General features: G+C 39.8%; 1 long non-coding RNA gene and 2 other non-coding genes across 3 annotated transcripts; 1 reads left to right on the top strand and 2 right to left on the bottom strand.

Moving 5' to 3' along the window:
* Nucleotides 1-10,030: 10,030 nt before the first annotated feature.
* On the bottom strand, nucleotides 10,031-10,137 carry LOC141616279 (small nucleolar RNA R71). The gene has a single exon (XR_012530634.1). It is a non-coding gene; the product is annotated as a small nucleolar RNA R71 (small nucleolar RNA).
* Nucleotides 10,138-39,263: 29,126 nt separating this feature from the next.
* Nucleotides 39,264-39,370, top strand: LOC141615635 (small nucleolar RNA R71). Its single transcript, XR_012530045.1, has one exon. It is a non-coding gene; the product is annotated as a small nucleolar RNA R71 (small nucleolar RNA).
* A 21,170-nt stretch (nucleotides 39,371-60,540) lies between these two features.
* LOC141614979 (uncharacterized) lies at nucleotides 60,541-63,807 on the bottom strand. The gene is made up of 3 exons (XR_012529519.1): nucleotides 63,629-63,807; nucleotides 63,462-63,529; nucleotides 60,541-60,794 (listed from the first exon to the last, which is right to left on the bottom strand). It is a non-coding gene; the product is annotated as an uncharacterized LOC141614979 (long non-coding RNA).
* Nucleotides 63,808-72,089: the final 8,282 nt, after the last annotated feature.

Raw genomic sequence — 72,089 nt, 5'->3', positions numbered from 1 at the left:
AAAAGGGTCAAGGTGGCGGAAACACCAAGCCCAAATCCGGTTCGCTACTAACTTCAAAACAAACTAATACATTATTCGAAAGGTTCTTAAAACATAAAGTAAAGTCCTAATTTATTATTAAGCTCGCTTCGCACATTCCCCAAGCAAGCATCAACCAAACTGCATCACACTGAACAACCTGAAAAGGGGGTCGACAATCAGTCGGGAGTAACTAGATGCTCTCCCAGTCATGTTTACAACAATTGAATATAACCAACAATCATTAACAAATGAAATGTAAAACCAGTAAACATGCGAGATCATCTACACTCATGAAAGACCCAACAAAGCTTATCATGACTTAATCAATCTTAAACGAATGCATTCATGCAAACCTAGACCATACGCAACCACTAGACCATGAACACTTACAAGACTAGTAGTGACAAACGACCCACAACAACCTAAGGCACAAAGCTAGCATTGAAGCATAGCAAACATGGTGACACACAATTCACAGCAACAGAAGGCACAAAGCTAGCAACAAAGCATAGCGAATAGAACGAACGCCCGTTAGAGCGTATAACCACTGCCTCTAACCGATGGAGCGTATAACCACTGCCTCCACCGGTACTATGTATAGCGTATAACCACTGCCTATAAGTCTAAGACCTGGCGAGACTCTCGGTGCAATAACGTACACCGAACGACACTCGGGAACCGAGCGTATAACCACGCCTCTCGGCTAGTTCCGAACATAGACCCAATAAATCCCGCATCGACGGGTGACGTTAGTTCGTTCCGATAGTATATAAATCGATACTACCGCCATCTATTCAAACTAGCAAATCACAAATGCACAAAGATAACCGATCGTACTAACATGCGTGAACAACATCACGACTCAACTCGTAGAATAGTATAACCGACCATCCTACTCATCATATGAACAAGAGGGACCCAAGATATATAGGCAAACACAAGGACATAACATGTTGAACACAATACAACATATGAAACAAGTATAAGCAACCAATGTTATAGTAACTTCAACTACAACATAAACTCGGATGCGAGGTTATAGTAACCTCTACTATAACTTCAAAAATATAACTCGGAAGTTATACTACCTCAACCATAACCTTGACACGAAATACAAAGTTATACTAGCATTAACCATAACCTTGAGCCATAATCCCAAAGTTACATTAGTTACAGCTATAACCTTGACTCGCACTTCAATGTTATAGTAGGTCCAAATATAACTAGAGTAGCTACCCAAAGTTGTATTAACTTAAGCTATAACACTTGAATCATCATCAATGTTATACTAGCTTTAGCTATAACTTTGGAAAGAACCCTTGGCCGCCTATCATGCCGCCACTAGGGTTTATTCGTAAACCCTACTTACGCTCATGACACCCATAATAAACACATAAACAACATACGATATATAATTAATGCGTCAAAACATATACCAACATGCGAAAACACAATTAACATGATAATAAACAATTTAACACGTACCAATCATACAAGACAATCATTAAATCATATTAATTACATCAATTCGCATAAACGCAATTAAAAGAAAACACCTAGTTACCTTATTAAGCAATTAAACCCTAGAGATCGTCTTCAACGATATAAACGTCTTCTCCAGGAGCAACTTCCACGCCTTTATGAATCATCACGTGCCAAAGATAACGAATCTAATAAATATACTAACTATATATATAAAAACTATAAAAACTGTAAAACTATGCGAAAACATAAAACTTACGAAGAAGATAGATAAATCCAAGAAGTAGGATCGATCTAAGCACGAAAGAACGATGAAGAACGAAGGAGGAAGAAAGATGGCACGAAACCCTAGGCGAGGGGTGGCGCGCGGCACGAGGAGGAAGAGAGGAGGAGAGAATTAGGTTTAGGGTTTTGTGAGATTATGAGAAAAGAAGAGCAAGGGTTTGGTTTCCCTTCATATTTATAGAGAAGCTCATGGGTTTATTCTAGGTTTAGGCCCAAAACTCACCCATCAACACTAAGATCCACGTGAGACCCAAAGGAGGAACGGGTCTTCATCGTTTTTCGAGCCCAACGAGCCCAAAAGACGACAAACGGATATTTTCCCGAAAAATAAAATATAAAATATGGGAAAATAAAATTATAGAATTATATTACGGAAATTAGGGGTGTTACAATCCAACCCCCTAAAAAGAAGTTTCGTCCTCGAAACTTGATAAGAGAACTACCTCACTCGAAAAGATGTGGATGCTTTTCTCGCATAGACGCTTCGGTTTCCCAAGTCTCTTGCTCAAACTTCTGACTTCTCCACAGAACCCGAACCAAAGGTACAACCTTATTCCTTAACCTCTTCTCCTGACGTTCCAAAATGCGAACAGGACGTTCCTCATAAGTCAGGTTAGGTTCAACCTCGATCACATCAGCCTGTAGAACATGAGAAGGATCACTGCGATAACGACGCAACTGCGACACATGAAACACATCGTGAACCTTCGACAGATTCGGAGGTAAAGCCAACCTATAGGCTACCTCGCCAACTCTCTCGAGCACCTCATACGGTCCAATGTACTTAGGACTAAGCTTTCCCTTAAGCCCAAACCTCTTAACACCTTTCATCGGCGAAACCTTAAGAAAAACCTTATCGCCAACCTCAAACTCAATCGGCCTACGCCGCAAGTCTGCATACGTCTTCTGTCGATCCTGGGCTGCCTTAAGCTTCTCGCGGATCAACCTCACTTGCTCAATCGACTCTTGAACCAATTCTGGACCAAGAATGACAGCCTCACTAGAATCGTCTCAACACAAAGGACTACGACACTTTCTTCCATAAAGTGCCTCAAACGGAGCCATCTGAATACTAGCTTGATAACTGTTGTTGTAGGAGAACTCCACGAGCGGTAAACTCCTCTCCCAACTAACTCCATCAGTTGCGGCATGAAAAGCCGTACTCAACTTAAGCTCACTACCCAAAGCTAACTGAAGCTTCTTCCAAAACTGAGAACAAAACCTCGGATCACGGTCAGAGATGATATCCTTAGGAACTCCATGAAGACGAACGATCTCACGCTGATAAGCATTCGCTAGTTCCTCGAGACTCCAAGTCTCCTTCATCGGAATGAAATGCGCGACCTTAGTCAAACGATCAACCACGACCCAAATCGCATTCATTCCTCTCGGCGACCTCGGCAAACCCATAACGAAGTCCATCGAAATCGAATCCCATTTCCACGTGGGAATCTCCAAAGGTTGCGAGAGACCACCGGGTCTCGATGTTCGAACTTGACCTTCTGACAAACCAAGCAACGACTCACAAACTCGGCGATCTCTTTCTTCATACCCGGCCACCAAAACTTTAGCTTCAGGTCCTTATACATCTTATCACCACCAGGATGAACCGAATAGGGAGTACTATGAGCCTCTTTGAGAATCTTACATTTTAAGACCTCACAGCTAGGCACACACCAACGACCATGGAATCGTAGACCATCATCAGGTCCAACGTCGAAGTCTTTGGCACGTCCTTCGCTTATAGCGACTCGAACTCCTTCTAGGTATTCATCCTCTCTTTGCTTAACTCGGATCTCATGAAGGATCTCGGGTTCAGCAACCATCGCACTCAGATCTAAAGTACCAGGAAGAACTACCTCAAGGCTCATCTTCTGGAACTCTCGACTCAAGTCATCAGGTAACACCAACACAGATCTCATACCATGGCACACCTTTCGACTCAAAGCATCGGCAACCACGTTTGCCTTACCCTCATGATACAGCAGCTCAATCTTGTAGTCGTTAAGCAGCTCCAACCAACGTCTCTGCCTCATGTTAAGATCTTTCTGAGTGAAGATATACTTCAAGCTCTTGTGATCCGTATAAAAGTTGCAAGAGACTCCATACAAGTAGTGTCGCCACAGCTTAAGTGCAAACACCACTGCTGCTAACTCAAGATCGTGAGTCGGATAGTTCGTCTCGTGAACTTTCAACTGACGGGAAGCATAAGCCACGACTTTACCCTTCTGCATCAAGACACAACCTAACCCAAACTTAGACGCATCGCAGAAGACATCGAACTAAACACCCTCTTCTGGTAGAGTCAACACAGGAGCGGTAGTCAACCTTTTCTTCAACTCCTGAAAAGCAGCTTCACAAGCCTCAGTCCAAATGAACTTGGATTCCTTCTTCATTAACTGAGTCATCGGTCTTGCGATCTTAGAGAAATCATGAACAAACCGCCGATAATATCCAGCTAGACCAAGGAAACTCCGAACTTCGTTCACATTCTTTGGACTCTCCCAATCGACCACGGCTCGAATCTTCGACGGATCAACCATAACTCCATCGCCAGATATCACATGACCCAAGAAGGTAACTTCCTTTAACCAAAATTCACACTTCGAGAACTTGGCATACCACTTCTGCTTACGCAGAATTTCCAAGATGACACGAAGGTGATTCTCGTGTTCAGCCTCATCTCTCGAGTAAATCAGTATGTCGTCTATGAACACCACAACACACTTATCTAAATACTCGCTGAAAGTGCGGTTCATCTGATCCATAAAAACGGCAGGTGCATTTGTCAACCCAAACGGCATCACCACGAACTCATAATGGCCATACCTTGAACGAAAAGCAGTCTTAGGAATATCCTCATTCCTAACCGGAATCTGATGGTAACCTGACCTCAGATCGATCTTCGAGAACACACTAGCACCACGGAGCTGATCAAACAAATCCTCGATCCTCGGCAAAGGATACTTATTCTTGATAGTAACCTTGTTCAGCTCACGATAGTCGATGCACAACCGCATACTACCATCTTTCTTCTTGACGAACAAAACAGGAGCACCCCACGGCGAGGCACTCGGTCGGATAAAACCCTTATCGATCATCTCCTCAAGTTGCTTCTTGAGTTCTTGTAACTCAGCTGGTGCCATACGATAAGGAGCTTTCGAAATGGGACCAGTTCCAGGTAGCAACTCAATCGAGAACTCTACATCTCGCTCAGGAGGAATACCAGGTAGATCCTCAGGAAAGACATCGGGAAACTCCCTAACCACAGGGATATCCTCTAGCTTAGGCTCAGCTGAAACACCATGGACACTGCACAGGTAGATCTGATGACCCTTTCTACCCATGTTAACCATCTTCAAAGCAGAAACCCACTTGACTGTAGGTGTGACCCTAACACCCTGATAAGAAACTCTCGAACCTGTGGGACTCTTAAGCACGATCTTCTGATCACGACACAGGAACCTAGCGTCATAGCGAGATAACCAATCCATACCCAAAATCACATCAAACTCTCCGAGTTTGAATTGGACGAGATTGGCAGGAAGGATCGCCCCTGCGATACTGACAGGTACGTCCTTGAAGAGAACGGAGCAAGAAACAATCTCACCCGTAGGAAGGGATATAGAGGTATGAACGGATGAAGAAGAAGAGAGTCCAGCACGGACGGAAAATGATTCGGATACGAAAGACATCGATGCACCCGTATCAAAAAGAACAAAAGCAGATAAAGAATGAACGAGAAAGGTACCCGTAACCACATCCGGATTAGCATCTCGCCAAAGACGACTCATAACGAACACGCGTCCAGCCTTTGGAGCTTCAACCTTCGGCGTTTCCACCTTCGGTTTCTGGGGACAATCAACAGCCTTGTGTCCCGGAGCTTTACACGTGTAACATGTGATCGGAGTATCAGGAGCGCAACTCTTTCCCGGATGGTAAGGCTTCCGGCATCTGAAACAGGTCATACCCTCCCTAGCTTGACTCTGATCACGCGGTGTATACGGACGAGCCTCATACTTCTGTTTCTTCTGGAACGAACTGGGAGAAACATAGGGCCTCTTCATGAACTTATTCTTCGCACTCTCCTCAGCCTCGGTAGCAAGGACAGAATCGTAGATGCTAAGAGCACGATCATAAGCCTGCTGGAAAGAAGTTGAAGGAATGCCAGACATAGCAGTCCGGACTTTAGGAGCTAGATTCTTCTCATAGCGACGAGTCCTCGAAACCTCATCCATAGCTACAGAAGTAACGAAACGTGACAGCTTCACGAACTTGTTGGTGTACTCCTCAACGGTCATGGGACCTTGCTGTAGACGAAGGAACTCCTGTTCCTTCTGCCAACGCATCTCCTCGGGATAGAACCTTTTCTTCAGCGCTTCAGAGAAAACATCCCAACCATATCCTGGTTGAACTTCCAGACCAGCTCTAGCAAGAGCCCACCAGTTGTCGGCCTCGTCCTTCAGATAATAGGTGACGATATCCACCTTCTGATCTTCAGGACATCCAGTAGCGAGGAACAACTTCTCGATCTCTCGAATCCAAGCCTCCAAAGCAGTAGGATCATTCGCACCATCATACGTCGGAGGACGGTGGCGAGCAAAGCGATCAAACACAGTCGGCTGCGGATGGTTGTTGTTGTTGTTGTTGTTGTTGTTGAGGTGGTTGGTGAAACCTTCGGCCATAGATGCCAAAGCGGCCTCAAGTCTCCTGATGCGATCTGCATCAGACTCACCATTTCCGTTGCGTACCATCTGCAAGAACGAAATCTCGTTATAAGTGGTAGAACCTAAGTACCACTCCAAACAACTACTCATACACTTTACAAACATAAGAAAACCAACAAATCCTATTGGTTTCTACCCCATTTACTCTCACTCATTAACTAGGTCATTTATTTTAGTCATCAGCTAAGCGAGAGTTGGGAGCGTGTTCGCTCTGATACCAACTGTAACAACCCGGATTATAAAACAAAGGAAAAACTTATATAAAGAGAATATCAGAGTACGATACTGATAAAAAGGGTCAAGGTGGCGGAAACACCAAGCCCAAATCCGGTTCGCTACTAACTCCAAAACAAACTAATACATTATTCGAAAGGTTCTTAAAACATAAAGTAAAGTCCTAATTTATTATTAAGCTCGCTTCGCACATTCCCCAAGCAAGCATCAACCAAACAAAGATCATCACCGAACAACCTGAAAAGGGGGTCGACAATCAGTCGGGAGTAACTAGATGCTCTCCCAGTCATGTTTACAACAATTGAATATAACCAACAATCATTAACAAATGAAATGTAAAACCAGTAAACATGCGAGATCATCTACACTCATGAAAGACCCAACAAAGCTTATCATGACTTAATCAATCTTAAACGAATGCATTCATGCAAACCTAGACCATACGCAACCACTAGACCATGAACACTTACAAGACTAGTAGTGACAAACGACCCACAACAACCTAAGGCACAAAGCTAGCATTGAAGCATAGCAAACATGGTGACACACAATTCACAGCAACAGAAGGCACAAAGCTAGCAACAAAGCATAGCGAATAGAGCGAACGCCTGTTAGAGCGTATAACCATCGCTCTAATCGATGGAGCGTATAACCACCGCCTCCACGGTACTATGTATAGCGTATAACCACCGCCTATATGTCTAAGACCTGGCGAGACTCTCGGTGCAATAACTGTACACCGAACGACACTCGGGAACCAGAGCGTATAACCACTGCCTCTGGCTAGTTCCGAACATAGACCCAATAAATCCCGCATCGACGGGTGACGTTAGTTCGTTCCGATAGTATATAACTGATACTACCGCCATCTATTCAAACTAGCAAATCACAAATGCACAGTATAACTGACTGTACTAATATGCGTGAACAACATCACGACTCAACTCGTAGAATAGTATAACCGACCATCCTACTCATCATATGAACAAGAGGGACCCAAGATATATAGGCAAACACAAGAACATAACATGTTGAACACAATACAACATATGAAACAAGTATAAGCAACCAATGTTATAGTAACTTCAACTACAACATAAACTCTGGATGCGAGGTTATAGTAACCTCTACTATAACTTCAGTAAATATAACTCGGAAGTTATACTACCTCAACCATAACCTTGACACGAAATACAAAGTTATACTAGCATTAACCATAACCTTGAGCCATAATCCCAAAGTTACATTAGTTACAGCTATAACCTTGACTCGCACTTCAATGTTATAGTAGGTCCAGCCATAACTAGAGTAGCTACCCAAAGTTGTATTAACTTAAGCTATAACACTTGAATCATCATCAATGTTATACTAGCTTTAGCTATAACTTTGGAAAGAACCCTTGGCCGCCTATCATGCCGCCACTAGGGTTTATTCGTAAACCCTACTTACGCTCATGACACCCATAATAAACACATAAACAACATACGATATATAATTAATGCGTCAAAACATATACCAACATGCGAAAACACAATTAACATGATAATAAACAATCTAACACGTACCAATCATACAAGACAATCATTAAATCATATTAATTACATCAATTGGCATAAACGCAATTAAAAGAAAACACCTAGTTACCTTATTAAGCAATTAAACCCTAGAGATCGTCTTCAACGATATAAACGTCTTCTCCAGGAGCAACTTCCACGCCTTTATGAATCATCACGTGCCAAAGATAACGAATCTAATAAATATACTAACTATATATATAAAAACTATAAAAACTGTAAAACTATGCGAAAACATAAAACTTACGAAGAAGATAGATAAATCCAAGAAGTAGGATCGATCTAAGCACGAAAGAACGATGAAGAACGAAGGAGGAAGAAAGACGGCACGAAACCCTAGGCGAGGGGTGGCGCGCGGCACGAGGAGGAAGAGAGGAGGAGAGAATTAGGTTTAGGGTTTTGTGAGATTATGAGAAAAGAAGAGCAAGGGTTTGGTTTCCCTTCATATTTATAGAGAAGCTCATGGGTTTATTCTAGGTTTAGGCCCAAAACTCACCCATCAACACTAAGATCCACGTGAGACCCAAAGGAGGAACGGGTCTTCATCGTTTTTCGAGCCCAACGAGCCCAAAAGACGACAAACGGATATTTTCCCGAAAAATAAAATATAAAATATGGGAAAATAAAATTATAGAGTTATATTACGGAAATTAGGGGTGTTACATGTTCAATTCCCATGAATCCCCTATGACACCATGACACCCTAGTGCCTTTTATCAATTGTTTACACCCCTTTTTAATCATCTTGCTTGTTTACTTTTATTGCTATTTAGTTTAGTGATCTTCTACTTCAAACCCCAAATTGTGACACCCCTAGACACCACTAGTTGCAATTGAAAATCTCATCTCAATTCCCGTCCCTTGGGATCCAACCTTTACTTGCCTCTTTACTAATTGTAGAGTTGTTTGTGGAGTTATAAATTATGTTTTGGTCTAGGTGCTCCTAACGACAAGTACCGAAAACTAAACCTCCAAGTGAGTCCGACCAAAAATGGCGCCGTTGCCGGGGACGGTGTCAACTTGATTTAGATTTTCTTAGATTGTTATTAGTTGTGTCTTTCTTTGCCTTGGGGAAGTAAAACTCCTCAAGGTTTGTTCTCATTATTTTCGAGTTGTTTGATATTTTGCATGTCTAGAAGATCACAAGGTAACTTGTTACCCTTTGATCACGAAATTGAAAGGACTTTGACAAACAATAGAAGACTTGCTAGGAGAACTTTGAGAGGTATTGGTGAGGTTGTAGATATTCAACCAAACACTATTGAGTTCATCAACCCTTTTGCAAGAGAAGGTGAGGAGAACCCAACACAAAATCCAACACAAAATCAACCCACAATGCCTAAATTTTCATCACATTCCATACCAACCGAGGAGAACCTACCCAATGGTACTCCCAAACCACAACACTTAACCGGAAACTTTATTGCCAAATCCGCATTTATCCAATTAGTCGAAAGAAGCCAATTTGGGGGGATGCGTAGTGAAGACTCTCATTCTCACATGGAGACTTTTTGTGACTATTATGATGCGATTTCTCAAACTGGTGTAACTCAAGACCAAATTCGATGGGTCTTATTTCCTTTTTCTCTAATTGGCACCGCAAAACAATGGTTAAAAGGCCTTGATAAAGCTACTCTCGGAATTGACTCTTGGAAGAAGTTGGCTCTAGCTTTCTACAAAAAGTTCTATCCACCGGAAAAGACCAACATGCTAAGAGCTCAAATTACGGGATTTAAGCAAAGAGATGAAGAATCTTTGTATGAAGCTTGGGAGCGATTCAAGGGAATTTGCCGCTCATGTCCTCATCATGGACTTAGAGAGTGGTTCTTGGTACAACAATTATAGAATGGTCTTTATGAAGACTCAAGAAACATTATCAACATGGGATCAAATGGTATGTTCACCGAAGTTGACGATAATCAAACTTGGAACAAAATTGAGGAAATAGCGGTCCATAATTCACAATATAGTAGACCTCGCAAGGCTACTAGAGGAGGAAAGCATGAAGTGAACTCTATTACTCAATTGGGTGCTAAACTTAGTGCTCACATTGATACCATCAATTTGAAGTTCGAAAAAGCTATGGCTAGACTTGAAGAAGCCTCAAAATCACCAAAGCAACATGTCAATGCCATGACGGCATCTTCATCAATCCCAAGTGGGATATTTAAGAATTGTGGAACTTTGGGACATGACCAAAGTGAATGTAGGGTAACAAATGAACAAGTGAATGCTTTTCAAGCATACAAGAGTGGTACCCCTTATTCAAATTATTACAATGAAAACACCAAATTCCACCCAAATCTCTCATACAAAAGCCAAAATGTTCAAAACCCTCAACCAACATACACCCCACCTCCCATGAGAAACCAAAATCAAAGACCCTTTTTCAACCAAAAGCAAGGTTACCAAAATCAAACTCCATACAATCAACAAAATGACCAAGGTTTTGATGTTAAAAAAGCGGTCCTCCAAATGCAAAAGAATCAACAAGAGTTTTTTCACTCAAATGCAAAAGGATAGTCAAGCAAAGGAAATCACCATCAACAACATCCTAGCCCACACCAAAATGTTGGAAATCCAATTGATTCAACTAGCATCTTCAAGCTCACAAAGACAAAAGAGGCAATTACCACCTCAAAGTAATCCCCCGAGACATGAAACGGTTAGTGCCATTCACTTGAGGAGTGGTACGAGATATGAAGCACCAAAGAAGCAAGTTGAGGATGAAGTTGTGGAAGCTAGTGACAAAGAAGAAGTTGTGCAAAACTCCAAGGATGGAGAACCATCAAAAGAAGAAGTTTCAAGGAAAAATGAAGACAAGGGCAAGGAGAAGGAACCCATTGTGATTAGACTTCATTTCCAAGTCGTCAAACCAAGCCCAAATTTGATGACCAACTTGGAAAGTTTATGGAGATTGTGAAGAATTTGGAAGTCTCGATTCCTTTCACGGAATTAATCAATCACGTGCTGGCCTATGCAAAATACATGAAGGACATCCTTACGAAGAAGAAGTCGATCTGGAAGCTTGAGACTATCGCCTTCACTAAGGTGAGTAGTGCAATACTTCAAGGGAGTTCACCTCCAAAACATAAAGATCCGGGAAGCTTCTCAATACCGTGTACCATTGGCGACACCACGATCAACAAAGCCCTATGTGATCTAGGGGCTAGTGTGAGTGTTATGGCGTATTCGGTAAGTAAAAGGTTAGGGATGGGAGAGCTTAAATGTACCAATATCACACTTCAAATGGCCGATAGATTGACGAAGAGACCATTAGGGATATGGGAAGATGTTCCCGTAAGAGTTGGGAAATTTTTCATCCCGGTGGACTTTGTCATTGTTGACATGGAAGAAGACTCCAATATTCCAATCATTCTAGGTAGACCTTTCTTAAACACCGCGGGTGCGGTGATAGATGTGAAGCATGGAGAGCTCACTCTAGAAGTGGGAGATGAAAGCATAACTTTCAATCTTGACAAGACCATGAGAGCTCCCCGTTTGCATGAACCATGTTTTATGGTTGATCATTATAGCCGGAAGGATGATAGGAAGAAGTCGGAATTCCAAGGGAAGAAGAAAGTTGATGATGCTCCATCAAAAGAGAAAGGAAATTGTAACAAAGAGAGCTTGAAAAGCTCACCAAAGTCAAGCAATGAAGAAGAGGGCCTCATTGGCCAAAACAAGAAAGTGGGAGAGTTGTCTCTATCAACTCAAGAGATTTTTAGTGATCAAGTAGACGAAGTTTGTGGTCTATGGGACGATGAGTTTGAAGGGATTTTCAATCCCTATATTGGTAATGCTATCGATCAAGACCAACATGAAAGACAACAAGTGAAAAGATCTATTGAGGATCTTATCATGACAATGAACAACCTTTTGACTACTTCTTCAAGGTGTTGAGTAACATCAACAACACCTTGGACATGCCCCCATGACATCTCTCTAAGAATGAGAGTTTGGTGGAGTCCTCTCCAAACCACCATTTGTAAATATTTCTAACTCCCTAACTTGCATTTTAATTCTTACATTGCATTTTTGTCATTTTTGGATTTTTATGCCTTGATCAAGATATTTATCATTTTTGAGAAAAGTGAGGGAGAGACTAATGATTTTATTGATGTGTAGTGCTTTAACTTAGTGTGGGATAGCAATTGCCTAGGCTATTCATGCCTTCGTAGTGCCCCTACAATGAAGAACACGGGATTTGAAGAATGAAAATGACACGGGATATGCAAGTGCACGGATGGAACTGAATCCGGGTAGACTAGGAGGAATCCGAGCGTCCTTAACGGTAATCCGCTCGTCTTATAGGAATCCGAGCGTCTGTAGAAGAATCCGTCCGTCCAAATGAGCTGCAAAATTGAAAATTTTGGTCTGTTAGAGAATCCGAGCGTCCCAGCTGAGAAGACGCTCGTCTGAAAGAATCCGATCGTCTTTGCAAGAAGACGCTCTTCTTTTTGCCACTGCAGATTAAGAAAATTCGCTGTAACAGAATCCGAGCGTCTTTAAGGGAATCCGATCGTCCTGAATTGCAGAATCCGCTCGTCTTCACTGAAAGACACTCGTCTTTAGGCGAGATTTCCTGAAGCCAAATTGAGCAGAATCCGAGCATCCCGACGGGAATCCGCTCGTCTTCCCCCTGCAGTTTTGAAAATTTCGGGTGTTTTAAATACCCCTTCCCACATTCATTTCATTCATTCATTCATTCAAACACTATCCAAAACCCCAAAAACCCCAAAATCCTCATCCTCTCCATCACCAAAAACAAGATTTCCTCAACCAAATTCAACAAAATCAAATTCAAACTTCCTTACAACAACAATTATTCACTCCTTTTACAATAATAATCAATCCAAGCACCAAAATCTTCAACCTTTGAGTCGATTTTTGAAATACAAAGGCAAATCCTTTCATCTTAAAATCGATTTAGGTATAATTGGAAATTGAAGATTTTCAACCTTTTCTTGGTATAATCATCAATGGCAAGAACAAAAGGAGCAACAAAGGCACTCAAGGCAAAGGCACTCTAAAAAAGGCAACAATGCCTTCAAGCAAAGAAAGCTTCAATGGCTATGGTGGTTGCTAGTGCAAACTTGGAAGTTCAACAACAACAAAATCCTCTCTTGGAAGCAACAACATCAACAACTCCGGAAATCGCTCAATTATCAAACTATCCGGTGGTAATTTTCATTTCTAACTCCCATAGGGATACATTTGCCAAGTATGCTAAGAAAGCCATTTTGCCCACCAAATTCATATGTGAAGATGCCTTGAACAAATTGGGTGTCCTTGAACAAACAAAAGCCTTCTTCGAAGCCATGGGGTTGGGAAAATTGTTTACTACAAGAGAATTGACATACCCCTCCCTTACCTTGGAATTCTTAAGTTCATTGAAAGTGATTAAGGTAGAGACTAGAACATACATCGAGTTTCGCCATGCCAATGTGAATAGGCGCATCACCTTTGATGTTTTGAGTAAAGCATTAGGCCTTAGTGATACACCTTATTATCATAAGATGCCCGAAAAATATGACCCCGCTCCTCTTTGGGAGGCAATTTCCGGGAAGAAATTTGTGAGCTTTCATGCTTGTCGTGCTCTATTAGTCCACCATCCAGGCATTAGAGTGTGGCACAAGGTCATCGGGAATATTATAATTGCAAGAAAAGACACTAATCACTTTACCAAACTCGATTGTGTTCTACTTGAGTCGGCCTTAAATGTCGGAAGGGAATTCACAAAGCCTTACAATGCTCTAAGGCTTTTGGTGGAAAGATGGCTCAATGTTGATTGTGGTAAGGAAGGCACCACTTTTATCGTAAATGGAGGTCTAGTTACTCTCTTGGCCAAGCACTTTGACGCAAATTTCAACAAGAATAACACCTATGTGGTGATCAAAGGGGGTCATCTCATTGACATGGATGCCATGATTAACAAGTATAAGTGGGTCAAGCATAATTCTCTTGACACCAACTATGGGTGGCTAACCAATGATGCTAGATCTTTCACTTTGCCTTCCAAGATTTGCCGCTTGAGTGTCCATCGAACAAACTACCTTCTTCTACTCTCAAAGGAAGCCGAGTACATCATCCGTCAACAAAGGGGCGAGATTGAAGAGCCCTCCTCCTCCATTGTCACACCACCCTATCCATTCAAATTTCAAGAGTTCAAACCCAAAGATGTTGAAGTGGGCAATGACTACATGACTCTACTTATGCAAGAGATGCATAAACAAGCTTACAATGATCGAGTAGATGCATACTTGGCCCAATATCCACCCCTCCTTAATTTAGCTAGGCAAGGACTACTTCATCCTTCATGTCCTTTGCCTAGTTGGGCGGATAGGGAAGTCTTCTTTCCAAGCACATCTAGGGGTGAAAGATCGGGTGAAGATGAGAATGTCGATGATGACGATTGTTGATGATGAGGGCGTTGATGAAGAGGTAGATGAAGAAGAAGAGGCTAATGAAGATGATGAAGGAAGTGAGCAAGGAAGTGAAGAGGGGAGTGGAGATGAGTCCGCTTCTATGGAGGAAAATGATGACAATGATGATTTGATGGAGGACTAGCAAACTTTGGAGGCTCCTACCCTCTTGAGGTTTGTCTACTTCTTTCTTTGTTTTCTTTATTTTATCTTGATCATAGTTTGGAGAGTCCTAGCAACATAGAGGACTAACACCTTGGCCCCATTGAGGTGTTCTTTTATTGTTCCCATTGAAAAATCCAAAATGACAATTAGTTTCATGCATTGTATCTTGTGTGCATGAACTACCCCATAATTTAAGACATTAGAAATAATGTCTATCTCGGTTTGGGGAAGTACATGCATACGCAACGGGAGGTAATCTAAATTAAGCTCTCCGTCATAAACAAAAACCCATGCATCATGTAGTGTAGATTAGTATAGCTTGCATTTAGTATAGAATTCATGCATCATACTTTCATAATTTCCTATCATATTGGCCATTGAGGACAATGCCCATATTAGTGTGGGGATGGGAAATTCTAACTTAACTTTTATTCAAAAAATCCAAAAAAATCAAAAATTTCGAAAAAATCAAAAAAATTGAAAAATTTAAAAATCCAAAAACATGTTCATTTCCTTTGTAGTGTAGACTTGTATATATTGATGTATATATTGAGTTTGTTCTATCCTTGTTCACATTGATCGACTACGCCACATCCGAGACATGAGGATATTGAAGACCGCATGGTATGATCTTTCCAATCTCCTTTTTCCTCTTTATGTTAATGACTATGTGGCTTTATTTTGATTGATGCGGTATAAACAATGTGAATTTAGGACTTGCATTTAGATTATTTGTCATATTAGTTGGTAGAATCATATGCATTAGGATGTATATATGTTAGTTGCATCATGGCATGTAGTTGCATGTTAGAAAATTTTGCGAAACCGTCTACTTGGGAAGCTTGACAAGTGTATATAGGCCCTAGTAGATGCTTTTTCTTCTTAAGACTTTGCTTGTTAGAATACTTGTAAAACACCCTAGGATGTGTCATGCTAGTATCCTTTGACCCATGGATTAAGGCTTAGTCAAGAGTACCTTGTAGTGTGATAACTCCTTGGCTACCGTTTATTCCAAGGTGACCCTTGAAACCATGCATCCATCATCCATGTTCTACCACATTTTTGTCATCAAAGGGAATGGGCACAAAAAGAAATTGTTCAAATTTGAGTTCAATGAAATGAAAAGTGAAAGAAAGTTTGCAAAATGCATCAAATGAAAAGAGGAGCAAAAATAGACTCATAAAGCTTCAAATATAAGGCACCCTCGCTACATATGGGGTGACTTTGAAAATGTTCAAAAGAAAATGCAAAAAGTTGAAAAGTTGTCAAGTGTTGAAATGCCAAAAATCAAAAGAAATGGCAAAGAAAGTGTTCTCAAATGTTATATGCCACAAGAAATTGAGGGGAAAAACAAACAACAAAGCAAACTCTCAAATGAAACTCAAATATCTATCGATCCCTTTATCCATCGTATCCATTTTTGTGCATGGTAGAGAGGGGACGACCCTTCTTCTTGTCTAGGCAAGAGGGGGAATTCCGCGATCCTCCAGTGTTTCTAACACCATAGGGAGTCTACTCTTGACAAAAGCATTTAACGATTGAGGACAAAGGTACCCTAGCTTGACACAACTTGGAGGTGATTTATTGGTATCCTTCTAGGCTTAGTAGTTTGAAGAAATTGCATCTATGAAGGAGTGTGTACCCTTGAATTGCTTCCCTTGTAGATAATTTCCGCCACTTAGATGAGGAAAGTGGCTATTCTTTTGTAGATGCATCCATTTCTTGATTTTATGTGCTTTAATGCTTGGATGTGTCGCCATTTTGGCAAGACCCACCTTGCCTTGCAAGAAGGCATGCTACCTCATGGTTGTCTTGTTGTGAGTTGAAGGAGCGGAGTGAGACCCGCTAATTGTCTCATATCGGCTATGCTATTAGGTTAGTTTAAATAACGGTCCTAGTCTTTGTCACCTCTTTACTCGGGACGAGCAATGGTTCGGTTTGGGGATATTTGATGTGACCATAATTTGAGCATATTTAGCCCCCGAATTAGCCTTGTTCCCATGCTTTTTAGTGCATATTTGGGTTATTTATTGTCTTTAGTCCTTTGTTTTACATATTCTTTGAGGTTTTGATCCCTTGGTAGGAAAGGAGTGCAAACCTTGCATTTTCATGGCAAAATAGAGCTAAATTGATTGAATTCAATGACCAAGCATCAAAGAGAAGACAAGACTAGAAGGCCTTTGTACATATTATAGTAGCTGGGCAATGATGAGAAAAGATCCTTGCATCCCCAAGGAAATCCTCAAGGATTTTATGAAGAGAAAGGAAGAAAAGAAGAAAGGAAGAAGCTGACAGAGAATCCGAGCGGATTTCCCACAATCCGCCCGTCCAAGACAAGCAATCCGAGCGTCTTCCTCAGCTGGACGCTCGTCCAGAACCACCACAATCCGCCCGTCCACCCCAAGAATCCGCTCGTCCAAAAGACCCACAATCCGCCCGTCCCGTGCCCTAGACGCTCGGATTGTGTGACAGCTAATCCGTCTTCTACTTGTTCAATGAAGGATGCGCATATTTTTCAAAGACCGACGAAAAGGAGACCGGAGTCTCTCTTGAGACCGGCGATTCCTCAAGGACTTAATCGTCATTTAAGCCCTTAGTAAACCCTAATTTATGTACCTAATCCCCACTATAAATACCCCATTAGTCTAATTAGGTTATCATGTTCTTCTTATCAATCTTTAGTGTAGTTTATATCAATTAAATCTCTCTTTAATCTTGTAATCAACTTTTAATCAACTCTTAATACAAATCTCATTTCCTTAATCTCTCTTTTGTACATCTTTCATTTTGGGTAATTGAAGATTATTTGGGTTATTATTGGGAGATTGACAACCTTCCAATCAATCATCAAGTACTTCTATTATTCTTTGCTTTATTATTGGAATCATTAGTAGGTATAATTCTCTTAATCCCTTTTTAATTATTGTTAATTATCTTCATTTATTCATCATGTTTTACATTATTGGTATGATTGACAACCTTGCTAGCATGTTCAACATGATAATGAGTGAGTAGTTTCCTTAGCTAGGGTTAATGGGTAATTAGGGGAAACCAACATGGGGGATGATTCATGCTTAAATTAATATGTTTTCATAGTTTATTTGCTTGCTTGTTGTGATCTCAATTTATGCACATGTTATGTTTGATGAAATGCGAGCCTATGAATCCTTGCATTTTTTACCCATCACCTATCTTTTCAATGAGACTTGTAAGACATAAACCAACTCAAGTCTCATTAGACCATGCATATAGTTGAGTAGGGAAGATTAAGTCGACTTGTGGGTGTTGTACAATCTAATCGATTCGGCTCCGGGACCCAAACTTTCCTAGGATTGTAAGATATAAACCAACTCGATCCATCACAACAATAATTGCTTGCTTATAATTTAAGAATATGTTTGTATGATCAATTCCCATGAATCCCTTATGACCCCATGACACCCTAGTGCCTTTTATCAATTGTCTACACCCCTTTTTAATCATCTTGCTTGTTTACTTTTATTGCTATTTAGTTTAGTGATCTTCTACTTCAAACCCCAAATTGTGACACCCCTAGACACCACTAGTTGCAATTGAAAATCTCATCTCAATTCCCGTCCCTTGGGATCCGACCTTTACTTGCCTCTTTACTAACTGTAGAGTTGTTTGTGGAGTTATAAGTTGTGTTTTGGTCTAGGTGCTCCTAACGACAAGTACCGAAAACTAAACCTCCAAGTGAGTCCGACCAAATGCACGACGACGGTACCAAACAAATGTGTAAGGCTTGTGTTTTCAATCAGTAGGTCGAAAACACGTGTCGATTTGTGACTTAGGAAGTCGAGTCTAGAATTTTAAGGGAGAAAGAGGGGGCAGATGCTCGCGTAAAGATTATGGTGTGTGAAGGTGGGTATTTATAGAGAAATGTAGAGTTGTAGGTCGGTTGAGTTTGCTTGGAGGCTAAGGAGGAGGCCTAAAGATGCACGAGCCACCTGGTGCCTCAATGGGGGTGTCCTGTCCTTTTCAACTTGGATGTAGCCTTTGTTCTAACCAATGTTTTGTTGGTTGTGATTTGTGGTTTTATGTAATTTCTTAGCCGTATGAGCTTGCTCTTAGGTTGTATTTGGGGTAGGTATTTTGTTTGCTTGACCCGGGTTTGACCCGTGTTGAGACGGGATTTGAAGTTTGAGTCGATTTTTTTCCCGGTGTCGGTTTTGACTTTAGTTAGTGTCATTTTAATGCGAATGACATGATAAAACTATTTATGGCATTATTTTTGACATTCGAGACTCGGGTTGACTCAGATTGACTCGAGTTGCGGGTTTCTGAGTCGATTTTCGGTCCAAAGATGGTTTTAACTCTAAATAGTGTTGTTTTAATGTAGATGAAGTTGGAAAACCATTTTTGAGATCATTTTTCATATTCGAGTGATGCATTAAACCGTATCATGTATAGCCAATCCACCCACGCATATCAAAAACACGTTATAGTCCGATCATCATCGGGTAGTTTATGGAAGGTGTAGATACTGGGTATCTACCGAGCCCCCACTTTAATTGAGGCTTGGACAGGGCGAAAGTCAAAGTATAGTCCCCAGGTTCGAAGATTACAGCCTAAAGACTATTGCGACGTCGAGGCGACATAAAAGGGTTTGAGCCAAGGACCTGCCATCGGGAAGGGCGACGTCGAGGCGACTCGGGGATGCGAGTCAAGGACCTGCCGTCGGGAACATTTTAGAGTCTGTCGATTGTTGACGCGGGTCGTTTAAAGTCCATTAAGCTACGTATAAAGCCTCGCCAGCCATAAGAAAGAGTCATACCTAAGGCATCTACGGGATATGTCCTTGAATTACTTCTTGTTCGTGCGCAGAGGCTCCCCAGCTATTGAAGGTGGCATAGAGAGGCTTGCCAGCCATGGAAAGTGCGTAGAGGCTCGCCAGACATCGAAGGTGCGTAGAGGCTCGCCAGCCATTGATGGTCGAATGATCGACTGCAGGAAATAGCCCGAAACATCGGGCTTATTTCAAGATATTGTCCGGTAATGACTTCCAACTAGGTTGACGTTGATAGGTTTGGCTAGGGAGCAACGAACTCTAACTTGTTAGGGGTCCTAAACGAACTCCATGGGAGATAAATCATCTAAGCAAGGCTCTCTGGAAAACCATTTAGTGAGAGCGTTTCGTCGGGATCATGAATGATGTTGCGAGGATCTTAGAAAGACTCGTGTGACTTCCATTTGAAAATCGACACATGCTGGGGAGTTAGAAACTTCTCAGGACTCGCTGGGGATATGAGTTGCCGCTCGTTGGGAGGTAGCGTATGCCATGTAATCGACGCGGTTAAAGCCCTTGGACTTGACGGGTCGGCGTTTGTTGGGAAGAACCCAGTACTCAGTTGGAGTGAGTTTTTCTTCTCAAGATTATCGGCATGGTTAGTGACCACACAAATCCGCAGTCGCATAGACAAGCACGCAAGCATATAAGCACATAAGCATATAAGCATGTGAGCAATTAGCATATAAGCAACTAGCATGTAATATCACACGTGATGGGAGATAGGAGTTTCGAAAGTTGTGAAGCTTCATATTGAGGCTTGTTGCTCGTAGATCTATGATTTGATAGATTGGAGACTGGTGACTGTTGTGACATTGACTCACACGAACGCACACTGACTGACTGATAAACAGACGGTCGTGAACGTGATACAAACTCGGTATCAACACGAAACTGGGGTGACTATGACAAACTTTGCATATGTGTGCGCATCTCCTTAGCCAAGAAAGGGTGACAACGCACATCAGATCCTTTAAGTAGAAGGTCCGCTCGGCTGGGGAACATGAATTGATTATCTTCTCCAGACATCTTTGCCTCCGTTTGTTTGTTTGAGATTCCTTCTCGAGTTTTGATGATTCGGAGAGCGGAACCAACAACTTGCCATCGTCCAAACCGAGCACTATGCTAAAGGTGCTTTATTTTAAACTTTATTTAGACTCAAGGGATGAAGGACGAGTAGCATCTCGGAAGAGAAGCCCCCAGAGTGAGAAGGTGAGAATTTGGCAAAAGAAGCATTTGGTGACGCATCCAAGAAGGAGCCCCCAGCAAAGAGGTATAACATTGAGCGTGCGGCTGAGTGAGTTGGGATTTATGGATGAAGAGGGATATGCGGTTGTCTAAGGTGTGTGCGGTCGTGTCCTTGTAATAGAACTACCTACGTATTCGCGTGTTGCAAAATCAAACCAGATCGTAGTTCTTGCTGTGTGCGATAATTGACTTTGAGGTATATGGTTGCGTCATAGGAGGACTGCCTACATATTCACGTGAAGTGAAATCAAACCATGCTCGTAATTCTAGAGCTGTGTGTTGGTAATTGAAATTAAGGTGTATGAAAATTGAATGTGTGTCGGGGTGTGGTTGTGTCCTTGTAATAGGACTGCCTACGTATTCGCATATTACGAAATCAAACTAGATCGTAGTTCTGAGTGTGTGCCTAAGCTAGCTGTTAGGACCTTAATGTGTGAGGGTCACAACGGTAAATGCCGCTTAGCGACTCGAAAATTAATTTGAGAGAATTCCCTCTTGATGATGAATCGAAGAGGCATAGTTGTGAAAATGTTTTTTTGTTACGCGAGCACACTAAAAAGTGAACTCTATGATTGAAATGGGCATGTCCCATTCCGGGGAGCAATGATTTTTGAAGATTCCGTATCTGGGTCAGGGTGAAAATGGCTTCAACATTATGGAATGTGGAGCCTGGTAATAATAGGTTTGTTTGACAGATAAAAATATGGAGTTGAGGGTCACGACAGTAAATTCCGTTTGGTGACTTGAAAGTTGATTGGAGAGAATTCCCTCTTGATCATGAATCGAAGAGGCATAGTCTGTGAAAATGTGTCTTGTTACGTGAGCACACTAAAAAGTGGACTCTAAGAATGAAATGGGCATGTCCCGTTCCGGGAAGCAATGTTTTTTGAAGACTACGTATCTGGGTCAGGGTGAAAATGGCTTCGACATTATAGAATGTGAAGCTTGGTAATAAGAGGTTTGTTTGACAGATAAAAATCTGGAGCTTGTATTTCTGGTGTTGTAGATACCCAGTATCTGTTGATTCCCCAACAAACACCCGTTGAATATCGGACTACAACATGCTTAGGAATTGCTACGTTTAATCGATAGTAATGTATAACTATACATCGGAAAACTCAAAACGATTTCGAAAATAAAACATTTTCAAAACTTTTCAAAAGTACCTGGAGTGTTTTATGCACGACGACGGGGTCGCAATGACACTAACTAGAGTCAAAACCGACACCGGACCAAAAACTGACTCGAAAATTCAAATCCCGACTCCAACGAGTCAAACCCAGTCAAACACAAAAAACAAACATCAAAAAGCTTCCATGTTAAGTATACCCGGTATACTTGAATGGTCACGTACAACAATTATGCCATCCAAAACCTAGGATAGAACAAATAATGATTTCAAATGCGTGATAGTGAGAAGACAGCTCGAAGACCCGCGAAATGGCTCGCGCCTCTTCGAGTAGCTCATGCGGCCACGTCGCTCAAAACGCACACAACCCCTCAATCCTCTATAAATACCCCTCAAATGCCATCATTTGAAGGTACGCGAGTGTCCGCCCCCTTATTTCTCCCTTAAAATTCTAGACTCAACTTCTCAAGTCACAAACCGACGTGTATTTTCGACCTACCGATCAGAAATACAAGCCATACACATTTTTTGGTACCGTCATCATGCATTAAATCACTTGACCGGCCACTTCGACCAACTACACAATCACTAAACTAAGCAAAACACTCTTTACATTTCTAAAACAGTTTTCAACCGAGTTTTCCGACCTAACAAGTTTTTACACTTCCGTCAATTTCTCGTCTTCAACCTAGCATGCATGTATGAAGGTGTAATTAATCCTCTTTTTTCATGTCTTTTTATCTCTTGTTATGACCTTAACATGCTAAAACATGCATAACATGGTCCAAAGCACGGATCGAATGAGCCAAAACCGAGTTTTGACCTGAAACAGAAGCTCCTAGTCACCACTAGGTACCTCGCACCTCAATGGGCTATCGAGGTCAGAACACAAACGTGTTTGAGTTCATTATTTCCATTTCATTTCATTTTACAACCGATGTTTTCCATTTCAAATCATTTTTATGATAAACTTTTAACCATAAAATCATACTCAGCCTTGGTTCTCATACCATGACGGTTTAATCCGTGTTTCGGTGATAACATTTGGTTAATTACATTTTAAAAGGCATTTTAAAACCTTTTATTCATTTCCTTACATTTTAAAAAGAACCATATTAGTCATACATGCATAGTCATCCTTGGTTCCACATACCATGTCGGTTTGAAACCGAGTACGATGATGAACATTCACTAATTACAAACAATGAACTTAAAACAATTAGTTCATAATAAAAATTTTTCAAAACTATTCATGTCAAGCTTGCAAAGCTGAACCCGACACCGAATATCGTCAATACAATGATGATTATTCAAGTCCCGTTCTTCATATTAACATAAAAGCGGTCTAAGCGACCTTTTCAAACAAAGACGGGTTCAAATACCCTCTTACAAACCGTTTTACAAATGTTTTCAACAGTCATGAGACGCCCCTTTAGATCGTCCGCTGCCTCGCGCCTAAACAGGCTTACTAATTTCCAGTTTTCAAACCAGGACAGGTCCCCTTGCATCGCCTGAAGGCTCGCGCCTCAACAGGCTGCCTGATGCAGGTTATGCTTCATTTCCAGCACTTGTCTAGGACGATCCCGACTTCGGTTCACGCGAATATAATACGGATCAGATGGCAAGTCTGACCTCTCTTACTTTATATTTACAAAACGCCTTTGTAAGACAAATGGATCATCTTATGCACCCTAAACTTAACTCGGTAAATGGATGTTTAGTTTCCGTCTTGCATGCAAATCAACACTAAATCCCACTTGGCATCAATTACTTCATATTTAGATAAATAGCCGAATAGAAAGCTCACGTGTTAGGTTTAAACTTGTGGATGCGCATTCACGCATTTACCCGTTTTATCAACTTTTGCATTTAACCAACCAAGATCGATCAGTAGAGGCTGCTACCGTGGGAGGGATTGGGTGTCCGATTAAAGGGCTTCCTAATACGTACCTTCACCTCTTACTCAGAAACTTTAAATAGGGAACGACCTTATCCAGGGCGAACGAGAGTCATTCTAGAGATAATATGCTAAAGAGGAACGACTCCTTATCTTTAGTACCTATGTCAAACATTACTTTTTGCCTTCGTTGACCTTGGTCTAAAGTGGATTCGAACGGGTTTCAAGCATCCCACAAATCCTTGGTGGCGACTCCGAACATCTCTTACATCATTTCGAGACCCTTGCCGAGACAAAACCGACCGATCTTAAGCGATCTGGTCAAAAGCATTTTTATGCCACCGAGCGTGGCTTTCAGACTGCCGCATGTCCACAGATCGGCCTAGCGTGCGGGTGGCCTATGTCCACAGATTGGCGACTCCGCTGGGGATAATTAGGACACTTGTGTCTTTGTGATCCCTAGATGGTGAGACTCGAACGAGGTCTTGGATGAAATGCATTAATTGATATTACGGTCATAAGTCGGGTTCCTTGTCTGGGCCCACAACCTAACCTTTATCGACCAATTGGCTCGTCCCGTCGGCGTGATTTTTCTTATCCCCGCGTTTTGAATCCCGATTAAGTCAAGCATACCATTAACGTTACACATTTATGTTTCCTCAAAGAGATTTCATTTCCTTCGTGCACGAGGCTAGGGCACCCTCCTTACACATTTTGTTTTGATTGGTATCCCTCTCGCAAATCAGGGTTGGATCGCTTGGTGTGTAACCCACCCTTTTAAGCCAAACCCATGTCAGCATTATGCATAATATAATGAACTGCGAGTGCTTATGTGCTATGTGATCATAAGTCCTTCCTTGTCATTTCAAACTTTCAAAAAAATACCCTTTTGCGCCGTTATAATGGTCATTTCAAACCTCGATCTTTTGCCGACTGTCCCACGCCTTTTTTAGGCCGTCGTAATGACGATTTTCAAACCCGGTTTTCTACAACCATTTCAAAAAGCATGCCGTTTTAGGCCGTCATAATGACGATTTTCGAACCCGATTTTCTACAACCGTTTCAAAAACACCTTTTTACGCCGTTATAATCGCCGCGTCAAGACACGGATTTTAACCCTTCTCGCGCCAACACAATGGCTCTTTCAAAACCCGAAAATGACACACACCCTTTTTCGAGGCTTTTCAAACCACGAGGACCATACACCGTCCCCGGGACCACAACCTTTTCAAACCTTTTAACACTCGATTTTTAAGACACTCGATTTTGGATTTCAACAGCCGGCTTCGGAAACAGCACATTATTTTCAGAGCAGCCGCAACTCGAACTCAAACCGTCTTTAGAAAACAAACTTAAGACAACTTTTCAACTGGCCGACTTTTGAAGGTCCCTATTCTCCGGAAGCCGTCCATAAAACGACAAATGAACCTTTTTGAAATTTTTTATTTTCGAAAATTTAAGTCCACCATTCCAATTCCGCATCGTGTCTATCGAGTCAAAGCAAACGTACTTATGGGTCTTTATGTAAGAAATATATATCTCATTACTTTACATATTCATATATGTTTCAAATTAATTTAGTCATAAAATTAAATGTTGATCTTATGCATGCAAACTATAATAAGAATAAGGAAGAAATCATCATTCTTACATTGGATATTTCCGATTAATGGGCACAAGTGAGTTCTCCTACTCACTTGTTCTTGAGCTCTCCAAATATTGGATGAACAATCCCTCCCAAAGAATAATACCCAAGGTAACCTCTAAATAAAAATAATATTATTGATACTAGAACAATATTAATTTGAATAAAATTGACCCAAAAAATATTATTTTGTTCTCTTAATTTTCGGCTAAGAGAAAGAGGAGAAGGAAGAATTTTTATCTCTCTAAAAATCTTATTTTAGATGGTTGATGAATAATAATACACCAAACTTTGAAGTAGTGTATTAGGCAAAAAATAGAGAAAACCCATTGCCTTTCTCTATAGACAAAACCGGGTAAGGGGGGAGTTTTGATGCCCAATGCATGAGCAAGGTGTTCTTCACAAGAGGCACTAGGTATGCATGGCTAGGTTTAGGGAAAAATGATTATGTTTTCCACTTAATTAATCAACATAATATTTTCCTAATATCACCCCATTATTTCAGTCCATTTTAAGATAAAATGGATTCCATTTTATCTTTGTCAATTTGTCAATTTGTCACATGTCACATGTCATGTAAAATTGTTATGCATTTTTAACATATTAAAAATCAATGCATTAATAAAAATACGTCATATACAAAATCGACTTAGTAATTCATAATTACTTGTACCAAAATAATTTACCAATTATAAATCACAACATCTTGTATTTATAATAAATTATTCATTCAAATGCAATTGTTTCCTTAAACAATAATTTCATCTAAGTAATAAACAATTCGATCACTTAGACCGTATCTTATTTAATCAAATTATAATGAGATACGTAAATATTACTTCCAAAATCGTCCGTCAATTTTAAGTAATTTAATTAACCCGTATCGTCATACGATCAATTAAATAATCAATTAAGAGTGTTACCCTTTAGGTATGACCTAAGGGGATCAACTGATCACCACCGTCGCACGACAGTAATGTCAAACTCTAGTCGACCAATCATTACCGATATGTGTGGACCATTGTGAAAATATTACTTCCCAATTGTATTCTTAAAATGAGACTTAAACATGTGATCATCATGATCGACAGTTGTGATCGCATTATTGTCGGAGGACACATATTCCAACAATCTCCCACTTGTCCTCGACAAATGTGCGTCACCAATTCTCTTGTCCTATTACTATCTCCCACTCAATGCAAGGTGTCTTTCAGGTCGTACTTGCAAGTGATCATATCGAGAGTGGTTTCCTCGATCTGGAGAATAACTGATTGACCGGATTTATCTACCATATATATCTTCCGAGCGTGGCCACGCATTTCCAGTTCATTACTCCTCGAGTGGCCCTGAGATATTGTTATAACCCTGACTAGGGGTGGACAATTCCTATCGCACTCATTCCCTTCGACTAGCCACAGCCATCATAACCCAAAATATGCCCATTTGACCCCATTTACGAAGGTCGTAGTAACACAAATCAAAGTTAATCTGAAACTATGCCATCTTAGGCGAACAGTCTTTAGTCAAAAGAATCGACTCATTAGAATACTATAGTACCTCTCGCCACGACCAAGCTATATAAATTTGCCAGAACTCTATAAGCGGTCATAAGGCCCGATAAGGTGTTCCTAACAGTCTGCCTATGTGATCGACTAGTCATCACACATGACTCCATGGCACTTGAACTTGCCATCAATCGCATCACATTCTAGTCACTTCGAGACGTCACCTCATGTAAGAAACTATGGGCGAATACAATGCTAATCCGTGTTCACTTTAACGGGGTTCAATTGTCTCCACAACCCGTTTGGATGTAACAAAGTATAAGGTGAGTTAATAATAACTCAAACGACAAATGTCGACATCACATTAGGGTAGTCAATACCGTATTACAACCTTGTGATGCATATCGTAAGTGTGTAAACACTAGTCGATTGCAATAGAAGTTTAACATACCATGTGTCCATGTGTTCAAACTTCTTTTATCACATTTTCCTTTACATTCATGTTATCTCTCATAGCATGAACCTTACCAAGTACACATATATATAGGTTCCCAACCTTTGTTTGGGTTCTTTATCTTGAAAGAACTTCCTGGTTGTTTATCACATAACCAACGAATTTGTGGTGGATAATATGACTTGCACTGGTCAAGTACTCTACCCACTCACAACGCACTAGGTATATGTTTTGTAGAGTCTTGCAACAATTGTCAAGATGATTAGCCTAGCACTTCTCACAAGTCCTAGCATATTAGAAAATATTAGTTTTGAGTAACTTCTTACTTCAACTAAGTATCTTTCCAAACTTCTTATTTCTCCTTTTAGCTTGAAAAGCTTAGGATTTTCATAAATCCTTACGCGTGTTCGAACTTTAATATGTGCAACCTCTTGACACACAACAGAGTGTTCTGTCCAACACTGAAATCGTTCATCAGTTCTCCTCGAGAATTCATGACGATTCTTCTATGGCTTGCCAATGATTCATCATGCTCTTATGCATATGATTCATTATTGGACATTTGCATGATTATTCTAATGGCGGAAACATTAGTAACTAATAATCATGTGATCAACCATTCTTAGGTTCAATGAACGACCATGACTGCTAATGGCAATTCCATTTTCATTGACATGAATAACCTACGTTTCTCGTTGATTCGATGTGTATATCTCAATACCTATCCAACATCTCATGATGTGATTGGATTCATCATAGTCCATTTTCATCCAGAATTGAAAACTCAAATACTTCTTTCTGAAAGAAAGTATTAGCTCATCATTCTCAATGAGTAATGAGTTATAAACTTTTACAAAATGATTGCTCCCACTAAATTCCATGTCTTCACATGATAATTTCCAACTCCCACTTAATTCCACATGTTTCACAATTGACTACTCAATCGAAACATTTCAAGAATTGAAATATATTTTGCTTTGCTAAGTTATTAAGATAAAACCATATATGTTCCCATCATATCCTTTCAAAATACCTATTTTGAAAAGGTTTCAATCTTAACCTTATGGAAAGAGATTTTAATCTCTAACTCATTCATTTTATAATGATGCGTAGCAATGTCATTATTTAAATGTGAATTATATCTAATACACGTCCTTCTCAAAATACCCTTTTCGGAAGGAGGTTTAACCATTTCATTTTCATAATGAGGTTAAGTAATGACATTAGCGTGGTTAATACTTAACTTAGCTCTTGTGGATATCGGCATATCAATCTTTGAACTTTTAGTCATAAATCTCATTTATTTCCTAGGATGCAACTTTGATCCATTTAGGCTCTTAAGTAAATATCAATATTGAAACTATTGGTCAAATGTTGTTCATAAACTAGTCAAAACTCTTGTTAAGACTTTACATTAGTCATTCTTATTCCAAAACTTTCTTTTGGTCTCCTCGTGTAGTTATCTGGAGAACATATTCTTTTGATTACTTCACTTGGTCTCTTTTGTCATGTAGATTTCATCTATTCGAGACCATAGATCTCATCTATTCGTGTATAATATCTGTATAGGTATACAAATCATTCTTTCTTGCGTAGATCTCATTTACACAAGTACACAAATTTTGCTTGGTGTTCTTTGTGTCTTCATTTTCTCCCACTCTATCTTTAGAATGAATACACTAGAGATTCAAAGATAGCATATGAGACACAAATAATGATTTTTGAAGTATAAGGAGGGCTATCTCATAGGTTGACTAATTGTTTTAGATTTGATAAGTGTACTTGGTGATTGACATTCCTTAAAGAGAGTTCACCAACTTAATATCACTTTATAATTGATCATACACAAGCCTTAAGCTTGTGGACATATAATGAATCCCATCATTATAGTTGTCCATTAGATCATTTTAAGTGAATGAGCATATGTTTCTATGAGAAAGCATATAAAGACGAATTTTTAGAACAAGGATAAAATGTGATAAAACGGGTGACTTGGGTTGCAAACCAAGCCACCATAATCCAAAATACAACAATTGTTTTAGAAAGGATTAAACATTTCCATGTCGAACACGGAAATCAAAAGGTTCTAAAAATCCCAAACATAAATTAAAATAAGACAATAAAAAGCCAAGCTTCATGGAAGCTACTCCTAGCTTCTTGATGGTTTCTCAAGCTTGCTTTTCTTTTCCCTTGTCCTTGCTTGGTGGAGGCCCTATTTACAATTAAAAGGGGATACATTATCACAACTTTGTATCACAATACCATAGTTGAATTAGAAACATAAAAGAAAGGATTGTCATTTACCCACTGGAGTGATCTTTCCAGCTTTAATGTCACCAAGATATTTGGAACAATTTCTTTTCCAATGTCCAACACCATTACAATAATGGCATTTATCAAGAGGACCCTTATTGATCTTGGAAGTGCTAGCTTCATAAGTCTTAGCTTTGGTGAAAGCGGGAGCTTGCTTCTTACCCTTCTTCCCATTCTTCTTGAACTTCCCCTTGCTTTTGGTGCTTATGTTAAGCACATCCTTAGGTGGGTTAACATTTAACCCCATGTCTCTTTCAGCTTGCACAAGTAACTTGTGCAACTCTTCAAGAGACACGTCCTTGTCTTGCATGTTAAAATTCACCCGGAATTGAACATACGCTTTGACTTTGGATAAGGAGTGTAGAATCCTATCTACAATGAGTTCTTTGGGGATTTCAACCTTTTGAATCTTCAAGGTCTCGACTAGCTCCATCAATTTGAGCACGTGAGGGCTAACCTTTTGGCCCTCTTTAAAGTCGAGATCAAAGAATGCCGCGGCCGCCTCATATTGGACGATCCGCGGAGTTTGTGAAAACATTGTCACAAGCTTGGAATAGATTTCATTAGCGGTGCCTATCTTAAAGGCTCTCCTTTGGAGATCCGCCTCCATCGCAAAGATCAACACATTTTTCATTGCGGCGGACTCCTTGTGGTAAGCCTCATATGCTTCCCTAGTAGCGGCACTCGACCTAGCATTAGGTTCGGGTGGAGAGGCCTCGGTGAGGTAACGAAGCTTGTCGTCACCTTGGGCGGCTAATTTGAGTTGGGCATCCCAATCGGAGAAATTTGGCCCATTCTTTTCAAGTTTACAACGATCCATGAAGGATCGGAGCCAAGAAGTATTAGTGAGAGGTGTGGCGTTGGTGTTTGGAGTGGCCATTTGTTATGAGAAATAGATGCGATCTACAAAACGAATATTGGTCGGACTAAATCTTTTCGGTAACTTGTCGTTAGGAGCACCTAGACCAAAACACAATTTATATCTTCACAAACAACTCTACAATTAGTAAAGAGGCGAGTAAAGGTCGGATCCCAAGGGACGGGAATTGAGATGAGATTTCTATTGCAACTAGTGGTGTCTTAAGGGTGTCACAATTTGGGTTGATGTAGAAGGTCACTAAACTAAATAGCAGTGAAAGTAAACAAGCAAGATGAATTAAAAAGGGTTGTGAACAATTGATAAAAAGCACTAGGGTATCATGGGGTTATAGGGGATTCATGGGAATTGATCATACAAACATGTTCTCAAATTATAAGCAAGCAATTATTGTTGTGATGGATTGAGTTGGGTTAAATCTTACAATCCTAGGAAAGTTTGGGTCCCGGAGCCGAATCGATTAGATTGTACAACACCTACAAGTCGACTTAGTCTTCCCTACTCAACAACATGCATGGTCTAATGAGACTCGAGTTGGTTTATGTCTTACAAGTCTCATTTAAAAGATAGGTGATGGGTAAAAAATGCAAGGATTCATAGGCTCGCATTTCATCAAACATAACATGTGCATGAGTTGAGATCAAAACAAGCAAACAAATAAACCATGAAAGCATATTAATTTAAGCATGAATCATTCCCCATGTTGGTTTCCCTTAATTACCCATTAACCCTAGCTAAGGAACTACTCACTCATTATCATGTTGAACATGCTAGCAAGGTTGTCAATCATACCAACAAAGTGAAACATGATGAATAAATAAAAGTAATTAGCAATAAATAAAAAGGGATTAAGAGAATTATACCTACTAATGATTCCAATAATAAAGCAAAGAATAAAAGAAGTACTTGATGCTTGATTGAGAGGTTGTAAATCTCCCAATAATAACCCAAATAATCTTCAATTACCCAAAATAAAGGATGAACAAAAGAGAGATTAAGGAAATAAAACTTGTATTAAAACTTGATTAATTGTTGATTACAATATTAAAGAGAGATTTGATTGATATTAACTACACTAAAGATTGCTAAGAAGAACATGCTCTTCTAATTAGACTAATGGGGTATTTATAGTGGGATTAGGTGTAGGAATTAGGGTTAACTAAGGGCTTAAATGACGATTAAGTCCCTACTTAAGGAAACGCCGGTATTTTTGGAAGGATGGGCATCTTTCTTGAAGCTTGAAGAAACGAAATTGTCTGCCTGGGAATCCGTGCGTCTTTAGCACGGGACGGCCGGATTCGTGGGTCTCTGCCCGGGCGTCTTGGGGTGAAGACGGGCGTCTTCTGGAGCTGCTGCCCGGGCGTCTTGTGGGGAAGACGGGCGTCTTCTGGAGGTTCTGCCCGGGCGTCTTCTGGGCAATCCACACGGATTGCTGGACAGTCTCATTTCTTCTTATTTTCTTCCCTTTTCTTCATAAAATCCTTGGGGATTTCCTCGGGGATGCAAGGATCTTTTCTCATCATTGCCCATCTACTATAGTATGTACAAAGGCCTTCTAATCTTGTCTCTACTTGATGCTTGGTCATTGAATTCAATCAATTTAGTCTCGTTTTGCCATGAAAATGCAAGATTTGCACTCCTTTCCTACCAAGGACACAAAACCTCAAAGAATATGCAAAACAAAGAACTAAAGATAATAAATGACCCAAATATGCACTAAAAAGCATGAGAACAAGGCTAATTCGAGGACTAAATATGCTCTAATTATGGTCACATCAAATATCGCCAAACCGAACCTTTGCTCGTCCCGAGTACGGAGGTGACAAAGACTAGGACCATTATTTAAACTAACCTAATAACATAGCCGATATGAGACAATTAGCGGGTCTCACTCCGCCCCTTCAACTCACAACAAGACAACCATGAGGTAGGATGCCTTCTTGCAAGGCAAGGTGGGTCTTGCCAAAATGGCGACACATCCAAACATTAAGCACACAAAATCAAATAATGGATGCATCTACAAAAGAATAGCCACTTTCCTCATCTAAGTGGCGGAAATTATCTACAAGGGAAGCAATTCAAGGGTACACACTCCTTCATAGATGCAATTTCTTCAAACTACTAAGCCTAGAAGGATACCAATAAATAACCTCCAAGTTGTGTCAAGCTAGGGTACCTTTGTCCTCAATCATTAAATGCTTTTTGTCAAGAGTAGACTCCCTATGGTGTTAGAAACACTGGAGGATCGCGGAATTCCCCCTCTTGCCTAGACAAGAAGAAGGGTCGTCCCCTCTCTACCATGCACAAAAATGGATACGGTGGATAAAGGGATCAATAGATATTTGAGTTTCACTTTGGGAGTTTGCTTTCATTTTTGTTTTTCCCCCCAATTTTATGTGGCATATAACATTTGAGAACACTTTTTTGCCATTTCTTTTTGATATTTGGCATTTTAATACTTGACAACTTTCTTTGCATTTTCTTTTGAACATTTTCAAAGTCACCCAATATGTAGTAAGGGTGGCTTATATTTGAAGCTTTAGGAGTTCTATTTTTGCTCCTCTTTTCATTTGATGCATTTTTGCAAACTTTATTTCACTTTTCATTTCATTGAACTCAAATTGATTTCTTTTTGTGCCCATTCCCTTTGATGACAAAAATGTATGGTAGAACATAGATGATGGATGGATGGATGCATGGTTTCAAGGGTCACCTTGGAATAAACGGTAGCCAAGGAGTTATCACACCACAAGGTACTCTTGACTAGGCCTTAATCCATGGGTCAAAGGATACTAGCATGACACATCCTAGGGTGTTTTACAAGTATTCTAACAAGCAAAGTCTTAAGAAGAAAAAACATCTACTAGGGCCTATATACACTTGTCGAGCTTCCCAAGTAGACGGTTCGCAAAATTTTTCTAACATGCAACTACATGCCATGATGCAACTAACATATAAACATCTTAATGCAAATGATTCTACCAACTAATATGACATATAAACTAAATGCAAGTCCTAAGTTCACATTGTTATACCGCATCAATCAAAATAAAGCCACATAGTCATTAACATAAAGAGGAAAAAGGAGATTGGAAAGATCATACCATGCGGACTTCAATATCCTCATGTCTCGGATGTGGCGTAGTCGATCAATGTGAACAAGGGTAAAACAAACACAATATATACAACAATATATACATGACTACACTACAAAGGAAATGAACTTGTTTTTGGTTTTTCAATTTTTCAAATTTTTATGGTTTTTTGAAAATTTTCAATTTTTTTGGATTTTTGAATAAAAGTTAAGTTAGAATTCCCCATCCCCACACTAATATGGGCATTGTCCTCAATGGCCAAAATGATGGGAAATCATGCAAGCATGATGCATGAATTCTACACTAAATGTAAGCTACACTACATGATGCATGTTTTTTTTGTTTATGACGAAGAGGATAATTTAGATTACCTCCCGTTGTGTATGTATGTACTTCCCCAAACCGAGATAGACATTATTTCTAATGTCCTAAGGTTGGGTGTAGTTCATGCACACACGATGCAATGCATGAAACTAATTTTGTCATTTTGGATTTTCAAAAGGTGGGAACAATGAAATAAGAACACCTCAATAGGGCCGAGGTGTTAGTCCTCTATGTTTCTAGGACTTCTCCAATCATGATCAAGATAAATAAATAAAACAAAGAGAGAAATAGACAAACCTCAAGAGGGTAGGAGCCTCCAAAGCTTGCTAATCTTCCATCATATCATCACTATCATCATCTTCCTCAATAGAAGTGGACTCATCACCACTTCCCTCTTCACTTTCTTGTTCACTTTGTTCATCATCATCCTCTTCTTCTTCTTCACTAGCCTCTTCATCAATGCTATCATCAACCGCATCACCGACAACCTCATCGTCACCCGGAATCTCACCCCTAGATGCACTCGGAAAGAAGACTTCCCTATCCTCCCAACTAGGCAAAGGACATGAAGGATCAAGTAGTCCTTGCCTAGCTAAATTAAGGAGGGGTGGATATTGGGCTAAGTAAGCATCTTCCCGATCCTTAAAAGCTTGCTTGTACATCTCTTGCATAAGAAGAGTCATATAATCTTTGCCTGCTTCAACACCTTCGGGTTTGAACTCTTGGTACTTGAAAGGATAGGGTGGTGTGACAATAGAAGAGGAGGGCATTTCAATTTCATCCCTTTGTTGTCGGATAATGTATTCGGCCTCTTTTGAGAGGGGAAGGAGATAGTTGGTCCGATGGACACTCAAACGACAAATCTTCGAAGGCAAAGTAAAAGATCTAGCCTCACTAGTGAGCCATCCATACTTGGTGTCAAGAGGGTTATGAGAGACCCACTTGTATTTGTGTATCATAGCATCAATATCAATGAGATGACCACCCTTTTTCGCCACATACTTGCTATCCTTGTTGAAGTTCGGATCAAAGTATTTAGCCAAAAGAGTGACTAGACCTCCATTCACAATAACGGTAGTGCCTTGCTTCCCACAATCAACATTTAGCCATCTATCCACCAAAAGCCTTAGAGAGTTGAAAGGCTTGGTGAATTCCCTTCCAATGTTTAAGGCCGACTCAAGAAGAACAAAATCGAGCTTGGTAAAGTGGTTGGTGTCTTTTCTTGCAATGATGGTATTCCCTATGACCTTGTGCCATACTCTAATGCCTGGATGGTGGACTAATAGAGCGCGACTAGCATGATAGTTCTCAAATTTCCTTCAGGAAATCGCCTCCCAAAGAGGAGCGGGGTCATACTTGCCAACATTCTTGAAATAACTAGGTGAATCACTAAGACCCAAAGCTTTACTCATTTCCTCAAAGGAGATGCGCCTACTAACATTAGCTAGGCAGAACTCGATGCTTTCCATAGTCTCAACCTTTGTAACTTTCAAAGAACTCAAAAATTCTAAGGTAAGGGAGGTATGTTAATTCTTTTGTTGTAAACAATTTGCCCAACCCCATGGCTTCAAATAAGGCTCTAGTTTGCTCAAGGACACCCAACTTATCTAAGGCATCTTCACAAATAAACTTGGTGGATAGAAAGGATTTTCTAGCATACTTGGCAAAAGTTTCCCTATGGGAGTTAGAGATGAAAATTACCTCCGGATAGTTCGAAAGTTGAGAAATTTCCGGAGTAGTAGAAGTTGTTGCTTCCAAGGGAGGTTGTTGCACTTCCAAGTTTGAGCTAGCTACCACCATAGCCAATGAGGCTTTCTTTGCTTGAAGACTCTTTTGCCTTGTTGATAGTGCCTTTGCCTTTGGTGCCTTTGTTGCTCCTTTTGTCCTTGCCATTGATGCTTGAACCAAGAAAAGAGTGAAAATCTTCAATTTCCAAGTGTACCCAAATCGATTTTAAGATGAAAGGCTTTGCCTTTATAAATTCAAAAATTGACTCAAAGGTTGAACAATTTGGTGCTTGGTTTGATTTTTGTTGAAAGAGGAGTGATTAATTTTTGTTAGAAGGATGTTTTGATTTGATTTTGATGAATGTGGTTGAGGAAATCTTGTTTTTGTGATGGAGAGGATGAGGGTTTTGAGTTTTGGGGTTTATGGGTAGTGTTTTGAATGAAGGAATGAAGAAATGAATGTGGGAGGGGGTTTACAAAAGACCCGAAAAATTTGAATTGCAGGGGGAAGACGTGCGGCTTTTCTTCGGGACGCCCGGATTCTGTCTGTTCTGGGCTTCAGAATTCTCGCCTAAAGACGGGCGTCTTTGAGCAAAGACGCTCGGATTGTTCAGCTGCGGGACGGGCGTCTTTCAGTGAAGACGGGCGGATTCCTTTCCAAGGAATTTTCTTATTTTTCTCAGCCAAAAAGACGGGCGTCTTCACTTGCAGGACGGGCGTCTTTTTGAGGACGGGCGAATTCTTTTGCAGGACGCCCGGATTTTCTAACAGTCCCAAAATTTTAAAAATTCAGCTAAGAGGGACGGGCGTTTTGTGACAAATACGCCCGGGTTGCCTGAAGACGGGCGGATTCTCTTGAAAACGCTTGGTTCTACCCCTTTTACCCAGATTCAGTTCCATCTGTGTACTTGCATATCTCGCGTCATTTTTCATTCTTCAAAATCTCGTGTTCTTCATTGTGGGGGCACTACTAAGGCATGGATAGCCTAGGCAATTGCTATCCCCACACTAAGCTAAAGCACTACACATCAATTTAAATCATTAGTCCCTCCCTCACTTCTCTCAAAAATGATAATTATCTTGATCAAGGCATAAAAATCCAAAAATGACAAAAAAAATTCAATATGAGAATTAAAATGCGAGTTAGGAGTTAGAAATATTTACAAATGGTGGTTTAGGGAGGACTCCACCAAACTCTCATCCTTAGTGAGATGTCATGGGGGCATGTCCAAGGTGTTGTTGATGTTGCTCAACACCTTGAAGAAGTAATCAAAAGCTTGTTCATTGTCATGATAAAGATCTTCAATAGATCTTTGCCCTTGTTGTCGCTCTTGATCGATAGCATTACCAATATAGGGATTGAAAATCCCTTCAAACTCATCGTCCCAAAGACCACAAACTTCATCTACTTGATCACTAAAGATCTCTTGAGTTGATAAAGACAATTCTCCCATTTTCTTGTCTTGGCCAATGAGGCCATCTTCTTCATTGCTTGACTTTGGTGAGCTTTTCAAGCTCTTTTTGTTACAATTCACTTGCTCTTTGAATGGAGCATCTTCAATTTTCTTCTTCCATTGGGGTTCCGACTTCTTTCTATCATCCTTCCGGCTATAATGATCAATCATAAAACATGGTTCATGCAAACGGGGAGCTCTCATGGTCTTGTCAAGATTGAAAGTTATACTCTCATCTCCCACTTCTAGAGTGAGCTCTCCATGTTTCACATCAATCACCGCACCCGCGGTGTGTAAGAAAGGTCTTCCTAGAATGATTGGAATGTTGGAGTCTTCTTCCATATCAACAATGACAAAGTCCACCGGGATGAAAAATTTCCCAACTCTTACGGAACATCTTCCCATATCCCTAATGGTGTCTTCGTCGATCTATCGGCCATTTGGAGTGTGATATTGGTGCATTTAAGCTCTCCCATCCCCAACCTTTTACTCACCGAGTACGGCATAACACTCACACTAGCCCCTAGATCACATAAGGCTTTGTTGATCGTGGTGTCGCCAATGGTACACGGTATTGAGAAGCTTCCCGGATCCTTGAGTTTTGGAGGTGAACTCCCTTAAAGTATTGCACTACTTACCTTAGTGAAGGCGATAGTCTCAAGCTTCCGGATCGACTTCTTCTTTGTGAGGATGTCTTTCATGTATTTCGCATAGGCCAGCACGTGATTGATTAATTCCGTGAAAGGAATTGAGACTTCCAAATTCTTCACAATTTCCATAAATTTTCCAAGTTGGCCATCAAATTTGGGCTTGGCTTGACGACTTGGAAAAGGAAGTCTAATCACAATGGGCTTCTTCTCCTTGACCTTGTCTTCATTTTTCTTTGAAATTTCTTCTTTTGATGGTTCTCCATCCTTGGAGTTTTGCACATTTTCTTCCTTGTCACTAGCTTCCACAACTTCATCCTCAACTTGCTTCTTCGGTGCTTCATACCTTGTACCACTTCTCAAGTGAATGGCACTAACCGTTTCATGTCTTGGGGGATTACTTTGAGGTGGTAATTGCCCCTTTTGTCTTTGTGAGCTTGAAGATGCTAGTTGAGTCAATTGGGTTTCCAACATTTTGGTGTGAGCTAAGATGTTGTTGATGGTGGTTTCCTTTGCTTGACTATCCTTTTGCATTTGAGTGAAAAACTCTTGTTGATTCTTTTGCATTTGAAGGACCGCCTTTTGAACATAAAAACCTTGGTCATTTTGTTGATTGTATGGAGATTGATTTTGGTAACCTTGGTTTTGGTTGTAAAAGGGTCTTTGATTTTGGTTTCTCATGGGAGGTGGGGTGTATGTTGTTTGAGGGTTTTGAACATTTTGGCTTTTGTATGAGAGATTTGGATGGAATTTGGTGTTTTCATTGTAATAGTTTGAATAAGGGGTACCACTCTTGTATGCTTGGAAAGCATTCACTTGTTCATTTGTTCCCCTACATTCACTTGGGTCATGTCCCAAAGTTCCACAATTCTCACATATCCCACTTGAGATTGATGAAGATGCCGTCATGGCATTAACATGATGCTTTGGTGATTTTGAGGCTTCTTCAGGTCTAGCCATAGCTTTTTCAAACTTCAAATTGATGGTATCAATGTGAGCACTAAGTTGAGCACCCAATTGAGTAACGGACTCCACTTCATGCTTTCCTCCTCTAGTAGCCTTGCGAGGTCTACTATATTGTGAGTTATGGACCGCCATTTCCTCAATTTTGTTCCAAGTTTGATTGTCATCAACTTCGGTGAACATTCGATTTGATCCCATGTTGAGAATGTTCCTTGAATCTTCATAAAGACCGTTCCAAAATTATTGTACCAAGAACCACTCGCTAAGTCCATGGTGAGGACATGAGCGACAAATTCCTTTGACCCGCTCCCAAGCTTCATACAAAGATTCTTCATCCCTTTGCTTAAAACCCGTAATTTGAGCTCTTATCATGTTAGTCTTTTCCGGTGGATAGAACTTTTTGTAGAAAGCTAGAGCCAACTTCTTCCAAGAATCAATTCCGAGAGCAGCCTTATCAAGGCCCTTCAATCATTGTTTCGCGGTGCCAATTAGAGAAAAAGGAAATAAGACCCATCGAATTTGGTCTTGAGTTACACCGGTTTGAGAAATCGCATCACAATAATCGCAAAAAGCCTCCATATGAGAGTGAGGGTCTTCACTAGGCATCCCCCCAAATTGGCTTCTTTCGACTAATTGGATAAATGCGGATTTGGCAATGAAATTTCCGGTTAGATGTTGTGGTGTGGGAGTACCATTGGGTAGGTTCTCCTCGGTGGGTACAGAATGTGATGAAAACTTAGGCATTGTGGGTTGATTTTGTGTTGTATTTTGTGTTGGGTTCTCTTCACCTTCTCTTGCAAAAGGGTTGATGAACTCAATAGTTGGTTGAATATCTACAACCTCGCCAATACCTCTCAAGTTTCTCCTAGCAAGTCTTCTATTGGTTGTCAAAGTTCTTTCAATTTCACGATCAAAAGGTAACAAGTCACCTTGTGACCTTCTAGACATGCAAAATATCAAACAACTCGAAAATAATTAGAACAAACCTTGAGGAGTTTTACTTCCCCAAGGCAAAGAAAGACACAACTAATAACAATATAAGAAAATCTAAATCACGTTAACACCGTCCCCGGCAACGGCGCCATTTTTGGTCGGACTAAATCTTTTCGGTAACTTGTCGTTAGGAGCACCTAGACCAAAACACAATTTATATCTTCACAAACAACTCTACAATTAGTAAAGAGGCAAGTAAAGGTCGGATCCCAAGGGACGGGAATTGAGATGAGATTTCTATTGTAACTAGTGGTGTCTTAGGGGTGTCACAATTTGGGTTGATGTAGAAGGTCACTAAACTAAATAGCAATGAAAGTAAACAAGCAAGATGAATTAAAAAGGGTTGTGAACAATTGATAAAAAGCACTAGGGTATCATGGGGTTATAGGGGATTCATGGGAATTGATCATACAAACATGTTCTCAAATTATAAGCAAGCAATTATTGTTGTGATGGATTGAGTTGGGTTATATCTTATAATCCTAGGAAAGTTTGGGTCCCGGAGCCGAATCGATTAGATTGTACAACACCTACAAGTCGACTTAGTCTTCCCTACTCAACAACATGCATGGTCTAATGAGACTCGAGGTTTATGTCTTACAAGTCTCATTGAAAAGATAGGTGATGGGTAAAAAATGCAAGGATTCATAGGCTCGCATTTCATCAAACATAACATGTGCATGAGTTGAGATCAAAACAAGCAAGCAAATAAACCATGAAAGCATATTAATTTAAGCATGAATCATTCCCCATGTTGGTTTCCCTTAATTACCCATTAACCCTAGCTAAGGAACTACTCACTCATTATCATGTTGAACATGCTAGCAAGGTTGTCAATCATACCAACAAAGTGAAACATGATGAATAAATAAAAGTAATTAGCAATAAATAAAAAGGGATTAAGAGAATTATACCTACTAATGATTCCAATAATAAAGCAAAGAATAAAAGAAGTACTTGATGCTTGATTGAGAGGTTGTCAATCTCCCAAAAATAACCCAAATAATCTTCAATTACCCAAAATAAAGGATGAACAAATGAGAGATTAAGGAAATAAAACTTGTATTAAAACTTGATTAATTGTTGATTACAATATTAAAGAGAGATTTGATTGATATTAACTACACTAAAGATTACTAAGAAGAACATGCTCTTCTAGTTAGACTAATGGGGTATTTATAGTGGGGATTAGGTGTAGGAATTAGGGTTAACTAAAGGCTTAAATGACGATTAAGTCCCTACTTAAGGAAACGCCGGTATTTTTGGAAGGATGGGCATCTTTCTTGAAGCTTGAAGAAACGAAATTGTCTGCCTGGGAATCCGTGCGTCTTTAGCACGGGACGGCCGGATTCGTGGGTCTCTGCCCGGGCGTCTTGGGGTGAAGACGGGCGTCTTCTGGAGCTGCTGCCCGGGCGTCTTGTGGGGAAGACGGGCGTCTTCTGGAGGTTCTGCCCGGGCGGCTTCTGGGCAATCCGCACGGATTGCTGGACAGTCTCATTTCTTCTTCTTTTCTTCCCTTTTCTTCATAAAATCCTTAGGGATTTCCTCGGGGATGCAAGGATCTTTTCTCATCATTGCCCATCTACTATAGTATGTACAAAGGCCTTCTAATCTTGTCTCTCCTTGATGCTTGGTCATTGAATTCAATCAATTTAGTCTCGTTTTGCCATGAAAATGTAAGATTTGCACTCCTTTCCTACCAAGGACACAAAACCTCAAAGAATATGCAAAACAAAGAACTAAAGACAATAAATGACCCAAATATACACGAAAAAGCATGGGAACAAGGCTAATTTGGGGACTAAATATGCTCTAATTATGGTCACATCAAATATTAAAGGAATAAAACATATGTCGTTTTCAAAAATAATAATACTCGTAAAAATCAATTTAAACAAGTTTTATTGCATTTATCTAGTGACCTCTACCCAACTTTGATAAATGATTCCAAGACCCAAATTCATATTAATTTAGGCATCGGTAAAGCCGAAAACAACCCTTATCAATATAACTCGGTGGATTAACCTTTTAATCGATTCTACTTTTAGAACTCTTGGTCGATAAATTTACATTAAAATTTATCTTTAGCCCGAAACACATCCGGCAACCGTCGAGAATACTTTCGTTGAGTTCAATCCAAATTTCGAATAAATGTGTCCATGATCCAAATTTACATCAACTTGGGCATCGGTAAAGCCGAAAACAACCCTCATCTTTATAAATTTGGTGGGTAGACATTTATCACCCACTTCCCCTACGTAACAAGGTTTGTACCCCGGTAAAGCCGAGTGCACTCCCTCACGAAATAGGTTTTCATGGTTTCTACTTTTTGGTAAGACTATGTCTCAATTGATTATTTTAGCGAGAGGTCATGTTAATTTATTATCTATCACGTTTTAAGTGAACTAAAGCGGTGAACTACGATAATTATAATTGACACGGTCGATAAACTCGATTAAAAAGACAATGCATGTTTTAGTTATGGCGATTTAGCGATGCATGTAACATATAAATAAAATGCAAAGCATAAAATAAATCCTAGTATGGCCTTCCTAAAATAGAAAATCTAATTAACTATTACATATTCGGAAACCAACTCCATTGGTACCTTGAACTTCGGTTTTGGCACGCATCTCGAGGTAACACCGTCTTTATGTATCGCCTTCTTGAGTGACACCGTCTTCAAGGAACTCCGGAATAAATAAATTACATAACAAATTACATAAGTTCCTATTATACATTTGTAATTAAAATAAAATAAATCTATTAAATTACAAAACGGTGATACGAGATCACAATAAATTACAACCGAATCGATATTCCCATACATTTCGGGTAATACCAATTAAAAACTAAGGCCATACTAAGTAAAAATTACATAATTTAAAAATTACATAAAGTAAAATTATGACAATCATAAATAAAATGCAGCATTATAATATGTATGAACATGCCCAATTTTATGCTAAATCGCCTTTAAGGAGCCAATATCGTATATTAAACGGTTTTTACGGATTTGCGTGATTCAACCTTTTAAATCACAATAAATTACATAAAATCATATTTATGCACAATTTAATTACCCTAACCAACTTAGGACTCAAAATTAGTCTCCAATAACTTATGATAATAATTAACTTATATTTCTTAAAATTGTTCATTAATGGACTCAAAATTACAATAAAATGCCATAAACTCCAAATAAATCATAACAATTTCAAATAAATTCAAAATTTGAAATTTAAACTCATGAACATTCTGGAAAAAATACCATGACACTCATAATGTCCAAAAACTTAGGTTAAAAATTTCGAAATTTATCGGGAAAAACTATGTTGCGGTTTATCGGATTTATCAATTATAATCATAAAAACATGAGAAAAATTATTTTTATCAACTTTTCAATTTCAGATCTGAAATAGGTAATAAAATGCAACATGTGACGTTTTTCCTTAGTCATGAAGTATGTTTTAGCAATTATTCACTAATTAAAGTCACTATTTATGCTATTTTTCATCAAAAATTCATAAATCATGCATAAAGACTTCATTATAGCCTATTATTTTACACACATCTTGTAAAATTGCATGTGACAACATACTAAATTTCTATGACCAGATTCGAAATATTTCTCATATTAACCTATTTTTCATCTAAATTCGATTTTTATCATGAAAAATCCATATTTCGAGCATAAAAACTCCAAAAATTATGAAAACTTACAGGTCATATAAAAATAATATATGTGAAAACATATCCAAAAACCACTGAAAAAATCGAAGTTTAGCTAATTTTAGTCCGAAAATGACATTTTTATCATAAAATCACATTTTAATGCCATTATTATATAAAATAAACAATAAAAATCCATAAATTAACCAAAATATCCTAAATACATTTGAGGACCAGAAACTTTAACATGCATAATGATTTCGTGATATATCATAATAAACACAAATTTATAAGTTTTATATGTTAATCGTATAACTCGGAAAAACTATAACCGATTTGCATGCAAACAACCTAAGGCTCTTGATACCGATTGTAAGAAATCTATATCTCATTACTTTACATATTCATATATGTTTCAAATAAATTTGTCATAAAATTAAATGTTGATCTTATGCATGCAAACTATAATAAGAATAAGGAATAAATCATCATTCTTACATTGGATATGTCGGATTAATGGGCACAAGTGAGTTCTCCTACTCACTTGTTCTTGAGCTCTCCAAATATTGGATGAACAAGGATTCAAGTATAGAATCCCTCCCAAAGAATAATACCCAAGGTAACCTCTAAATAAAACTAATATTATTGATACTAGAACAATATTAATTTGAATAAAATTGACCCAAAAAATATTATTTTGTTCTCTTAATTTTCGGCTAAGAGAAAGGGGAGAAGGAAGAATTTTTATCTCTCTAAAAATCTTATTTTAGATGGTTGAATGAATAATAATACACCAAACTTTGAAATAGTGTATTAGGCAAAAAATAGAGAAAACCCATTGCCTTTCTCTATAGACAAAACCGGGTAAGGGGGGGAGTTTTGATGCCCAATGCATGAGCAAGGTGTTCTTCACAAGAGGCACTAGGTATGCATGACTAGGTTTAGGGAAAAATGATTATGTTTTCCACTTAATTAATCAACATAATATTTTCCTAATATCACCCCATTATTTCGGTCCATTTTAAGATAAAATGGATTCTATTTTATCTTTGTCAATTTGTCAATTTGTCACATGTCACATGTCATGTAAAATTGTTATGCATTTTTAACATATTAAAAATCAACGCATTAATAAAAATACGTCATATACAAAATCGACTTAGTAATTCATAATTACTTGTAGCAAAATAATTTACCAATTATAAATCACAACATCTTGTATTTATAATAAATTATTCATTCAAATGCAATTGTTTCCTTAAACAATAATTTCATCTAAGTAATAAAACAATTCGATCACTTAGACCGTATCTTATTTAATCAAATTATAATGAGATACGTAAATATTACTTCCAAAATCGTCCGTCAATTTTAAGTAATTTAATTAACCCGTATCGTCATACGATCAATTAAATAATCAATTAAGAGTGTTAACCTTTAGGTATGACCTAAGGGGATCAACTGATCACCACCGTCGCACGACAGTAAAGTCAAACTCTAGTCAGCCAATCATTATCGATATGTGTGGACCAGTTGACAATAAAATATTACTTCCCAATTGTATTCTTTAAAATGAGACTTAAACATGTGATCATCATGATCGAAAGTTGTGATCGCATTATTGTCGGAGGACACATATTCCAACACTTTACTTATGAGTCGTCTCACCTTGAGACTCGTTCAACGACGTCACGCCCTTACGTTGAACGCGAGTCAAAGTCCGGTCAACACCGTCCCACCATATATTGAGTCAGCACCGAGGCACCACACGCGGTTGCCCTCGTCTTGTTGGGTCAAAGTGTCTTTCCGTCTTTTGTGTTGTCTGCGTTTAGTCGTTAAACCTTGTCAGATTGGGATGTATCGTGAGCCATTTTCTGCCTCAGAGTCATGGCCCCGTCTTCAGCTTCGTCCAAAAACAACGATGACAACTGAGATCTCACGACTGCTCAGCTAGCTAGCCTGCTCACAGCCCTCAAGGTCACCCTAGACCGTGTCGAGACCCGTATCGACACCTTGGAAAACAAGGAAACCGGAGAACACAACACTCCGCCTTTGACCAAAACTGAGAAAAGGCTCAAGCTCTTGGAAGAACATCTCCTTGCCCGTGGTAACAACATCCACCTTGAGAACAATCGAAGATTCGAACCTGTTGGAGATCAACTACCCGACAACTTTACCTTAACTGATGTACCCAAATTTAAGGGAGTGGAGGACCCACTCAATCACATTCGGGCCTTCTAGGATTACATGTTTATCAAGGGGGTGAAACAGGAACTTTTCACCCGGATCTTTCCATCATCCCTCGAACCAATTCCCTGCCAATGGTACTATTCCCTCGACCCCAAGAGCATTAGCACTTGGGACGAGGTCGCCGTTGAATTTTTTAAACAGTACGCTGACAACGTCGAAATCCAAGCCAACACCCGCACTCTTGAGGTCCTGACTCAGAATGATAAGGAGGGATTCACCGAATTCCTAACCCGTTGGAGGAGGGTAAGCACCCAATTGGTCAGTAAGCCGAGTGAATCAACATTGGTGGAGAAGTTTGTCAACAACCTCCGTCCAGTGTATGCCAACCTGCTGAGATATCAAAACATCAAAACCTTCCAGGACCTACAAATCCTCGGAACCCGCATTGAAGACGGCCTCCGCAAGAGTGTCCTAGCTAAAACCACCGGTGAGGCTATCAGGGATCTACATCAACTGGATCTCGCCCCTATGGTCAGACAAATAAAATCGATGAGGTCAACATCCTAGAACCAACTAAAAAGAAAACCGAGCGTCCTGAAAGGGCATTCACCAATTTTGGAACAACCTATGCAAGTGCCCTAAAAAGACTCATGGACCAAGGGAAACTACAGCCAATTGGGCCCACTCCGGACCCGTCCAATGCCAAGAAAACCGGTTTCTGGAATCTCAACGCATACTGCCAATACCACCAGGGTAAAGGTCATGACACGGAAGCCTGGTTTAAGCTGAAAAACGCCATTCAAGACATGATTGAGAAAGGGGAATTACCTTTACCTCCGCCAACAAAACCAAATAACAAGGCAAACCCCTTAGGAATCCATGCCATCTCCGATGACGAGCCGACCCTGGATTGCTCACACCTTAACCTGCATATTGAAGACAAGCTGAATGCCTTGTAAAAGGACACCCGGGACGGGATGTTCGTATTCAGCGCCACAACCATGCTCAGCATGTTTCAGCAGGTTAAAGAAGCTATAGCCAGTCTCTCAGAAAGGATCACCCGACTCGAGGAAGCCTACCACCGGCTGATTTTCAACCCGCCAACACCTACATCGCGCCCAAGGGAGGGCACTCAAAGTGTTAGAGTAAGTGTCCTCAACAATAGTGAAATCACATGATTAAACATCATAATTAAATCTCATAATAAGAATACGCAAGGGATGATTCATTTATATAGTCAACTGATCAACACTAATCAGTAATGATTGGCTAACTAGAGTTTGACATTACTGTCGTTTGACGGTGGTGAACAGTTGATCCCTTAAGGTCAGACGTATAGGACAATTCCCTTAATAGACTAGTTGATTAATTATATATCGATACAAGTTGATCAATTCCTTAAATTTGAACAATTCACTTGTGAATAAGAATTTTTATATCTTATTGCAATTTGATTAAATAAGATTTATATTAGTAATTAAAAGATTTTATTACTAAAATTGATTATTGTTTATGAAAAAATTGAGATAAGAATGAATAGTTAATTATAATTACAATATGTTGTGAATTATATTAACATGACCCATTTTATTTATGTGATCAAGAATTACTAGACAATTTGTTATATATAATTTAATTAATGTATATAATGATATTTATTTGATAAATATGCATTAAATTAATTAATAACATGTTACATACTACATGTGACATATTGAGAGACAAATGACAAATTGACAAAATAAAATGGAAGTCCATTTTATACATGGACCGAAATGTTGGAGGAATTATGGGTTAGTGGGTGTTTTATTTAATGGTTAAATAAAACAAATGATGACCTATTATGTAGGTAGTCTTACACCTATTTACTTGTGAAGAACAAAAGGAAAAGCAAAGGCCATGCGTTGGCCTTACTCCCCTCCTCTCACCCGTCTCACAAGGCTCCATAAGAGCATCTTTTGCTCTTATTTTCATTCTTACACAATTTTTAGGTTTTGGACATAAAACCTCTCTTAGTCTCTCTAAAACTTGTTTTTAGATCTCATAAAATTTTTCATCTAATTCTAATATCACATAATAATATTACTAGTGTAGTAATACAATTATTATTAGAATCATTTAAGGAATACTAGTATATTAATCTAGTTAATTAGTATATTAGTTTTAAGGGTTTTGTCTTGGGTGCAATTTTTAAGGAGTATCTCTAAACTTGAGGTTGGAGGATCATCCATTATTATTTGAGCTCAAGAACAAGTGAAGGTAGGAGACCTTACTTGTGCCCATTTCGTGCCATACAACAATGTAAGAACCATTGTTTTCTCCTTTTTATCTCTTAAATAGTTATGCATGCACTAGATCTAAATAAACTTAAGTTAATATGTTAATTATTTCACTATTAGAAGAGTCTAATAATAGGTATATGAACCTAACACCAAGCACCCAAAACTCCGAGTTCCAGAAAGGATTGCTCCCACGACCATTATGGCATGCGCCCCAAAATAATCAACCCCACGAAAACTACCCCCACAAGAACTTCTCCTACAAAAACTACCCACCAAGGAATACCCCTCCAAGGTACCCACGCGATCTCGAAATCAACGGTATCTGGAGAGACGACGCAGAGGATGTCTACATTGTTTCGAGAAAAGGCAAACGAGTAAAAGAGATCGGTCACCTTACCCGGTCCGGACGCCCCTACCAGAATCTGAAAAATTCAAAAACTATTCCAACAACGAATGACCAAATCGTCCCGGACGTGGACGCTCAACCCAGGGTTCCCGAGAACTCGATCCTTAAACAACTGCAAAAGGCGAAGGCCAAAATTTCAATTTGGCAACTGATTGCTACATCCTTCGAACATCGGCAGGCTTTGCTACAAGCCTTGGAAAAGTTGACAGTTCCCTCTACCTCCTCTCCTGAAGTAGTGGTAGCACACATGACGAGGGATGTCCCTGACCTAAACAACCCGATCATCTTCTCTGACGAAGATATCCCTCCATTTGGAGCCAACCATAGCCTGGCCCTATACATCACTGTACAGTGCCTGAAGAAGAATGTAATTATGGTTCTAGTTGATGACGGATCAGCAGTCAATTCCATTCCCCTCAAGACGGCTCATAAGCTGGGTATCAAGGAAGCTGACTTGGTCCCGATTAATCAAGGGGTGCGTGCCTATGACGGCACTCGTCGTAAGGTCGCAGGGCTCATCACCTTGACCATTGCAACTGGACCCATGGAAAGACAAGCTAGTTTTCAGGTGGTCGATATCGACGCCTCATACTTCTGAGACGCCCCTGGATTCACGCCGCCAAGGCCGCCACCTCAACCCTTCATCAGAAAATCAGGGTCCCTTTCAACGGGAAAATAATCACAATCCCTGCATCCCCGATCAAGGCTATCATGAAGAAGGGAATATCCTCTCAGGTCGTTGATAAGGACGACAATGAAATATGGGGATTCCAAGCTATGAATACCCTAACCGATGAATCAGCACCCTTTGATTGTGACCCGTTCTCGAACCTCACAGCCAACCGCATTTTGATGCGCCAGGGTTGTTTCCCAGGCCTGCCTCTCAATCTACTGAAGAGTACCTTGCCTCCCATGAAACAGGCTAAGGTCCCCAACATCCCCTTCGGGCTAGGCTATGAGCCGACCGAGGAAGACATCCAGGAAATGAATCTCCTAATATAGAAGTGCAAAAATCACGGAGTTATCCTCCGACCCTACCATTTGACTCTCAATGGATACTTCGTCCCCGAGGGAGAGTCTAAGCTCTACAATGGCTTTCCTGAGCCAATCTACGTCCCCGTAGCTAAGGTCAAACACCTGGGCGTAGAGGTCTTTCAAGACTACTACTTTATCCCCGATAACACCAAAGCTAAGTCAACCAAATCTGAATCGACCCCATGCTGGACGAGCAAGCCGTGAGTCTCCTCTTCGGAGAAGACAACATCAAGCACCTCGGATATGAGGACATCATCAATATTGCTCTAAAGGATAACCAGTTCGATCCCACTGCCTTAATCTCTGATGCTGACCCATAGAAAGCTACACAAGGCTGGAGAAAATTGTTAAGTGGACCGATCGTCAAGGCCGCATTTTTCAAGATTACAACTGGAGAAGGCCCTATGTTCAAAGAGGGAAGTGAAGATGAAAAGGAGTCCGAGTCTGAGTCTGAGTCCGAGTCAGAGTCTGTCTTAGCTCCTAGCGCTCCTGACGTTCCGGTCAAAGTCCCATTTCCAATATTTTATTACAAACTTGTGGATGCCTCAGAGGCTGAGTCAACTAGGGTCATCCTCACTCCCACAAAAGGTAGTAACCTGGAGCTTGTTCCAGGTGCCACCTCCTCTACAGCGTCGCCTCTGACTGCCCATGAGATGTTTGTCCTATCCGAGCTTTTCGCTCAAGTCGACTTAATGAATGCTAAGTTTGCTTACTACTCGTCTCAATTTAACTGCAATGCAATTCTGAACGAATATGAGTTATTTGACTTGTGTGACTACCCACCTCACCTAGCCAAAGAACTTGACAAACGAGAGAATATGACACCCATCATTGAGGAGACCGAACCCATCATCGTAGGGACCGACAACACACCTCAAGAACTTAGGATATGCACCACCCTTAACCCCTCGGAAAGACAGCAATTCATCGACCTTCTGCACGAATACAAGGACGTATTCGCATGGTCCTACAAAGACATGCCTAGGATCGACAAAGAGATTGCAGAGCCAATGATACCCATTAAACCCGGAGCTAAACCCATGAAGCAAAAGTTACGCCGTATGCGCCCTGAATGGGCCTTGAAAATCAAGGAAGAGGTAGACAAACAGTTCAAAGCCGGATTCATCAAAGTGTCCAAATACTCTGACTGGGTGGCCAACAAAGTTCCCGTGCCCAAGAAAGATGGGAGAATTCGGGTTTGCATCGACTTCAGGGACCTGAACAAAGCGAGTCCAAAAGACGACTTCCCTCTGCCACATGTTGACATCTTGGTGGACAATACCGCCGAGCACTCGCTTTTATCATTCATGGACAGGTATGATGGGTACAACCAGATCAAAATGGTTGAGGAGGACATGCACAGGACTGCATTCACTACACAGTGGGGTACATATTGCTACACTGTCATGCCCTTCGGTTTAATCAACGCCGGTACAACCTATCAAAGAACCGGCGCCACTCTCCTACACGACATGATGTACAAGGAAGTGGAGGTATATGTCGATGACATGATCATCAAATAAAAAGAGTGGGACGACCACATCAGCGTTCTTCGAAAATTCTTCGCTCGCCTTCGAAAATACAACATGAGACTAAATCCTCAGAAGTGTGCATTCGGGGTCACCTCCGGAAAACTCCCGGGACACGTCGTCAGTAAAAGGGGCATCGAAATTGACCCTACCAAAATCAAAGCTCTCCAACAAATGCCTCGGCCTAAGAATGAGAAGGAGATTCAGGGATTTCTCGGTCAAGTCCAATACATCAGCCGCTTCATAGCTAAACTCACTATGATTTATGAACCAATCTTCAAGAAGCTTACGGCCTCCGATCACACCGATTGGGACGACGATTGTCAAAAAGCCTTCGTTAACATAATGGAAATCCTATCCAAGCCTCATGTCCTCATGCCACCTCAGCAGGGAATTCCCTTATCCCTATACCTGACTGTCACCGACACAGCCATGGGAGCAATGCTAGCACATACAGTCAACCGACGAAGAACGAGCCATCTACTACATCAGCGAAAAGTTCATCAAATACGAAACAAGGTACATCCAACTGGAAAAGACATGCCTTGCTTTGGTTTGGTCAAAAAGAAGATGCGACATTACATGCTCACCTACACGGTTCACATCTACTCCAAGATGGACCCGGTCAACTACATCTTCGAAAAACCCGTACTAAACGAAAGGCTGTCTAGGTGGACACTCACGCTATTCGAATTTGACCTCAAATTCGTACCTCTCAAATTTATCAAGGGAAGGGCAGTCACCGATTTCCTAGCAGAAAATCCCGTCAACGAGGATCCAACGACCGACACATGGTCACTCCCTGACGAAGACATCCTTTGTGCCGACACCGACGCATGGGACCTATACTTCGATGGTACATCAAACCTGAGAGGCTTCGGGGTAGGAATCTTTCTATTATCAACAGAAGGGGAACACGTTCCGATCTTAGTTAAGCTAGACTTCGACGTCACCAACAATGCCGCCGAGTATGAAGCATGCCTCATCGGCCTACAAGCAACCATAACACTTGGCCTCAAGAAATTGAGGGTCCACGGCGATTCCTCACACATCATCAATCAGGTGTCCGGATCATGGAAAATCCGAAGTGACAGCTTAACACCCTACCAAGCAAAAATTAATCAAGAGGCCGAATTCTTCGACTAAGTCGACTACTTCCACTTGCCACGAGAGGAAAATCAATTTGATGATGCCCTAGTAAAACTTGTCGCGCTCGTCAACATACCCGACGACATGACATCGATGCCCCTATGAGTCGAGAGGAGGAGCGAGCCAGCTCACATCTGCGCCATCAACAACGACGAGGAAAACCATGTCAAACCTTGGTACCAAGCCATCCTCAACTCCAAAACCAAAAACAAATTCCCTCCCTACTCTGATACAAGAGGACAAAAAGCCATCCGTTTACTTGTATCACAATTTGTGATAAACCAAGAACAACTATACAAAAGAACACCCCAAGGGATTCTCCTCCTTTGCATTGATCACCACAAAGACCAAAAAGTCATGGGAGAGGTCCATGACGGAGAATGCGGCCCTCACATGAGCGCAATGATGGTAGTTCGAAAAATCATGCGGTCAGGCTACTATTGGACCACCATGGAAGCCGATTGCAGAAACTATGTCAAATATTGCCACAATTGCCAAATCTTCGCCAACATACAACACATACCACCATCCCTTTTATACATCGTGACATCACCCTGGCCTTTCTCAACCTGGGGCATCGTTATCATCGGAAAAGTCAACCTGATAGGCACCAAAGGACATTGCTTTGTCCTCGTCGCAATCGACTACTTCACCAAATGGGTGGAAGCGCAGTCCTATGAAGTCTTGACCGCCAAACAAGTGGCCAAATTCATCGAAGACAACATCATCTGCAGATATGGGGCACCCCATGAAATCATGAGAGACCAAGGCTCCCACTTCCGGGCGGAAATACAAGCCTTGCTGGACAAATACAAAATCAAACGACATCGATCATCCCCCTATCATCCCCAAACCAATGGAGCGGTAGAGGTAGCAAACAAAACTCTTGTCACCATCATAAAAAAGATGTTGGATAATTACCGCGATTGGCCGAGCAAACTCCCATTCGCACTCTGGGGATACCGAACCTCCATTCGAACTCCAACATGAGCCACACCCTTCTACCTAGCATGCGGTATGGAGGCAGTTCAACTAGTAGAGTTTGCAGTCCCATCTCTACGCATTCTACTGGAAAGTCAAGTTCCTGAGGCGGAATGGACCCGTCGAAGGTTCGAACAACTCACGCTTCTAGACGAACGACGACTCAACGCCTTGCACAACGTCCAGCTATACCAACGACGTATACAACGGGCATTCAACAAAAAAGTCAAACCCAGAAATATCAAAGAAGGCGACTTGGTACTCAAGTCGGTTCAAGCACCATTACCCGTCGATCCGAGGGGGAAATTCAAACCCAATTGGGCCAGGTCATATCTGGTCAAGAAAATACTTTCGGGGGGCGCTGTGAGACTGAGTGACCTACACGGGGAGGATTTCACAAACCCAACCAACCTAGACAACCTCAAGAAATACTACCCTTGAGCCCTAGCAACCATAAACCTTACCCTAGTTTCAAACTAGTGACCACAATATCCTTTTCAAGTCAATTCCTCGAAGCGTTCTGATTTGAAATTGCATGTTTTATCGAGTCTAAGTTACGGCACCTTGCCGTGTTTCAAACGACCTTTGATCTGTCAAAGGCAACATCCATTTGCACTCAAACCAAAAGACCTGAACTACGAGCATGGTTTGATTTCACCTCTTCAGGTGGATACGTAGGCCGTCCTTTCTTACACAAGAAGGTTACAACTACAACACCCAAACAAAATAAACAAAACATTCGAACTACGAACATTCGAACTACGAGCATGGGAAGGGATAAAGCCTTTCTTACACAAGAAGGATACAACCATCCCCACAAAAAAAAACACCAGTCACCAATACCAACTCCAAAAAAAAAAGGGAAAACATTCCCCTTTCCACAAAAAAGCAAGAAAGAAGCCTTTATCCCTTCCCACAAAAATCCCCTTCTCACAGGTGCAATGCTTAGGATAATTCAAATCGAATTGCCTTTACAAGATAGATGTAAGAAGCAAGCGTTCACAACTTCTTTTAACACAAGCATACCTTTTATTTAATTAATAATGAGAAGGATTACAAACTTGACAACAAATAAAGCTAAGCAAGTCTATAACTTGTCCAAGCTAGAGTGTCGACTAAGACATGTCACATAGTAAAACTAGCACAAACCTAGTTAGTACAACATAATAAAAACACACAAACACTATTACAACATAATAGTAAAACGGGTAATGGAGGTCTTCACTCTTCCATTCTACCCTTGCCTTTTCCCTTGGAGTATATCTTCCCCTTGCTCTTCTTGTTGGCCCGCCTAGCATGGACTTCGTCTTCGGAACGGATCCTCACCGGATCTACAACGGCGACGGCCTCCGGTCTCTTGCATGACCCTATACTCGGTCCTAGCCGAGCCCATACACGACCCACCACCTCTTTGGACCCGAGCTCTTCTTCTTCGGTGGCCTCACTACATCCGGCTAACGTCATCGGCAAAATTGTCAAAGAAAGCACGTTTGGCCTTGCTAACTTCCCTATACTTTAAGTTGATGACCTCATCCTTATGGAACTTGGACCTTTCTTCCAAGGTTTGAGCTTTGGACCACTTGACATAAGCGGGAGTCACCTATATCGTTGTAACGGGGTTTGGTACCTCCCAAGTCGGCCGAGTAGCCCACCACCTCTCGAAAATCTCCACAAGCTCGGAGTTTCGGAAAACACTTTCTTGGACGAGAGTATCTTGAGCAGGCACCTTTTTTTGGCGGCCCATTTGCCTCATAAGCCTTTCGGGATAAATGCAGGAATCAACCTTCAAGCCCACCACCATCAAGGAGCAAAAACTAGCGGCCGAAGCGGGCAACCCCGTGAAGGACCTCAAGTGCCACCACGGCACCACCCAACGGATATGAGGACCACCCTCCTTCACCAATTTCGAGGTCAAATAGGCCTCGATGGACGCAAAGCTATCCAAATACAACTTATTCCTCATAGTAAGGTGACGGAAGTAGTAATAAGAAGAATCGACCGGAGGCTCTACATACCTTAGCCTTTCCATGAGCCACTCTTGGAGGATCCATGGAGATCCGAACGAAGGAGCTTCTCCATAAGAGTCCTTCTTGTCCAAAGCTTGGATGATCTCGCCAAGCACCAAACACGATGGATCCCACCCATGCTCCATTTGCTCAACCACATACACAAGGGTCATACTACCGTACCATCTTGACCCCTCCTTCTTCAACGCATCGACAAGGAGGTAAGCATGCACTAGGCAAAAGGCAAGAGCCCTTCTCCTAGTCACCTCCGAAACATTAACATCCAACCTGTTTGAGAATATGTTGATGAGAGCCAACATATCCACACCATGGGGAGCAAGGAGAAAGTTCATTTGGCTCGTCGACAAGCCCAACATTGAACGAAACTTCTCTCTATAACACAACCAAGTCGGGGGAAGCACCGGAGTACAACCCGACCACCCTCCAATGACGCCCACTTCTTCGGCAAGAGGGCAAATTTCACCTTTCGAGAAAACGAATACATGATGTTTCGAATCCCAAAACTGAGAGCATGCTTCAAGGAACGAGGATTGCACCTTAACTTGACGAAGCACTAACAATTGACCAACTCCCATTACAACGAGTTGATACTTCTTGGGAGGAGACAAACCCCGACACCAATGACGCAACCTATTTTCGAAAATAACCATGAATTATTTTGTGGAAAAAGAAGAGAGGTTTTCGTAGAGTTGTTTTTCGTATTTCGGATGATGAAACAATGAAGCACAAACGTCCCTATTTATACAAAACAATCAACGCTGTTTTCCAGAAAAAGGGGAAGCTCCCTTGTATCTCCCAGGGGCTCGCGCCTCTTTGGGCTAACTCCCAGGTTCCGCACCTTGATTTGTCCCTATAAAGTTGTGTTTCTTCCTGACACATATATTTTATCGCCTTAGGGCTCGCGCCTCTTCAGGCCTATCTGGAAATTTTTGTGTTTTCTCACGCTCAAATTTCCTTGTTTTCGCGTTTTACGAAATCCGACACGGTTTCCATGACGCAACTTTAAACATACGGGGTTTTCTCTTCTTTTTTTAGGGGGGAAGGGATAGTCGCCCCGATCCGTGACGGATCGTTTCCAGGTTTGTCGAAAATTCTGAAATTTTTTCCCTTTTTTTCGTATTTTCCACAAAAATCAAAATTGATAACACGACGTCAATTTTTCCTCAAAAACTCAAACTCTTGCAAATCCGAGTCTTCATCTCGCAAAAAAAAATCAAAATTAACACACTCGCAAAATCTCTTTTGAAATTCATCCTTGACGGTTTGAGTTTGAGTTTTCGAGTCGCAAATGAATTTTTGGCAAAATTCGATATGATTTAATTCAAACACGAATTAATTTCTCGAAATTTCAAAATAATTTCATCTGAAAAATCCAAACGTAACGACTTATCGCGGAATTTTTAAAATTTTCTTTTTCAAACAAACAATTCAATTTTAACTTCGAGTTAGCATGGTTATTTTTGTTTTCATCAAATGCTTTTGCGTGTTTACGTGTATGCGTATGTGCTACCTGTTGCCTGTTTTCTACACTAACGATGAGGAACAAATGCCGAAGAAAAGAGGAATCAGCTGCTGGCCGTGCTTCTCCGAAACACAACACGAAAAAAAAGGGAACACACACAAACTACAAACCAAAAACACATATATACAAACCGCCTCACGCAAAATACATCAACACAGGCTTGATACAAACGACTGACCATATAAACAGGATCCAGTACAAGTATTTATCATACAGACACTGGCCTAAAACAATGAACTGGGGGCTATCCGCCACCAACCGAACAAAGCACTCGCTACCCTTCTGATCAGAAAAGAAAGGGAGCAACATGGAAAATAAAAGAGTAACAGCGGAAGCAAAGGTGGTTACCATGACGGTAATACCTCTTTCCTACTCCGTAAAAAAAGGAAAAAATGCCTGACAGACTTTGGACGACGTGACGATCAGGAATTGTGACACAGTGTATCGCCCCGACGTTAACCCCCAATCATCGGAATTCAGCGACAAGGAGAAGCCACGACATAGGGTGCCACCCCGATGTTGACCCCAAATCATAAGAATTCAGCGACGACTGAAAATGGCAACATAGAACGACGCACTGGTGTTAACCCCCAACCATCAAACGTCCAAATTTCTGCAGACAACAGCCAATGATCGACGCGTGATCAAAGGCTGGACAAAGGCCACCAGGAAGAAACACAACTCGACAAGGACAAGACAACGGCCGTCTCTCCTTCCCCTGGATCATCCTCCTCCTCTATGGCCTCAGCCACGGACTCAGTAGACCCAGAAGCCCGGGAACACTCCCCTACAATCAAGACAAGACAAAAACAATGTCAGCCAAAATTTCGGCATTACTACGGCAATAAATGGACAAAATCCCAAAAAACATCACATGCAAAACAAAAACAAGGGCAAACCCGCACAAACCCCTCCAGCAAAACACTTCACAAAAAACGACTCGCCCTTCTTTTCAAGCAAAAGACGAGTTAAAACAACGGCAAAAATTACAAAAACCACCCAACACTTCAAGGCCCAAACAAGGTCCACGAAAATAAGCAATAAAAATTTTCGACACAACTCGGCATTTTTCATCGCTCGAAAAAGGCAATTTTACGCCAATTCAGGCGCAAACAGGTCAAGAATTCAAATTACGACCACGTCAAAATAACGTGATTTAATCATGTCTCAAAGTGAACTAAACTACCATTAAGGTCCATTTCAAGACAAAACGTCTCAGTTTGAGCCCAAACAGACGCTTATTTCGTCAGCATAAGACCGTCTCACAAAGCAAAAATTCAAATTTTGCCAACAACGCCCAACGGAGATCCAACATGGAAAAGACGGTCTCCCCCGACTACAATACAACCTAGTGGGGAAACAACTCAAGCAAACAAGGACAACATTGAGAAATAAGACGAACTTTCGTCTCATTCACCTTTTTTGCTCCTAGGGAGCGGGAATGGGGAACAAAATGCAAACCAAAAGCACCCCTATACTCCTAAACAGGGTTCTAACCTAATGCAACCATCAATTTCACTCGAAAATGGGCCAAGCAAAAACGCCCAAATCGATTTTCAAGGGGTTAGGGTTTTGCCCTAATTCAATTAACAAAAAGGCAAACAAATTCAAATGGATTCAAGAGGATTTACATACCCGAAGATGACAAAAGGACAATGACACGAAAACAAGCAAATGACAAAGTCGAAAATGGCGATTTTGTTGGGTTTGTCGATTTGTGTCGAAGAAGATGAAGATAATGAGGAGCAAAGCCTCCTCACATCTTTTTACAGAAAAAAGGGGAAGGCCCCTTGCATCGCAGGATGGCTCGCGCCTCTTTGGGGTGTTCCCTGCTTGTTCAACGAAATTTTGGTCTTTGGTCCAATTTCCACAAGAATTCCCCAATTTCAAACGACGGAATTAAAAAACCGTCATTTCAAATAAAAAAACAAAATAGTGAAATTCAAACTCGCTATTTTCACAAATTTCAACGACTGTATTAAAAAACCGTCATTTTCAAATAAAAAAACAAAATAGTGAAATTCAAACTCGCTATTTTCACAAATTTCAACGACGGAATTAAAAACCGTTATTTTCAAATACGAATATAAAGTAGCGAAATTCAAACTCGCAATTTTCAAAAAATTTAAACGGCGGAATTAAAAACCGCCACCCGTCTATAAAACGAAATACCATCATCCAAATTCGTTAGTCCTACCATTCTCAAACAACGGCATTAAAAACTGTCACCTTTTCAAATACAAAATAGTGAAATTCATATTCGCTATTTTCACAAATTTCAAAATTCAAACGACGGAGTTAAAAACCGTCACTTCCTCACAGAAAAGAAGATAGCGAAATTCCAATTCGTTATTTTCCCACGATTTTAAACGACGACATTAAAAGCCGTCACCTTTTTTAAACAAAACCCAAGCAATGAAATTCAAATTCACTACTCCTCACAAATTTCAAATCACAAGAAGACGGAATTAAAACCGTTATCTCCCAAACAAACATCAAATGGCGGAATTCACATCCGCTATTTCTACAAACTCCGAACAACGACAGTAAAAACCGTTACCCCTCTTCAAAATTCAAAATCACCGCCGTCCACAGGATCCAGACTCAAGCGTATCTCTTTCCGAGGCCACAAACATCCAATGTAAACACCGAAATTTCCCCAGCAGGATATCGGAAACCTCCCCATGGAGCCCACTAACTCAATAACCTCTCGAAATAAGCCCATCCAACACGGCTATTTCCCGCAGTCGATCATTTGACCTTCAATATGGCTGGCGAGCCTCAAAACGGACCTTCAACATGGCCGGCGAGCCTCAAAACGCACCCTCAACATGGCCGACGAGCCTGAAAACGCACCTTCGACATGGTCGGCGAGCCTCAAAATGCACCATCAACATGGCTGGTGAGCCTCAAATCGCACCTTCAACACGGATTGCGAGCCTCACAACGTAACCTCAATGCGGTTGGCGAGCCCCATCATATCCGCAACACGGCTGGCGAGCCTTTGTACACAAACAAGAAATAATTCAAGGACATATCCCGAAGATACCTTAGGTATGACTCCTTCCTATGGCTGGCGAGCCTTTGTACGTAGTCTAACGGACTTTAAACGACCTGCACGGATAGGCGACAGACTCTAAACTGTTCTCGACGTCAGGTCCTTGAATCGTATCCCCGAGTCGCCTTGGTGTCACCCTTCCCGACGACATGTCCTTGGCCCAAATTCTTTCGAGCCGCCTCGACGTCGCTTCGGTCTCCAGGTTGTAATCTTCGATTGACCTGGGGGCTATACTTTGACTTTCGCTATGTCCAAGCCTCAGTCAAAGTGGGGGCTCTGTAGATGCTCAGTATCTGTTGATTCCCCTACAAACACCCGATAATTATCGGACTACAACATGCTTAGGAATCGCTATGTTTAATCGACAGTTTTGTATAACTATACGTCGGAAAACTCAAAACGATTTCGAAAACTAAACATTTTCAAAAATTTTCAAAAGTACCTGGAGTGTTTTATGCACAACGATGGGGTCGCAATGACACTAATTAAAGTTAAAACCGACACCGGGCCAAAAACCGACTCAAAAATTCAAATCCCGACTCCAACAACGAGTCAAACCAAGTCAAATACAAAAAACAAACATCACAGATGTGACACCCTCATTTATTGCGGAAAAGTAAACACGTAATTCTACAGAAAAACTGACAGGATATGTTTGTAATAGGTTCATTTGGGTAAAAACCTATAATTTTTAAAACCTGAACCTGTTATAAAGATATCCAAATTGGAAGGTGTCAAACATACAAGGTCTAACTAGAAGTTTCATAACCTAACCATCGCTAAAGTCGCGAATAACAAATTATACAACCAAATGTAAAGAGGGAGACATATGTCCCTAAAATGTATGTGACATAAAAAGGGTTTAAGGGTCACAATGAAATAAAACCAGTCTAGGTCCCAAGGTTACTTTGCTCGCTAGCTCGTCCATGTACCCCATATATGCATCACCTACCTGTCATTCGCATTTTATACAAATACGAAAGCCACAGTCAGTGGGGAGTAACTCCGAGTTCTCCCAGCCACGAAATGTCATAATTAATATAACATGTAAACATAAGAATATGAATATGAATGACACATAGCCTTAGCATATAGATGCTAGACAATCGTGCTTATCATGTGAACAACAATATAACAACACATAGTCCTAACATGTGAATACTAGACCGACTCATACTACACTATCATGTGAATCACATAACATCCAGGAATCCAAACTCTATCAACCATAGCCGGCTTGCATCTCACCTTCTATGATTCATAGAATCATCAAACAAGAAAGGGCAATATATCAAAGACAGGCATAAGTTCTTAGTACGGTCAATAGTCACTTTGTAACTCGAGTCTATACCACGAGGTAAGGAAGGTAATCGAACCGGTATCTTGGCTCAGCGGTTAATATTAATAAAACATGGCCAAGACACAACACAACCCTAGCCTAAAATCTGCGCAGACCTAGACATGCGGATACACACCACCGGACCCAAGACCCACAATTTTTCTAAAACAAAGTGAGTACCCTAAGGAGTCCACCAAAGGGTTGGCTAGTACTTAAGCTGACCACTTACTCTCAAAATAAGTAACGAGGTCATGCCCCAACTTGGATATAAATCCACTAGTCAGGAACACAAAGGCTATTAAGCAGTGAACATATACTCGTCAGAGACTATAAAGACCTATCTATGATGAAGGCCGAAATACTCACCTAGTCCCTAGTCCCAGCTAGTCCCAGCTTGAATACTTTAGCCCACACCACACAAGACAAGTAAGACACTCACTTAACCATAAGAGGGCAAAGAGTCCAACTTACCAACATAAATTCTAACATTCTATCATGTGAAAGGCTATATAAATGTCTATTCAGCAGACAATCCAACAATATCCTCAATATCAATAATAATCTAAATTCCAGCTAACCGTTAATCTCATAATTCATGAGAACAAGCTAAAATGGCAACAAGGCAAGAAGACTCAAGTATAAAGCATCCAAAGCATCCAACAACCAACATGTGAAATGATAATTACAAATATCAAGGCATAACATAAAACATCCAATCTCACCTCAAAGACAAACCCTCGACCCGAGTCCCGCGACGGGTCATCAGTCAAATCGAGGCTGACCGGTTTAAACCTAGTTTGACCAAACTCGTTCGGTCAATCTGGCCCAGCTCAGAGTCTTTGCCTACTTTGGCCCAAATTACAAAATTTATCGCAATATTATTCTCATGCTAATTCCAATTTATCATGTGAAAAACGAAAGTAAAACATTATCAATCACCTAAACACTTATCAAACAACAAACACAACATCAACTACTTAATGTGACATTAATTCGTCGAGTAACTCGGAATAGTTACCTTAAGCTAGCAAAGAGACAAGCAATAAACTTGAGAAAGCTTCTAAAACCCAAAATTACTCTTCAACTTCAACCACATAAGAGTCACCTAAAATAATTATGTGAAAGGACGATATTAACGAATTATCGTTATATAAAATATGAGACGGGATTTAAATAACTCGAATAACTCAAACTTGTCTTATAATAATAAATATTCCATTATATAACTTAACATGCCGGTTAAATAAAATATTATGAGTGACGATGAATAATTTACGTTATATGAAATTACGGAATAAAATGTGACAAAGCTCAAGTGACTCATTCATACCCCCAATAAGTAAACTAGACAAGTCCAATTAAATTAATATGTAAATGAATGATATTTAACGAGTTACGTGATATAAAATACGAGACGGTTATTTAATCATATTTTAAATAAACCAAACTAGCGCCAAAACAATTTATAGATACGGCCCAAACTCGCGACTTAGCTGTGGCCATTTGCTTAGGCCACGGCCACGGCCAAAGCTCCGGGGCCACAGCTAGGCCACTGCCAGCTGCTGCTAGGCTACAACAGGCCACGGCCAGGCTACAACAGGCCACGGCCAGCTCGCTGCTAGGCCAACCTTATAATAGTCACTCTCGTTCCAATAATTAATTCAATCTCAACTCTCTACCCCATCTCTCTGATTACTCCGTTCTACTCATTACTCCGTCTCATAATATAATACTCCATAGTAACCAGATTTCCATCTCAATTTCAATATCGATATTGTCAAATATTCCATTAAAGGAATTGCTCAACATTTAGAGTATAACTCTAAGCCACTCACCCACTTACCAAGATCAAAGGACGACAATTTAAATACCTCACGAACCAAACCGAAAGTATATAATTATGTGATAACCATAAACAAAACTCCAACTCTTTACTAGTATGAACACCACTATGTTATAATATACTATATACATGGATTCTCGTAACATGGAGCATTCACCATCTCACTGTATGAAGACCTCAACTATTCAACAATTAATGTTCTAACAACATTATGCCCAAGCTCTAATATTTGCTCAAGACTCGTTCTCAACCCACAAAGTAACTCACCAAATATAACTTTCTGTCAACTTGGGCACTCCATTAAACGAAACTAAGTCCCCTGTCTCGCCATAAAATCGTTTAGGAGTAGAATATATAAAAGCTAGTATTATAAATAACAAATAAACATATAACCCCGAATAATAATAAAAATACTAGGATCGGTAAAATCGTGTTACCTTAAACGCCCCTTATTCTTCGAATAAATGGTCCACAAGGCACGAGCCTCACCCCGGGTCTTCGAATCCTTCATAAAAGGGCAAGAAAACGGAATAAAGAAGCTAAAAGACGACACTTTTATAAGACGACGAAAGACGAAACCACTACAAAAAGGAGACTTTCTTACCTTAAAAGGAGGAGGAAGGAAAGGGGAAGAGAATGGTACAAAAATTATCGAATTTGGTCGAGAAATGGGCCGGGATCTGAGGTCTAAGCCCGCACAGAAATGGCGATTAGGTTCACTGTTTGATTTTTGTTGTTTGTGTCTGATTTTTGTTTGTTGCAGTTGCAGGTGATTCCACGAAAGGAAAGGGGAAGGAAAGGTTGGTGGGGTTTAGTATAATAATAATAATAATAATAATAATGAAACACCAGCTAGCTTGCTAGCTACTAATTATACGTACGTTTCTTCATCGTTAAGTAATTTCGCTCGTTTTTAAAACCGCCTCGAGTTAATAAAATCGGTTTTTAGTAAAAGTTTCAGTAATAAAACGGAATTAATAATAAATAAATTTAATGAGTGAAAATAAAATAAACTCAGCTAGTTAACTAAAATAATACGAAATTAGCTCAAATCGGAATTATTAGAGATTTTAACTAAATTAGCGGCTTTTAAAGATATTTGCTAATTTAGCGGAACAAACTCGAAATAGCTAACTGATCCGTCTGGAGCCCACTTAGCTCGACTTCGATAAGGGACTTAGAAAGAAACAAAAAGTTATTAAATAAATAAAACTATTTACATGAACCCATAAAAAGTCAACTAAACAAACTCGAGCTAACTTTTAAAAGAACTTATTAACGATTATTAAATTTAACGTAACGAATTATAATGAAATTAATTAATTAGCTGAGAAAATAAATATATAAATCGTTAACCAACGTAATTAAATATAAAGTAGCAATTAAAAGAATTTTATCCAACTTATTAAAATACGGGGTGTTACAATCACCACACCTTTTAAAAAGTTTCGTCCTCGAAACTTGAAAGTAGAAATGAAAGGTTATATAAAACAAAACTGGAACTTTGGAATCGGTAACCAAAACATTTAATAGGTTACTTATCGTAAGAACTAAAATTCTTTCAAAAGTTTCAAATAAAATTTTCCGACAGAACCAGACTCTCATCAGAGGAACGGAAGTATTCTCGTTACGTATTCAAGAACATCACATTCCAAATCAAAGATAAGGTCAAAAGGCAAATTATTTGTATAAGTCAAAATCAAAATACCTTCAAAAACATTAATGAAGAGTTTTCAAAAATATAAGTCTCATTCATGGAACGGAAATGCTCTTGTCGCGCACACAAGAACGCTAACTTTCCAAGTCAGAGACAAATTTAAAACCGAAAATCACTCGTCGACAAGAGTAGAACAAGTTATCAAACGTTTCCAATAACTAGTTCTAACATCCGATCAACGTTAAAATCAAAATAAGAGAAAGGTAATCTTCTCAAATGTTCTTTTGCAAAAAGCCAAAATAGAAATAAAGGTTTCACCTTTAAACTAAAAGGGGAGTTAAATTCCGGAAATATAATATTAAACTTTGATAAAGAAGTCATAAATAGATCAAGGTTAATAGAAATTGGATAAAATTTAAAGAAATTTCGGGTCTAGTAATTAAAATTACGATAAATGAGTTTATATTCAAGGAAGGAATAGGGAACTAAATCAAATTTTCATTTTCAAGTCTTCAAAAATAGGTTAGGTTTGCAGAAGTGACATAAACTTTTAAGAATGAATCGAAACTGGTAGCTTGAAAGTTTAGAAGTTGTACAAAAAGGAAAGTATCTTAGATAGCATAAAAACAAAGTATGTTAAGAGAGCTCAAACTTAAGCCACAAGAGAGCTATAATGACTTTCATAGGGTAAAAATTGAAGTCAAAATTACAAGGATGTCAAAGATAGAGTTTCACAAGATACGAATGTCAAACTTAAAGGAGGAGCAAGATGAAGCGAGGAAATGAGGTATGAACGGTAACGCTTATGATCAAGGAGAAAGGGAAATTAGACAACAAGGAAACGCCAGATACTCAAATCTCAAACAACAATGTCATCACTCCACTAAGGAAACAAAGGGTAATAACCAGTCGAAATGATAGGAAATTTAAAAAGGGATATATGAATATGTCAAGATGTGATACTAAAAGAGTCGAATCATCATAAAGATAACTAGTTAACAACCAAAGAAGAGATATTAGAATTAGGGAGGTATTCAAGACAAGGAAATAACGAGTAAACTTTTATACTTAAGAATCAAATCCAACCAAGGTATGAACGAAAGGGGGGAAAACGATTGATGGTACGAAAGAAAATTTTAAGGCTTAATCCATACGCTTCCTAAAACTTAAGGTTCTCTCTAACAAGGTCACGCCTATTAGGGTATTATACCTTCATGACAAAACGACCAAATCCCAAACAAAAACAACAAAGCCAAGTTCTATAACTTTAGTAACATAGGCAACTCACTCTTAACACACATAATTCCACCTATCACTTATACTCACATTACCAAGGGGTTAGGTATAAGAATCCCCAAGTACGTCTCACCACACTACCTAAGTCCTTCCAATATCACAACTTCTCAAAACCGGGGTTATAGGTCAACCAGAAACAACTCCACAAGCCAAATTATCCAACCAAGGTTAACACCCCACACAAGTAAGAGAACTATCTAAAAGGCGTTAAGGGAGGATTAGCAAGGGTGAAAGGACAAGTTGGGAGGATACAAATGTAACTTCCTAGGAAGAAGAATAGAGAGTTTAGAAGAAGGATAGGCACCAAGAGATTAAGAATAAGGCGAGATACAAAAGAACGAGAAACATCTTCAAGGAAGTAGAAGCATTCTTCAAAGGTTGAACAAATCTTCAATCCTCAGCAAAAGGCACTAAATCTTGATCTTCGTAAAATATAAGTGTCCTTTCAATGGAACGGAGATACTCTTGGCGATCACTCAAGAACATCAATATTCCAATTCAAAGACATAAAAATACATTTTTACACCAACAATTGATAAAACTAATTATCAGACGTCTCCAATAACAAGTTTTAACACTAATTGACGTTAAAACCAGTGAAAAACATTAAAATATTTTCAAAACCTTTAGTTCAATTTTTTTTTTATAATAAGGGTAATAACTCCATTAGCTATAGATAAGCTCACGGTCATGATCCAAGAACGCAACAATTATTAAATGACAATCAACAAACAGGTTAGTACCTAACAAAGAGCAAACACAAAGAGACTACAACATAAGATCCTAAATCTACCCATCTTACCCATCTCTCAAGGTTATTATTTTAAGGTCAAGTTATTTATATTGGGGTGCACAAACGTGCGTCGGGAGCAAATATGCTCTGATACCAACTGTGACACCCTCATTTATTGCGGAAAAGTAAACACGTAATACTACAGAAAAACTGACAGGATATGTTTGTAATAGGTTCATTTGGGTAAAAACCTGTAATTTTTAAAACCTAAACCTGTTATAAAGATATCCAAATTGGAAGGTGTCAAACATACAAGGTCTAACTAGAAGTTTCATAACCTAACCATCGCTAAAGTCGCGAATAGCAAATTATACAACCAAATGTAAAGAGGGAGACATATGTCCCTAAAATGTATGTGACATAAAAAGGGTTTAAGGGTCACAATGAAATAAAACCAGTCTAGGTCCCAAGGTTACTTTGCTCGCTAGCTCGTCCATGTACCCCATATATGCATCACCTACCAGTCATTCGCATTTTATACAAATACGAAAGCCACAGTCAGTGGGGAGTAACTCCGAGTTCTCCCAGCCACGAAATGTCATAATTAATATAACATGTAAACATAAGAATATGAATATGAATGACACATAGCTTTAGCATATAGATGCTAGACAATCGTGCTTATCATGTGAACAACAATATAACAACACATAGTCTTAGCATGTGAATACTAGACCGACTCATACTACACTATCATGTGAATCACATAACATCCAGGAATCCAAACTCTATCAACCATAGCCGGCTTGCATCTCACCTTCTATGATTCATAGAATCATCAAACAAGAAAGGGCAATATATCAAAGACAGGCATAAGTTCTTAGTACGGTCAATAGTCACTTTGTAACTCGAGTCTATACCACGAGGTAGGGAAGGTAATCGAACCGGTATCTTGGCTCAGCGATTAATATTAATAAAACATGGCCAAGACACAACACAACCCTAGCCTAAAATCTGCGCAGACCTAGACATGCGGATACACACCACCGCACCCAAGACCCACAATTTTTCTAAAACAAAGTGAGTACCCTAAGGAGTCCACCAAAGGGTTGGCTAGTACTTAAGCTGACCACTTACTCTCAAAATAAGTAACGAGGTCATGCTCCAACTTGGATATAAATCCACTAGTCAGGAACACAAAGGCTATTAAGCAGTGAACATATACTCGTCAGAGACTATAAAGACCTATCTATGATGAAGGCCGAAATACTCACCTAGGACCTAGTCCCAAATAGTCCCACTTGAATACTTTAGCCCACACCACACAAGACAAGTAAGACACTCACTTAACCATAAGAGGGCAAAGAGTCCAACTTACCAACATAAATGCTAACATTCTATCATGTGAAAGGCTATATAAATGTCTATTCAAAGAGACAATCCAACAATATCCTCAATATCAATAATAATCCAAATTCCAGCTAACCGTTAATCTCATAATTCATGAGAACAAGCTAAAATGGCAACAAGGCAAGAAGACTCAAGTATAAAGCATCCAAAGCATCCAACAACCAACATGTGAAATGATAATTACAAATATCAAGGCATAACATAAAACATCCAATCTCACCTCAAAGACAAACCCTCGACCCGAGTCCCGCGACGGGTCATCAGTCAAATCGAGGCTGACCGGTTTAAACCTAGTTTGACCAAACTCGTTCGGTCAATCTGGCCCAGCTCAGAGTCTTTGCCTACTTTGGCCCAAATTACAAAATTTATCGCAATATTATTCTCATGCTAATTCCAATTTATCATGTGAAAAACGAAAGTAAAACATTATCAATCACCTAAACACTTATCAAACAACAAACACAACATCAACTACTTAATGTGACATTAATTCGTCGAGTAACTCGGAATAGTTACCTTAAGCTAGCAAAGAGACAAGCAATAAACTTGAGAAAGCTTCTAAAACCCAAAATTACTCTTCATCTTCTACCACATAAGAGTCACCTAAAATAATTATGTGAAAGGACGATATTAACGAATTATCGTTATATAAAATATGAGACGGGATTTAAATAACTCGAATAACTCAAACTTGTCTTATAATAATAAATATTCCATTATATAACTTAACATGCCGGTTAAATAAAATATTATGAGTGACGATGAATAATTTACGTTATATGAAATTACGGAATAAAATGTGACAAAGCTCAAGTGACTCATTCATACCCCCAATAAGTAAACTAGACAAGTCCAATTAAATTAATATGTAAATGAATGATATTTAACGAGTTACGTGATATAAAATACGAGACGGTTATTTAATCAAATTTTAAATAAACCAAACTAGCGCCAAAACAATTTATAGATACGGCCCAAACTCGTGACTTAGCCAGGCCACGGCCAGGCCACAGCCAGGCCACAGCTAGGCCACTGCCAGCTGCTGCTAGTCTACAACAGGCCACGGCCAGGCTACAGCAGGCCACGGCCAGCCCGCTGCTAGGCCAACCTTATAATAGTCACTCTCGTTCCAATAATTAATTCAATCTCAACTCTCTACCCCATCTCTCTCATTACTCCGTTCTACTCATTACTCCGTCTCATAATATAATACTCCATAGTAACCAGATTTCCATCTCAATTTCAATATCGATATTGTCAAATATTCCATTAAAGGAATTGCTCAACATTTAGAGTATAACTCTAAGCCACTCACCCACTTACCAAGATCAAAGGACGACAATTTAAATACCTCACGAACCAAACCGAAAGTATATAATTATGTGATAACCATAAACAAAACTCCAACTCTTTACTAGTATGAACACCACTATGTTATAATATACTATATACATGGATTCTCATAACATGGAGCATTCACCATCTCACTGTATGAAGACCTCAACTATTCAACAATTAATGTTCTAACAACATTATGCCCAAGCTCTAATATTTGCTCAAGACTCGTTCTCAACCCACAAAGTAACTCACCAAATATCACTTTCTGTCAACTTGGGCACTCCATTAAACGAAACTAAGTCCCCTGTCTCGCCATAAAATCGTTTAGGAGTAGAATATATAAAAGCTAGTATTATAAATAACAAATAAACATATAACCCCGAATAATAATAAAAATACTAGGATCGGTAAAATCGTGTTACCTTAAACGCCCCATATTCTTCGAATAAATGGTCCACAAGGCACGAGCTTCACCCCGGGTCTTCGAATCCTTCATAAAAGGGCAAGAAAACGGAATAAAGAAGCTAAAAGACGACACTTTTATAAGACGGCGAAAGACGAAACCACTACAAAAAGGAGACTTTCTTACCTTAAAAGGAGGAGGAAGGAAAGGGGAAGAGAATGGTACAAAAATTATCGAATTTGGTCGAGAAATGGGCCGGGATCGAGGTTTAAGCCCGCATGCGAAAATGGCGATTAGGTTCACTTTGATTTTTGTTGTTTGTGTCGATTTTTGTTTGTTGCGATTGCGGTGATTCCACGAAAGGAAAGGGGAAGGAAAGGTTGGTGGGGTTTAGTATAATAATAATAATAATAATAATAATAATAATAATAATAATAATAATAATAATAATAATAATAATAATAATAATAATAATAATAATAATAATAATAATAATAATAATAATAATAATAATAATAATAATAATAATAATAATAATAATAATAATAATAATAATAATAATAATAATAATAATAATAATAATAATGAAACACCAGCTAGCTTGCTAGCTACTAATTATACGTACGTTTCTTCATCGTTAAGTAATTTCGCTCGTTTTTAAAACCGCCTCGAGTTAATAAAATCGGTTTTTAGTAAAAGTTTCAGTAATAAAACGGAATTAATAATAAATAAATTTAATGAGTGAAAATAAAATAAACTCAGCTAGTTAACTAAAATAATACGAAATTAGCTCAAATCGGAATTATTAGAGATTTTAACTAAATTAGCGGCTTTTAGAGATATTTGCTAATTTAGCGGAACAAACTCGAAATAGCTAACTGATCCGTCTGGAGCCCACTTAGCTCGACTTCGATAAGGGACTTAGAAAGAAACAAAAAGTTATTAAATAAATAAAACTATTTACATGAACCCATAAAAAGTCAACTAAACAAACTCGAGCTAACTTTTAAAAGAACTTATTAACGATTATTAAATTTAACGTAACGAATTATAATGAAATTAATTAATTAGCTGAGAAAATAAATATATAAATCGTTAACCAACGTAATTAAATATAAAGTAGCAATTAAAAGAATTTTATCCAACTTATTAAAATACGGGGTGTTACAACAGAGCTTCCATGTTAAGTATAACCGGTATACTTGAATGGTCAAGTACAACAGTCATGCCATCCAAAACCTAGGATAGAAAAAATCATGATTTCAAATGCGTGATAGTGACAAGACAGCTCGAAGACCCGCGAAATGGCTCGCGCCTCTTCGAGTAGCCCATGCGGCCACGTCGCTCAAAACGCACACAACCACTCAATCCTCTATAAATACTCCTCAAATGTCACCATTTGAAGGTACGCGAGTGTCCGCCCCTACATTTCTCCCTTAAAATTCTAGACTCGACTTCTCAAGTCACAAACCGACACGTATTTTCGACCTACCGATCGGAAATACAAGCCATACACATTGTTTGGTACCGTCATCGTGCAATAAATCACTTGATCGACCACTTAGACCAACTACACAATCACTAAACTAAACAAAACACTCTTTACATTGCTAAAACAGTTTTCAACCAAGTTTTCCGACCTAACAAGTTTTTACACTTCCGTCGATTTCTCGTCTTCAACCTAGCATGTAAGTATGAGGGTGTAATTAATCCTCTTATTTCATGTCTTTTTATATATTTTTATGACCTTAACATGCTAAAACATGCATAACATGGTCCAAAACACGGATCGAATGAGCCAAAACCGAGTTTTGACCTGAAACAGAAGCTCCTAATCACCACTAGGTACCTCGCGCCTGAATGGGCTATCCAGGTCAGAACTCAAACGTGTTTGAGTTCATTCTTTCCATTTCTTTTCATTTTATAACCGATTTTTACCATTTCAAATCATTTTTATGATAAACGTTTAACTCTAAAATCATGCTTACCCTTGGTTGCTCATACCATGACGGTTTAATCCGTGTTTCGGTGATAACATTTGGTTAATTATATTTTAAAAGACATTTTAAAATCTTTTATTCATTTCTTTACATTTCAAAAACAACCATATTAGTCATACAAGCATAGTCATCCTTGGCTCCACATACCATGTCGGTTTAAAACCGAGTACGATGATGAACATTGACTAATTACAAACAATGAACTTAATACAATTAGTTCATACTCAA

This window comes from Silene latifolia, chromosome 11 (assembly GCF_048544455.1).
Source record: "Silene latifolia isolate original U9 population chromosome 11, ASM4854445v1, whole genome shotgun sequence".
NCBI classification, from domain to species: domain Eukaryota; kingdom Viridiplantae; phylum Streptophyta; class Magnoliopsida; order Caryophyllales; family Caryophyllaceae; genus Silene; species Silene latifolia.
Note: the sequence above shows the minus strand (reverse complement) of the source record. Positions and strands in the feature narration are given on the sequence as shown.